Below are 72089 nucleotides of genomic sequence, written 5' to 3' on the forward strand. Positions count from 1 at the left end.
CAGGAGAGAACACCAATGGTCATCGTTAACTTAAATGTGACAGCTCGTGGCTTACATTCTCCGGGGGATTGTCCTACCATTTATAGAACAGATGCCACGTGGTGTCCTTTATAAGTATGACAACGCCAGACCCCATGCAGCCCGAATCGTACAGAACTTCCTTGCAGCCAACAACGTCTACGTGTTGCCGTGGCCTGCACGCTCCCCATAGAACACCCCTGGGATGTCATGAGTCGTCGTGTTCGACAACGATCACATACTCCAGCCAACCGACAAGAACTGACCCATGCCCTCCAAACAGAATATCGATGTATCCCATGTGACGTCATCAAACGACTGACTTTTTGTCTGTGCGCCGGAGAGTTTTTGCGTGTCTGGAAGCAGGGGGTGATCACACAGGGTATCAATGTGACGTGTCATTGAACTTGACCGATTTCATATGTGCCATTCGTCCATTACGTTGAAAGCTTATTTTAGCAGCCTCACCTCAATTCGGGCAACTTCGGGTGCTGTATGACTGTCATTTTAAATGACGATTTCGTTAAGGTTTCGATCTTTTCAATACATTTTACTTCATGAGTCCATCTTTTGTGGTTTTTAAGCTAGAGTGATTTAATACTATGGAAAACTTTGGGCAATCAGTTTATTATAGTTAAAGATCGGGGGTGCTTACGTTATAAATGATTTAGTTCAGAGCAACACTATACTTTATAACACTACACAAGGGAGTACGGGAAACTATAAGACTAACCTCGTGACTTATTATCACGGGATGGGTATGCCTGATCGGAGTCTCAATGACACAGACATCAATAATCAGATCTATAACATTTTGATGCTAAACACTAAATACTGGAACGCATCCATTTAGCCGTGTCGGGATCTGCTTATCGTAGGTTTTAATCCAACATTTATCTCGATTAGCAACCTTAGTCTGTCTTCATTAACCCTGTATTCGTGGGTTTCATAAAGTTTTCCGAGACCTGCATCAAATCGGGCTTTTTCCTCCGACATTAAGCTTACATGCAGTGATATAAGTTGGAGTTAAACCCATACTCACTCATTCATTCATAAAACTGGTAAACGCCTATGGTCTGCTCCAATGTGAGCTTTCAGTCCATATTGCCTCATATAACCAAAATATGTTCAAAGCGGCGATAAACACAGCTCATTCACTGACTCGCTCACACTAGACGTTCTGTTCTTAGAAATACCGTTCTATACAGGTCCATGGTTAAATAATTTTACAATGGACAGATGTTAAACCACACCTTGAAACAATATCCCAGTAACAATATTCAGGGCAGGGGCACGACTGGCCCCGTCGTCTAAGGCGCCGCAATTCGCTGTGCAGAGTTGCGTCCCTTGGGTACGCCAGAAACCTATGATCGTGGGATCGAGCCCTGGTTCGCCCAGATTATGTTTCTGGGTTTGTCGGCAGCATACCCCTCCTCGTATACCAAAAGTGGAAAACGACTAAGATCTGCATCACTTCGGGCTTTCTTCCACACCCAGCTGACGCGCCGTGATATAACTTGAATACTGTTCTAAGCGGCGTTAACTCAGTCAGTCAGTCAGTCAGTCAGTCACTTACTCACGGGCGATACCCAAATGGGGAATAGAACCCGAGTCCTCGACGTGCAACGAACGCTTTGATCACTTCTCTACCCTGGGAACCCAATAATGAATAACCACAGGAGAGACACGTGGACGACAAACATATTTTATTGCTCGACCAAATGATGACATGGGTATACGCATGTGGAGTGTTTTGTACTCAAGGTACATAGAAGACATTGCTCCCTGAAAGGGACGGCCTTCGACAGGCGAACACCATATGCTCAATACAAACAATAGGCTAAACTTACATGTTTGGACTACCTTCATAAAGTAAAGTTACCGTCACAGTCTTTAAAAATAAATGAAAACTACCCCGTGGTGAAGCTTATGAAAAGTAATAATTACTATTTGCCAAATCTGTTTCATCGAAATGAGGAATTTGGTCTACTATAGTATGGGAAAAATATTTCTTCTGATGCTACGATATTTGGAGGTATCTTAATTTGTTATCTAAAGCGACGAAACTACGCTTCGATTCCCTGTTGCGACCGATTATGACTCTTGGCTTGATGTGGGGCGGTCGGGTAGCCTAGTGGTTACAAAGTTCACTCGTCACGTCGAAGGCACGGGTTCGACATGGGTTCAATGTGTGAAGCCCATTTCTGGTGTCCCCCGCCGTGATATTGCTGGAATATTGCTAAAAGCGGCGTAAAACCATACTCACTCGCTCCCTTGGTTTGATGTGAGTAATGCAAACCGTTTTCGGCGATTTTGGGATCCCCTGTAACAAAAGTGCCGCTACGCCGCTGTGTAACCGAACAGGGCTAATAATCCCATCTGGTTCATTGGTAAAGTTAATGCTCGTTAATTAATTGGTAACACCACACCTTTAACCCCCACACGCACCCGCGCCATCTCGTTCCCACCATCTGGTAGTGTATCATTCATTATGACAGGTGAACCAGCTGTTGTCATATACATTACTGTTACAAATTGTTAAATGATATGATACTTGCGAGCATAGGTCCATCAATACACTATAAGCGTTGGTATTATATATTGCAATTATTAGCAACTTCAGCAAATGAAATATAACACTTGTCTCGAATGTCACAGTCAAATAATCCGTTCACGTATGGAACATTAATCTCACAAAAAACCCTTTATAAAAGGAATTGGAAATTGAGCTTCATGTACATAATTATACCCATGAAACTAATATTCTCAATACTGATGTTGGTTCACATATTTAGACGAGCCAGATAAACGCATCGATCAAGTAACAGGCATTTATTTTTATGTGTTTATTTTCCAGTAAATGTTGTTTTAGAAGCTATACTGTCGCCTCTCGCATCATTTATTGACAAGAAATATAGTTTGTATTTTAACGCAACAGTCAGCCTTGGGCAGCTATGACGGTGGCCAATGGATAATGGAGTCAAGGACGGAACTAGTACTCGTGGTGCGATGACAGTAAATTTTTGTCAAATCATTTCCCAGACTCAACCTCACAGCCTCACAGGCCAACAATCTTACAACCTCTTAGCTTCTCAGACCCTCAACTTCCCAACCTCACAACCTCACATATTCACAGCCTCACCCGCACAGGCTCACAGACCCACAAACTCAAAACCTCATGATCACAGCTACACAGACCCACAGCACAGAAAGATTGCCAGCTCATTGCCATACAGCCTCAGAGGCTCATAACTTCACAGCCACAAATACCAAAACCTCACAGTCCCAGAAGCTAACAACCTCACAACCTCACGACTACAACCTCAAAGTCTCACAAACCCACAACCTCACAACTCAACACCATAATAGCTACACAGATCCACGACATCACAACCTCACAGATCTACATATTCACAAGTTCATTATCACGGAGCTTCACAGCAACCAATGCTTATAACCTCACAACGTCACAACCTCACAGCCTCAGAACCCCACCACCTTACAACACCAGAGTCTCACAAATCTACAGCCTCACAACTACACATACTCACAACTTCACAGCACCTTAAATCTTACAGCCTCATCACCACACAGTCTCCTGATCTTCTCAGTCTCACAGACCGACAACCCCACAATATCACAACATCACATCTACCTCAAAGTCATAACATCACAGCCCCACTTCTATAAGACCAGTCTCAAGGCTCGACTATCTCGCAGTCGTAACATCATCACCCCGCTTCTGTAATACCACAGTTTCAAGGTCCGACATTCTCAATATCACAGCCTCGTCTAAAAGCCACAGCAATCACATTTCGATAGCATATAAGCCATAAATAGCTAATGTAATGCTAACAAATGTCAAATTACCTAAGTATACAGTCGTGCCTCGTTTATACGGACACTTGCGTCATTTCACAATTCGTCCGTATAAACGAATTTCCGTATAACTGAAACCAGTTTCTTACTGGAAGAGTTACTTCCCTTCAATTATGCAACTCATGACAGATGACAAGGCAAACAGATACATCCACTCAATCCTTATTCAAGACATACACGTTTAAAAAAATCTGTCATGGAAGTTTGAACTTTTTCTGTTATCTGTTTCGCTGGTTCACAGGCCATACTCACAGTTTGAAGTCACAACTTTGACCTCTGACCTCCACAGACGCCATATTTATCGAATGGGATTACATGTACAATACACAAGCTCGTCTCAATCGTAACTCAGTGTCACTTGGTTATTTGACTTCTCACCGTCAAAGGATTACCACCAGCGGAAGTCCGTATAAGCGGGGCATGACTGTATGTAGTTAATGTTTGCCATTGTATATGTAGCGGCAATGATTCCGATTCCCATCCAAGGTTGGAGGTCTGGTCCACATGAAATGGTTATCCCCGTCAGCAAGCTAGCAAAGTAAGAATGACATCTGTGGGATGACTCCACACCTTGAAAAAATACTCCTGGGTCGCAGCATAGTAGGGTTCTGAGGCATATTTTGCTCAAATCTGACATGAACATGCTCAGGACTACGCTGTGCTCCAGTGTAGCGGTCGTACCGTGACGGGATTCGAACTACGGATCCAAGGTGGGACGCCCTGTCCACATGATTTTAACCCCTTCACCAAGCTGAAAAGGTAATGATGTCATCTGTTGAATGACATGGCGTCCTCCTACAGACGGATGTTTATTTTTCAAACCTGTTATGAGGTTTTGATCTGCAATAAAGGGCACAACGAATCGAACAAAGAATCTCTGTTGCACGCCCATCCTTCCTGACTTTTACTGAATAGAAGCGACAGAACCCTTTCCATATTTATAAGAAATATCTGCAAATGGCAGAGTCCATTGTACGACTATGTCATGAACATGTGTTTAGGAAATCAAATAGTAATGTTACCAGGTGTTCGCTAAAAGGTGGGCGTATCTGCCCCACCGGTGGCACCCATCACAAACACATGCAAAGGCAAATCAATTGTTCACCCGAAAAATACACGGGATCATATGGTACAAGTTAAAATAGCGAGTTAAATCGGAAATCACTTTTGTCACTAAGGTGTCAAAATTGGAAATGTCCTCCAAATGTCTCCCATAAACTTTTTTGAAAGCTTCACTGATGCTTTGATGCCTCATCGTGTGATGTTCTTAGAAATCTTGTTGGAACGAGCATGCTCGATTGTACCTTAAAAGTTGTGAAATTTATACACCAAAGACTGGAGCAGCTGGAATGTTGATTGACATAGAGGGAAAGTTAATTATTTGAAAGTTGAAGTCATCCCTCTCGTGGAGTGTGTTTTGTGACCTTTTTGAGAAGATCTAAATAACAGATGAGGCGGTCGCTCTGGTCTCCTTTGTTTCTAGTGCAGGTGGGTAAATCAGTGGAAGGGAATTGGCTATTTGATGACTCCTGAACTATGTCAGATCATCGACATACCTGAAGCTCAAGTTTAACTTCTTGGCCAAATTAGCTTGTTTAATTCCAGACCTCAAATCCGGACAGAAATTCCGTTTTATATGCATAAAGAAACAGCAAAGCAAGTTGTGCCCATGGGGATGAACACATCATGCCTGAATGTCTTACCCCAAAATTTACGTAGATGTTATCAGTGTCGAAGTCCAGCGTTTCACATGTTGTTGTTTTTGGTTTAGATGACATTTGTTTTCATTTTTGATAAATTGTCATGAACTTCTGAAGACATCTGTGTAACTGTATATAGAGTCACCACCTTTTGTAACAAAGGCTCCATGGATCAATGAATGAAATATTTCCTTACGTTTGTCATGTGTGATAGTGGTGTACAAACTTAAAAATCAAGATTTTTGACAGAATTGAACGATGTCTTGGTTCTTTTCCGAAATTGCAAAACGTCAAGCAAATCCTTCTATTTTTATGTTATCAATTCCATTTGTCTCAAAGACTTTAATATAAAGAAAGTCCTTTCTTGATTGTATTAAGGATTATGGTTAATCTTTCAGACAGGGATTTGGTGGCACATTTGCTGGACGCAGCACTATATCTTTTTGTTACAGATAAGCGTCATCTACATTGCGTTAAGAAACTAACGCATGAAATTTATTTATGGCTGTTCATAAGCCAGAGAAAACACCATGCCTCTCCGTCTTACAAACTCACACCCCAGCAATCACACTGCGATAATAGCACATCCACCCTGCATCCCTGTTTTACAATCTCACACCCCAGCAATCACACTGCGATATCACATCCACCCTACATCCTTGACCTACAACCTCACACCCCAGCAATCACACTGCGATAATATCACATCCACCCTGCCTCCCTGACTTACAACCTCACATACCAGCAATCCCACTGCGATAATATCACATCCACCCTGCATCCCTGACTTACAACCTCACACCCCAGCAATCACACTACGATAATATCACATCCACCCTGCCTCACAACATCACACTCCAGCAATCCCACTGCGATAATATCACATCCACCCTGCATCCCTGACATACAACCTCACACCCCAGCAATCACACTGCGATAATATCACATTCACCCTGCATCCCTGACATACAACTTCACACCCCAGCAATCACACTGCGATAATATCACATTCACCCTGCATCCCTGACTTACAACCTCACACCCCAACAATCACACTACGATAATATCACATCCACCCTGCCTCACAACCTCACACTCCAGCAATCACACTGCGATAATATCACATCCACCCAGCCTCACACTCCAGCAATCACACTGCGATAATATCACATCCACCCTGCCTCACAACCTCACACTCCAGCAATCACACTGCGATAATATCACATCCACCCTGCATCCCTGACTTACAACCTCACACTCCAGCAATCGCACTGCGATAATATCACATCCACCCTGCCTCACAACCTCACACTCCAGCAATCAAACTGCGATAATATCACATCCACCCTGCATCCCTGACTTACAACCTCACACTCCAGCAATCACACTGCGATAATATCACATCCACCCTGCATCCCTGACTTACAACCTCAGACCCCAGCAATCAAACTGCGATAATATCACATCCACCCTGACTTACAACCTCACACTCCAGCAATCACACTGCGATAATATCACATCCACCCTGCCTCACAACCTCACACCCCAGCAATCACACTACGATAATATCACATTCACCCTGCATCCCTAACTTACAACCTCACACCCAAGCAATCACACTGCGATAATATCACATCCACCCTGCCTCATAACCTCACACTCCAGCAATCACACTGCGATAATATCACATCCACCCTGCCTCATAACCTCAGACCCCAGCAATCAAACTACGATAATATCACATCCACCCTGCATCCCCGACTTACAACCTCAGACCCCAGCAATCAAACTGCGATAATATCACATCCACCCTGCATCCCTGACTTACAACCTCAGACCCCAGCAATCACACTGCAATAATATCACACCCACCCTGCATCCCTGACTTACAACCTTACACTCCAGCAATCACACTGCGATAATATCACATTCACACTGCATCCCTAACTTACAACCTCACACCCCAGCAATCACACTACGATAATATCACATCCACCCTGCATCCCTGACTTACAACCTCAGACCCCAGCAATCAAACTGCGATAATATCACATCCACCCTGCATCCCTGACTTACAACCTCACACCCCAGCAATTAAACTGCGATAATATCACATCCACCCTGCATCCCTGACTTACAACCTCACACCCCAGCAATCACACTGCAATAATATCACACCCACCCTGCATCCCTGACTTACAACCTTACACCCCAGCAATCACACTGCGATAATATCACATCCACCCTGCCTCATAATCTCAGACCCCAGCAATCAAACTACGATAATATCACATCCACCCTGCATCCCCGACTTACAACCTCAGACCCCAGCAATCAAACTGCGATAATATCACATCCACCCTGCATCCCTGACTTACAACCTCACACCCCAGCAATCACACTGCAATAATATCACACCCACCCTGCATCCCTGACTTACAACCTTACACCCCAGCAATCACACTGCGATAATATCACATCCACCCTGCATCCCTGACTTACAACTTCACACCCCAGCAATCACACTGCGATAATATCACACACACCCTGCATCCCTAACTTACACCCTCACACCCCAGCAATCACACTGCGATAATATCACACACACCCTGCATCCCTAACTTACACCCTCACACCCCAGCAATCAAACTACGATAATATCACATTCACACTGCATCCCTAACTTACAACCTCACACCCCAGCAATCACACTACGATAATATCACATCCACCCTGCATCCCTGACTTACAACCTCACACCCCAGCAATCAAACTGCGATAATATCACATCCACCCTGCATCCCTGACTTACAACTTCACACCCCAGCAATCAAACTGCGATAATATCACATCCACCCTGCATCCCTAACTTACAACCTCACACCCCAGCAATCACACTACGATAATATCACATCCACCCTGCATCCCTGACTTACAACTTCACACCCCAGCAATCAAACTGCGATAATATCACATCCACCCTGCATCCCTGACTTACAACTTCACACCCCAGCAATCACACTACGATAATATCACATTCACCCTGCATCCCTAACTTACACCCTCACACCCCAGCAATCAAACTGCGATAATATCACCCCCTTTCTTCACGATCCCTGTCTCTCACCCACACTATCACTCAGTCTAGCAACATAAGCATCACAACCTTCGAGCGTCTAGTCTCAATCTCATGACATCACTGACCCCTGCGTCACAGACGTACTGCCTTCAGTCTCACAATCTCACAATACCAATCAACCAATGATCATGGAATAACTTAAGTAAATCACAACCTTAAAATCCAACAGCATCACAGCTTCCCAGCCTCACAATCACACAAATCCACATCACAACCTCACAATCATATAACATCGATCGATACCTTACACACCATGACCAACGACGACGAAATGGTCGAAGAAGGAACAATACATATACCAAAAAACAATAAAACTGTGCTTGGAAATTGAGCATGAATCTACCTGACGCACACAAAATGTAGCATTGTGCTCGATTAAAGTAAATGAGATTTCACATTAGAGTTTAGTGTGACTTTTGAAGTCTCAATGTTCCCACGGCCATCAAAAGTATCGCATGTTCACGTCAGTTTCATAAGTATCATTTATAGGCGCTCAGAGCTGATGCCTTTGTCATCTTTTAGTTGATTATCACATAAAGCATATCTACATTGTATGTCAAACCGTTTTTAAATGCATTATTTGAAAATAATCTCATTTTATTAAAGGGCAAAACGTATCAGCCAAATTATCCCAGAAAGACACTGACAAATGAAGGCTTCATTGCCCAACAGTGTTCAACCATTAGGTGTTCATTTTGAATACATGTAAGCTTTAAACCAATCAGATTTGCCAAACATATATTGAGGTTACATTAAATAAACACATTGCAATATATGTTTCGTTATCAGCATGATGTTTATTTTAATAATTTACCGTTGTACGATAACACATTCATATATCTGTTTCCAGCATCAGAGATAAAACAATGTTAATAAAAGTGACTGTATCAAAGAATATTATACTTTATAGCAGTGATATTAGATGCAGAATTTTACTACTCTTGTCTGAGTGAATTATTTTAGCTTGTAGAACTATATGAAATAACATATGACGTTAAAGAGATATTGTATTAAAAACTAAAAGGAAACAAGGCTTTGATAATTGGCAGGCACTGGACCCCTGAAACAACATTGTTTATACCAATAACCGATTATACATAGTATGAAGACAATATTTAAATTTTAGACGTAGCTAATTAAGTCATCTAGGCGCAGACTGAAAATATCCGTGAAGATCCTGGTTAGATTTGGTCTTCAGCAGCCCATGCTTGTCGGAAGAGGCGACTAGTGGGGCCGGGGGGGTCAGACTCGCTGACTTGGTTGATGCATGCCATCGTATCCTAATGGCGTAGATCGATGCTCATGATGTCAATCAGTGGATTTTCAATTCTTAAGAGACCGCCGTCATATAGCTTGAATATTGCTGAGTGCGGCGTTAAATAACAAACATATACCGAAAATAGCCACCAGACCAACTGGTCCCCTGTCCTTTTAATGACGATGTTGACTTTTTCCTCGGTGTTCTTTTATGTATAACTAGAGATAACTGTTTAACTATAATTCCATTTAATGAGACAGTATTTTAGGTACATCAATTTCACAGCGATTCAGATGTGATATGTTATCATACTGAATTAAAAAGATATGCGTTTTCGCTATCAGCATCTGTTATGTTCATACGCCTGTAGATATTGTTGTCACATCGTGTGCTCTTTTATCATTACTTTTGGGATGTATTTTGGTAGCGGTAGATGTCATCCTTAATACTGGAACAGGGCACCCAAACACACCATTTTGACATGTGAAAAGCATGCGTTTTGTCTCTGACTTGATTATATAAAGCCATGTCTTAGCAGTGTTAAGACACAGCTGATCTTTCACTGTCGTGAGACCTGGCCAGGAGAAAGGCTTTTGTGAGTATAATATTGTGTTATTTCAAGGATAAATGTGTGGAATAGTTTCTTCGTGTTTAATTATAAAGTTTGTTTTGCCAAAAGGATTGCCCATCATGGAAATATAGCTTGTTATATATGTTATTTTCAATGTTCTTAACTTCTGGTATTGAAAATACATGATAGTTGTCACCTAGTACTTAGGCAGTTTTCATGTTTTCAGGCCTTAGTACCATTGCTCCTACTTGCGATCCCTAAATTGGTCACCGACCTTTGAATGGGATACCTGATTTTGTGAACTATGCTGACTTAACCGGATGTGAATATTGTTGGCTGTAATAAATGTAATCAACCTAAAGTATTTTTCTTTTTCGTTTGTAATAATGTGTGCTGTATATCCTTAGTTCTACTTTTGATTTGAGACGATTGTCGGTGCATACATTTTTCAATAATTCACAGGCATTTTGCTTTGAATGTACAGTCGCTTAGGGTGTACAATAAAGGCACGTGTTTGTTGATATACCACCCGAGGGTGGCGTATTATTTGATCTTAAATTCCGACAGCAGATTGCATATAGAGTTGCTGATATGTTTACACGTGCTTTAAGACACTAAATCGGCCTCGATCTCCAAACCGATCGTAAGTCTGTCCTTTGTTCTTTTAGGTCTGGTTTCAAAACACATGGTTGCACAAAGCGAGCGTAGCTCTGCGTCTGTTGTGTGCCAATGTTAAAGTAAGGATGTTACAAAACATGGTGGCACAGAGCGAGCGTAGCTGTACGTCTGTCGTGTGTCGATGTTAAAGTAGGGAAGATAAAACAAAAGATGGTTCCTCGGAGCGAGCGTAGTTCTAAGTATGGTTTTACGGAACTGTCTCATTAAACCATACACCCTTTACTGTGCCACTGTTGTCAGTCGATGTTAAAATATTGAAGCTGAGGAACTAACTGATTCATTGATTTAGCTCTACGTCAATGTTAAAGTATAGGGTTTCAGAATTGATTCTGTAAACAAAGAGATCGTAGTTCTACATCTGTCGTTGATCAATGTCAAAGAATGGCACTTGTATAATAATGGAGAATTTATTCCCCTGAACTAAACGTACATCACCCAGTTAGAGCTAACCCCCCGAAGCTGGTCAACTACTGGGTTACAGGACGCCAGGAAAAAAACATTGTTCAGCTCCCCTGCCCAGACAGCCTCCCTCTGGTATACAAACCAACCAAGACTGGAGATGGGACTTGCCTCAGGGGGAGGCACGGAACCCATCCAAGAATATCTTGGATGTACCAACTCAAGTCCACACTTCTTGAGTGTGCGAAAGCAACAGGATGGCCAGACAAACCACGTATAAATGGCAAATTACTAAAGCGAAATTGGGACAAAGCCATGCCAATGTATGCATACCTGACAGTGCAGTATATTCGCGACCAACTCCGGCGACTGAAATTGTAAATGCGCTGTGAGTCTGGTGAGCTTACTGCCAGACGCCTTTGCATGAACCCCCAGTTCCAACAGCAGCAGACCCGAAATTGCAAATTGACGTTCGCATTGTTCTCCCTAAACTACCTGTTGACCCACTCATGGGCTCTCAAAGGGAAATTTCTGATGTTGGCCTCTTCCGACCCCTCTGCTGTCGATATTTCTGATGATCCCTTGTATATTTTGTTTGTCATTTTATAATTAAATCTCTGATTTACCGATTGAGAATCGGAGGCCAATAAAACAAATTAACCAATCATTTCCACAGAATCAACTTAATTAATGAAATGACATTATTTCTGTTACTCTCAATGCGGACTGCTCTTTGCATGACATTAACTGTTGCGTCTATGCTGCTGCTCGAACACTGGAGGAACTCCATACATTGAACTCCATACTCCAAAGAAAATGAACCACAAACGGGAAAAAAGTCAAAAGAAAAACCGGTTTCAAATTTAATTGAATGGAACAAGAAAAGACGTGTCCTGGATAGAACTTTGTTTAAAATTTCGTTTCTTCAGGATAATCTGTCAAACGCCAGAGATCAATTTAAAAAAAATAAAAACAAAACACAAGACGACAAGAAGAAAATTCTTGATTCTCTAAAGGCAAAGTTACAGGTTTGGACAGAAAGAAAAAGAAAGTGGGATAAGAAAAATAATTTCATAAAACAAAATAAATTGTTTAAATCAAATGAAGAACAATTTTACAGGCAATTAAATGGAACGAATGAGAGTGAGAAAAGATCCACCATCGATTCCAGTGAAAAGTTTTGGAAACAGTTGTTGTCTATACCCGGCAACTCTAACCTCGAGGAACCATGGGTAGAGGATTACAATAATGGTGTACTTGAAAAAATAAGGTCACCATTGATTTATTTCATTACACCTGATTGCCTAAAAAATGTCATTAAAAAGTCCAAATCTAACACGGCGCCAGGGCCTGATGGTATTCGAAACCGGTATTGGAAACTGTTTCCTTGTGTTCAAACGCCATTACTTAACTGTTTTAATTCCCTTGTGGATGCAGGGAATGTTCCGCCTTGGTCCTGCAAAGGGCGAACAACACTTTTACCAAAGAAAGGTGATAAAAATTTCCGCCCAATTACTTGTTTGAACACACAGTACAAACTAGTTACAGGGTGTCTTACAGATCTTGAATTCACTGGAATGTATGGACCTCCCCGAGTGACTACTTGTTTTACTCAAGTCTTTAATGAATTGCTGTTCACCTCAACTTGAGATGTATTCGCAGGGGCAGGTGGTGACTTCGGAACCCATTTCTATCAGAAGAGGAATATTTCGGGGCGATTCTTGAGCCCTTTGCTTTTCTGTTTGTCATTAAATCCTTTAAGCTTTTTGCTCAGCAAAGAGGAAGGTTAATTATCAACCGGACCTCCTAAGCACAGATCCCCCAACAACCCTTTCTCCTTACTCCCTTTACATGGATGACCTTGAACTTATTGCCAATGGAGGATCTACACTCAAATACAGATTCTGCTTGTCGAGCTCTTTTCTAATGATATCGGCATGTCCTTTGGACTCGACAAATGGAACATTCTTCATTTGAAACGTGGCAAGGTAGAATTGGGAGGATCAGTCAGTTTACTTGGAGGAGGAGTTATTGACCATCTTGTGGAAGTTCAGGCCTATGCGTACTTAGGGATGCAGGTTAGGGACAAACTCCAGAATGCCCATATCAAGGGCAAACATCGGGCAAAATGTAGACTAGAGAAAATCTGGAGTTCAGAGCTGAACGCTCGCAATAAAGTCGAAGCCACAAGTACTTATGCTGTGCCCGTCCTTTCGTATTCTATTGGTGTTGTTGATTGGACTAAACATGAAATTCAGGGTATCGACACCCTCACACGAAGATTCATGTCAGGCAATAGATTCCACCACCCTCGCTCTTCCCCCAATCACTTATATTTACCAATTATGATGGTAGGATGTGGTTTGATTAATTTGGAGGCTCTTCATGATAGAATTGTTTTGTGCACTCTTGCTCACATTCATTTCTCTGATGATCCTCTTGTGAAAAGAAAACAAGGTATTCCACAGTTTTCTAAAACGAGCCAAGGATGTGGGATATAATCCCAATGTCGGTGTTGATTTTGTTGATGGTTCTCTACTGCTAGGCGGTTTAGAAATGAGTGTCAACCAAGCGAAGTGCCATATCAAATCGGCCCAGATTTAGGTTTTAAAGGAGAGGCTACCTGAACGACCACTGCATCGAGTTTATGTGCAGTGTGTTGGGAAGATCAGCAATCCTGCAGAGTACTTGGATGACGTCGTCTGGCCTGAAAAGTGAAACAGAAGGCTTTCTGTTTGCTGCTCAGGACCAGTCACTTCCCACTCGAAACCGTCAATGTGTGATTTTGCATCAAAATGTAAATATGAAATGTAGATTATGTAATGACTTTAATGAGACTGTCCAACACATTGTCAGTGGATGCCCAGCTTTGGCACAGACACAGTATCTCAAGCGACATGATCGGGTGGCTCGGTCATTTTATTACCGTCTTCGCCCGTATACAGCCTCAGACATATCCAGGCCAACAAACCTGACCTTTTTGATAAATCCAATAAAATCATTTATATAATTGTATTTTCTGTCCCCTTTGACACTAAAGTGATTGATAGATTGGGGAAAAACATGGCAAATATGCGGACCTCGCTTTCGAAATATCACGCTTGCATCCCAAGTACCAAGTTGTCCGACTCCCCATTGTTTTCGGTGCCTTAGGTTTGGTACCTCCCAATCTGTTAACTAACATTGGGAGAGTACCTGGATATGCCACCAGGAATACAGCCCTTCTGACAATCTGGGTAATGCAGAAGGCTGCAGTGTTGGGGAGTCTTCACATTCTCCGAAAAGTTCTGGGTGGGTTTGACTAGGCAGCGCTTCCTGGGAGAAGTCCCATTCATTGTCTGGGCTGCGTGTAGAGGGGGTAAGGACCCTGAGCTGATGATGACTCTAACCAGCCTGACTGTGCCAGGATCACCCAAACCCTCTTTGCTGCATTTTGTATTGTAATATGTAAATAATAATAATGATGATAATCATCATTCATCATCATTCATCATCATCATCTGGATCTCCTCCGCAAAGCTAACTATCGTAAACCCAATATTCAACATACGGCAGATACAGGGACTGAAGTCTTGTGAGTTTGCTATATATTTGCAAACCTTTCTGCTGAAGTTTAGTCATTTATGTGACAATAAAAAAATCCTGTCTGGCGTAGCAAAAGGTCAATATAGCGTAAATGTTATGCCAGCGTCTGTGTTAAATGCAACCACACGGAAAGGTTCAGTGTGTTATATCATGACATAAAATATCCTATTTCGGGCATGACAAATATTGCTGTAGGTTAACACAACACAATCCATATGTTCTAAGGGGACCAAAGCGTCAGTGCTGTGGCGGACCGGTTAGGCACAAAGCAGATAAAGTTTTGTATAAATCAACATTCCTAGAAACTGATTTTTGTCCATTGACCAACTGTAAACACGTTAAAGTTTGCTTTACCTGAGTACCAAATCACGTGAACAATAACACAAGAAGCAACTCGGAGTGATGCCCCTTTTTTGTTGAAAAGTGATGACTTCCATTGATTGTTGACTTTGCTTCCATCAATCTAAACTAGTAGGCCTCGACACTCTTCCACAAAGCGATCGTAGCGCTGAGGTGAACGTAACGCCCATACTTTTGAGATAGACTTACGACTGTCGTAGCACTTCAATCTCTTTGTGGAACGGGGCGCCATGGTGGTACATTTCTCGCATGCTGTAATTGAATCACGAGCTAAATACAAATTCACTGGTCATCGCATCTAATGAACACAAATAGCGGACAAAGTGTAGTTTTTCCCTGAACTAAAGTATCGTTTTTTGCTGTTGGGTGTCGCGGTCAGCAGTATTCCAACTATAGGACAGCGGCTTGTGAGGTTAATGTGTCCCCACCAAACTAACAGTTATTATTTGTTCGCCCCTAAACAAACAAACTTTCCAGTTGTAGACATTTTTCCATGTTAACTTACATCCGCAATTAAAGACGCTTCGCATGTTCATTCATAACTGAATATGGTACATTTGTACCACATTTTTGGGGCGCCGCCTGGTCGCTTAACGCACTATGCCTGTGGTGCGAAACAACAGTTAGACCAGTTTACATTTGTTGAGAACTTAATAATTGATGATAAAATGTGTTAATCTACACTATTTTCTCAGTCACTTCGTGACCCGTGAAGACCCGGGGTAGAATAGGTCTTAAGCAACCCATGCTTGCCCTAAAAGGCGACTATGCTTGTCGTAAGAGGCGACTAACGGGATCGGGGGGTCAGGCTCGCTGACTTGGTTGATGCATGACTTTTGTCATCGATCGATGCTCATGATATTAATCACTGGATTGTCTGGTCCAGACTCGATAATTATTTACAGACCGCCTTCATATATCTGGAATACTTCTGAGTTCGGCGTTAAACAACAAACCAACCAACCAGTCACCTCGTCGGCCGCCGGCTTGTCTTGGAATGACACAAATCACGAATTCTCGCACCCACATGTGGCTACTGGTGTGTCTCATGTGAGGAAATTGAAAGACTTGAAAAAACTTTAATGTGACATTCGAAAACATAGTATACCCCCTCCCCTTGTTATTACGTTTTGTAGATGGTGTTACATTTCGCATAGCTTCTGTAGTTGACTGGTACTCTTGTTGTGCGGTAGTACCTGACTACGTGTTTATTTACTGCCTGTCAATACAGCCCTCAACGTGTTTAAGTGTGGAACATAGCTCCTACGGTATCTAACTATTTGCTGTTGTACTGCGATGAATAATGACATGGTAATAATAAAATAGCGAGTGAGTATGGTTTTACGCCGCTTTTAGCAATATTCCAGCAATACCATGTCGGGAATCGAACCCGGGTCTTCGGCGTGACGAGCGAACGCTTTAACCGCTAGGCTACCCGACGTCCCCAATAATATAATTAAACATGCTAATGTGGAGTGTGGGTAAAGCTAAATAAGGCCACACGAATTACCTTCGTGTCCCTCTATAAGCCAAAATCAGAAAGATGGTAAGTCACAAAACAGATTTCAAAGTTGCTGTAAGTTAACACAACACAATCCATATGTTCCAAGGGTACCAAAGCGTCAGTGATGTGGCGGACCGGTTAGGCACAAAGCAGATTTTAAAGTTTGGTATAAATCAACATTCCTAGAAACTGATTATTGCCTAGGAGCATATAAGTATTGTTCTTTGAACAACCGTAAACACGTTAAAGTTTAAAGTATTATATCGTATGCTTTACCTGAGTAACAAATCAGGTGAACAATACACAAGAAGCAACTCAGAGTTATGCCCCTTTTTTGTTGTAAAGTGATGACTTCCACAGATTGTTGACTTTGCTCCTGTCAATCGAAACTAGTATGCCTGGACACTGTTCCACAAAGCGATCGTATCGATAAGGTGATCGTAACCCCCATACGTTTACGATAGACTTACGACTCTTGTAGCATTACGATCGCTTTGTGGAACGGGGCGCCGTGGTGTACATATCTCGTATACTGCGATTAGATAATGATATAAATTTATTGAGCATTAGCAGCGAATGAACACAAAAGCGGACAGAGTGAAGTTTTTATTATGAATTAAAGTGTTGTTTGTTCCTCTATTAGCCCACATCAGAAAGACTATATCAGGCAACATTAGGGACCCTATATAAGCCCACATCTGTAATGCAACATAAAGGATCCTATATAAGCCCACATTTGTAAGGTTATATTAGGCAACATAAGGGACCTTATAGAAGCCCACATCAGTAAGGCAACATAAAGGATCCTTTTTAAGCACACCTCAGTAAGGCAACATAATTGAACCTATATAAGCCCATATCAGTAAGGCTATATTAGGCAACATAATTGAACCTATATAAGCCCACATCAGTAAGGTTATATTACGCAACATATATAAGTGAACCTATATAAGCCCAAATCAGTAAAGCTATATATAAGGCAACATAGGGGAGCCTATATAAGCCCACATTTGTAAGGCTATATAAGGCAACATACGGGACCCTAGACCTATATCAGCCCAAACCAGTCAACATAATTGAGGCAACATAATTGAACCTTATAGAGGCCCACATCAGTAAGGCTATACAAGGCAACATAAGGGACCCTATGTAAGCCCACATCAGAAAGGCTATATAAGGCAACATAAGGGACCCTATATAAGCCCACATCAGTAAAGCTATATATAAGGCAACATAAGGGACCCTATATAAGCCCACATCAGTAAAGCTATATATAAGGCAACATAAGGGACCCTATATAATCACAAATCAGTATGGCTTTATAAGGCAACATAAGGGACCCTATATAAGCCCACATCAAGAAGCCTATATTAGGCAACACAACAAGGGAGCCTAGATAAGCCCACATCAAGAAGCCTTCATAATGAAACATAAGGGACCATATAAGCCTACATCAAGAAGCTTACATTGGGCACCATAAGGAACCATATAAAACCCACATTCGGTCCTCTGACTGCCTCATACTAAAACACGTTAAAAGGTGGAATGTGGTGTTACCCTGACTGGCGCTCAAATAAAACAAGGACTGGCCGACCAGGAGTGCATGTAATGTCTCTGAGTGGTGTGTCCATGTTAAACTGCGGCATGATGCCTCAGTGGGTCAGCACTATAATATGCCATTTTCATAATCATAGGATATTTCTGCTAAAAGGAGACTCCATTGTAAGATTCCGACTATATCATGGCGTGTGTTTATGAATAACTATCAAATAGTGATGGTACAAGTGTTCGTGAAAATGTGTAATGTATCTTGTCCCATCGGTTGCGTCCGTCACAAACACAGGCAAAGGCAAGATGGATGTTCACAAGAAATACACGTCGGGAATATATTGCTCAAGTCAAATAGGGAATTGCATGAGACAAAATTGTTGTTACTGATGAGGCAACTTTGGTAAATGTCATAAACATGTTTACTATGAAACTTGTAGAAACTTGTATAAAAAGCGACACTAGTCCGGACCTGTACCCCCCCACATACACACACACACACACGAACATGCGTGCTGCTACATAAGTGATATAATCTTCTCAGAAGATTATGTATGATCCTGATTAACTATGCACATGTTATGTGACACCGTGTACAGGTAAATCAGTGCTGGCCCCATATACTACATTTTGGGTACAGAAAACTACGTTTATAACGAACACGGTTATAGCGATCTGCCGGATATAACAAACTCTTTTTGGTCCCGTTCATTTGCTGTATATACGGTGTATATACATGTATACTGTTTTAACAAAATTACGTGTTACGGCAAACTTTCAATCCTATTTCCTATGGCAGTCTTCTCTTATATTAATACAAGGATTTAAGTTATATATAAGAACGAGTGTTTTTAACACATGGTATTTCACTATCCACTAATCCATAATCTAACTGTAACTGACGGCTGGTTGGGCTTACTCCAACAAGACAAAACACGTAAGCTATTTAAATTCACATCAATTACTGGCGTTCCAATAGAGTTGTGTTACGCTGCAGTCAGAAATATTCATCTGTAAATGTAAATGTAAATGTAAATTTAATGTAATCTGTAAATAATGAAGCCTCGGCAAGTCGACCAAGTGGTCAGATCCACCGTCGAAGCATTATGACATCTACAAGTCATACATCGGTACCTCCAATCTATTATTTTAATAAGTTTTATGCCTCGGAGGGGACAAACTATAGGAAAAGGCGGAAGTATTATAAACTTTAGAGTTCATTAAATACTTTAAGGCGACAGCTCTGTCACACACTACGTTGAATTATCTGTTTATCATTGCTTGCAATGAATAATAAACTTTTGGTATTTAGATGTCATAAGATCAATCCAGGGGAGCCAAAGGCAAATATAGTGCCCGCTGGTGGAATATTTTGCTGTAACAGTTGGGGTATATAAAAGGGGGGTAACTCTGCTTACCTTACACAGCACATCGATTAAATACGCATTGGTGTATAAGAAATGTGTATTTGAATTGTGCGTGATAAATATAAACAACAAAGTAATTATGGCGTCAGAAATAATCTTCTGTTTACAAAGTCATTATAAAATGTGAGAAAACAGTCATATACGTATATCAGTAACTCGTGGCTGATCGAACTAGTCTTCATAATACAATAAATGAATGTAAGACTCATGGCTGGGAACATATATTACGTACAACGGGAATTCATAACGTATGTAGCTAACATTGGATAGGTCTGTTTTTAGTATCATGAAAATGCAAAGTCAGTGCTTCGCAAATGTTCGTTGTTTGTAAGGTTACGTGGCAATAATGCTGTCACAGCCGACTTTGGTATGAGTTATCTCCCTTTGACCATTATCGCGTGTCTTCTTGCCACGTTCTTGCACTCATGATGACGAGAGAGACAAACGAGTTTCAACATTTTCTATATATGGAACTGAAGCTGTGAAAGTTTGGTATGAATAACGAGGATGAAAAAGATTAATGGTGAATGAGCAAACTATGTTTAGCCAAGAGGACGCCATGTCATCACCGAGTTTTCACTGCAAACAATGTGTTCATCATTCTGAGAAGGTGTTCGGATGGGCGGATCTGCCATGAAAGCGATCAAGAACAAATTGATGAAATTTTGTTATTTCTTTTCATCCACTTCGAAGTGGGAGCCCTTACCGCATTCGACCAGGATGCAAACGATGCAGATGTTAACATCCAAGCGTAGTTGGAAGTATTGACTATAAATACAATTATAATCCTGTGTCCAGTCTTCGAGTGAGTGGGTGATTATTGTTTACGTAGTTTTTGATATTGAGCTATCATCTTTCTGCCAAGACCCGATAAGTGGGAACTTATGTCACTGGTCTTGTAATGTCACTAGGTGGTACTTGATATTGATATATATTATGTGTCTATTCCCCGATAAATGGCAACTAATGTGAGTGGTCCTGTCAAGTCACTAGGTGGTGCTGGATATTGATATATATTATGTGTCTATTCCTCGTCTTGCGGCAACTAATGTGAGTGGTCCTGTCAAGTCACTAGGTGGTGCTGGACATTGATATATATTATGTGTTTATTCCTCGGCTTGCGGCAACTAATGTGAGTGGTCCTGTCAAGTCACTAGGTGGTACTAGACATTGATATATATTATGTGTCTATTCCCCGATGAATGGCAACTTATGTGAGTGGTCCTGTCAAGACACTAGGTGGTACTGTATATTGATATATATCATGTGTCTATTCCTCTGTCTTGCGGCAAGTAATATGAGTGGTCCTGTCAAGTCACTAGGTGGTGCTGGATATTGATATATATATTATGTGTCTATTCCCCGGCTTGCAGCAACTAATGTGAGTGGTCCTGTCAAGTCACTAGGTGGTACTAGACATTGATATATATTATGTGTCTATTCCCCGATGAATGGCAACTTATGTGAGTGGTCCTGTCAAGACACTAGGTGGTACTGTATATTGATATATATCATGTGTCTATTCCTCGGTCTTGCGGCAAGTAATATGAGTGGTCCTGTCAAGTCACTAGGTGGTGCTGGATATTGATATATATATTATGTGTCTATTCCCCGGCTTGCAGCAACTAATGTGAGTGGTCCTGTCAAGTCACTAGGTGGTACTAGACATTGATATATATTATGTGTCTATTCCCCGATGAATGGCAACTTATGTGAGTGGTCCTGTCAAGACACTAGGTGGTACTGTATATTGATATATATTATGTGTCTATTCCCCAATGAATGGCAACTAATGTGAGTGGTCCTGTCAAGTCACTAGGTGGTGCTGGATATTTATATATTCTCTGTCTATTCCCCTATTGTGAGTGTCTAGGTAATGTCAGCTCGTGGTGTTGCATATTGAGATATACTCTCTGTGTTTATTTCCCGACATGTGTTCAATAGTGTGACTGGTCATTTTGTTTTTCGATCCCCGGCCGCTTCATACTAAAAGACGTTAAAAGATGGTACTTGTTGTTACCCTGTCTGGTGCTCGGCATTAAGGGGCTAAAGCAAGGACTGGTCAGCTCGGAGTCAGTATACTGTGTCTGAGTGGGGTTTTAATCATTTATGCTAAACTGCGGCATGGTATCTCAGTGAGCTAGCACTATAAATCGGCATCAGTCCGGACTAGTACAAGCAGCCACACAAACACACACACATACATGCACGTCTATATATAAGTGCAATAATCTTGGACGCGACGTTAAACCCAATTTCACATCACCTTCACCTCTTGTCATGTGGTATTTTTAAATGTTGAACTTTGTGTGAGCTCAGTTTCTATTCCCCGATAAGTGGAAACTAATGTGACTGGCCATGTCTTGTTTCTGGTGTCCCCCGTTATGATATTGCTTGTATATTGCGAAATGCAGCTTTAAACCATACTCACTCATTCTCTTCGCATCCCGGATGATGGCGCACTACATGACACATGTGTACACACCACTGTCTACAGCACCCACATATTTTGCTAAATTACTGAGCACAGAGGTAACCAACGATCCAGAAAATAGACTGGGTAATGCATAAAGACTTTGTGGTACATTTACGAACAAAATATGGAGGATCTTACTACATATAGAGCCAGAATTGGATGTTTCTCTCATCCACCCGGGACCCGACAGGTGAGCCACGTGGACAGGTACACGCCATTCACTACACCCCACGATGATATGCCGTGTCGTCTCATTCTGTGCTCTATGCTATTCCCTGTACATATACTACTGTCTGCAACACTGATCTTAAACCAAGATGTAATTCTGGACACTTGTACACGATGCGAGGCGTACGTTCCCCGCGCCAGTTATAATGTTTACATTTGTGCTAGCCACATAGTTGTGTTCACTCAACCGCGACAGACACCGTCCTTTCGATCTTATACAAGTATCATTAGGATGCAAATTGAATATTCCAATGACGTTGAATTAAATCCCGGTTCAATTGGAATGAAAGACTTAAATGCGGTGAAATCAGCGATAGTTGATGAGTTGCGCGATTTTCGAGAGGCTGTCTCTAAATATATTGATGGCATGAAAGAACAACTAACTGAGGAGCACAGGAAATGTTCTTTTTTGGAGATGACTGTGGACTTTATCAAGAAAGATATAGAGAACGTTAGACTCGACCAAGAAATTATGTACGGCGATGTTGATGCATTACGGGATCAGATGGATAAACTCGAACAGCGTGTAGAGGAACAATCGGCTAATGTAGAGCGACTAGAAGCATTTAGTAGGAGGGACAACGCAGTGTTCCACGGTGTTCCAGAACCAGAGAGTGTAACTCATGAAGACTGTAAAGATACCGTAATTACCCTCCTCAACACACATGTGTCAAATACACTATGAGTGAGTGAGTGAGTGAGGTTTTACGCCGCTTTTAGCAATATTCCAGCAATATCACGGCGGGGGACACCACAAATGGGCTTCACACATTGTACCCATGTCGGGAAACGAACCCGGGTCTTCGGCGTGACGCGCGAACGCGTTAACCACTAGGCTACCCGACCGCCCCCGAATAAACTATGGCAAAATCGGGATATAGTGAGAGCACACCGATTAGGATCGAAGAAAACCGGGAGTGAAAGTAAGCCCCGCCCCCTTATTGTCAAGTTTGCATTTTCCGATGACAAGATTCAGGCACTTGGTAACCGCCAAGCATTTCGTCAAGACAACATTGGCATTTCAAATTATCTGACACTTAATCAAAGACAGACTATTGCAGAAATGCGAAGTCGTGGTTCATTTGCATTTTTCAAGAACGGCCGCCTTCAGACAAAACCAATGCATGCAGATGATAGGAGGAAAACACTGACCGCAGCAAGGAGGTTTAGGCCAAGGGTGAATACTGCTGGTGGACAGCCGACCCCAAGCACCAACGTGGAGGAGACGTAACAACCTCCACTAAGCATTAACGGTGACGCTCCTGAATAGGGGTGTGGTCCTGGCCCAGAGCATCCTCCCGCACCAATCCTTAACAATCCCTTAGCAGATGAGTGTTTACTCACACATAACCTTAAAGTTCTATCCTGGAATATTAACGGGATATCATCTAAACTCGATGATTGTGATTTTCTGAAATATTTATCAGAGTTTAACATTGTGTATTTACTGGAAACGTTCAGCGAAAAGTTATTATCAATTCCACATTTATCAGAGCATACCCCTTATTTAGCAAAGGCACATAAAACTGCCCGTCATGGACGACTGTCAGGCGGTATGTAGGTTTTAGTCAATAAGTCATTAGATGCATTGTGCACACGGGTAATGCTTGGTATTGACAATTCTGTTGCTCTAAGAATATTCAAACGGGTACTGCAAAGCAAAAAGGATTATTATTTTCTTGATAGGTACATGTATGTACGTACTACCAGAGGGGTCCACATACTATACATCAAGTGGAAAAGGTAATGGTATTGATCTCCTTGAACAGTGGCTGGTTGAGAATCCAGATATCTTAGCTAGCTGTTACGTGATTATCACCGGTGATCTGAACGCCAGAGTTGGACAAAGTTACAACCCGCCTGTGAATTTATCTGACTTAACCGGTAACGTTTTTCCTCAAAAGGAACCGGTACCACTTAAAAATCGCAAGTCAAGTGACAATGTTACCAATAGATTTGGAAGAATATTGCTTAACTTGTGTTATACTTTTAATATATATATTCTCAACGGTCGTAATACTTGGGTAGCATCTGTTCGTAACATTTAATTTTCGCATGGTTTGGGATTTGTATGGTTAAACCAGTCTGTTGGGGACAACATAGCTTTCATTGGGGTGCTTACAACGTGTCTTGTAGATGAATTTCGTCAAAACTGGATGTCAACACTCAACATGTACCCGATATATGATGTATAAAGAATATAAAACACTGTTTGAACCTGAAAGATATTTGAGCATTTACAATGGCAAACATGTACGCAGTGTTTTTATTAAATTAAGATGTAACGTTTTACCTTTACGACAGAACGAGGGTAAATGGCAATCTATTGAATCATGTTTACGTATGTGTCCTGTTTGCAATATGTTTGTGGAAGATGAATATCATTTCGTATTGATCTGTAAACATTATACTGAGCTGCGTAAAGTTTATTTGCCAGAATTGTTTTGGAAGTTTCCAACTATATATAAATTCAAAAAATTATTGTGTACAACTCAGGATGAGTTATTAAAACGTCTGCAATATTATGTAGATTATGCGTATAAACAAAGACATGAAGTCGTAAAATATATGTAATGTGCTTCACATCGTATTGTTGTCACTGCATTTTCTTGTATATGGGCCAAAGGCCTACATATAAATAAACTAATTTTGACTAGACTTTGACATGACATTATGTCACCATAACCCAAGGTATCATTCACTGTAGGTCGCATTTAATTATTATCTGAAATGTCAGTTGGACAAAGAAACAAGAACCTTTATGTGTGCGTGTTTTTTGGACATGCCAATCTATATAATCTCTAAGTGTGCTGTTGTGCTGATTTCACAATTAATTTCTCAGAGCATACCAAATTTCTAAGCAACATGGTGTATATCATGTCCTTTTCCATCCATTTTCAGAACTTTGCAGAAGTAGAAATTTATTTAGATCGTAGCGCAGGAAAAGAAAATGTAATCATTGGCCCACGCTTGGCAAAGTCACGCGAACAGTATCTGCTTAACGAACAGAAATATGACATTTGATATATAACATCGTGTTTGTTTTCGACACAATGTTTATAATGATTAGAAACATTGTTTGCTTCTTCTTTATAATTTATTTTTGAAAATGTGCTTTATAGCTCTTTAAGTACAACATGTCTTCAGACATTTCATTTAAAAAAAAGCATTTTCAAGAGAAAACTCAATCTACACATAGGTCAAACAAAACATCTGTCGTTCGCTTTACCTGTACACACTATATAATATACTCGTTCAAACTATAGCATATGCCAGTACATACCATACAACATACCTCTACACACTATACACTATACTCGTAACACTATACAACATACCTGTGCATACCATACAATATACCACTATACAGTATACAATATACTCGTACAAACTAAAGAATATACCAGTACATACTATACAACATACCAATACACACTATGCAATATACCAGTACATACTAGACAACATACCTGGACATACTATACACTATACCAGTACATGCTATACAAAATACCCTACACACCATGCAACATACCGTACATAATATAAAACATACCCATACACACTATACAACATACCGGGTGCACATCATACACCATACAAGTACACACTATACGACAGACCCTACACACTATACAACATAGTTACCCATACAAACCATACAACATACCGTACACACTATAAAATGTACCCGTACATATCTATACAACATACCCGTACATACTATACAAAATACCGTACACACTATACAACATACCGTACACACTATACAACATACCGTACACACTATACAACATACCCGTACACACTATACAACATACCGTACATACTATACAACATACCATACACACACTACAACATACCCGTACACACACTACAACATACCCGTACACACACTACAACACACCGTACACACTATACAACATACCCGTACACACTATACAACATACCCGTACACACTATACAACATACCATACACACACTACAACATACCCGTACACACACTACAACATACCCGTACACACACTACAACACACCGTACACACTATACAACATACCGTACACACTATACAACATACCGTAAACACTATACAACATACCCGTACACACTATACAACATACCCGTACACACTATACAACATACCGTACACACACTACAACATACCGAACACACTATACAACATACCCGTACACACTATACAACATACCCGTAGACACTATACAACATACCGTACACAGAGTATTATATCATTATAGCTAGCCCCTGGGGGAAAAGTGGACTATTTGAGACATCAGATCGCAAACATTTTAGAAAACAATAAACCACAAAAAGATAACTTAAACATTGCGGAAAGGAAAACTCTAAAAACTTTGAAAGCTGACCCATCCATCACCATAGCCCCAGCAGATAAAGGCAGAGCAACTGTCATCATGGACACCAGTGACTTCAATGCCATCACCAGCAAGATCCTAGATGACCAGACAACATACCAAGAGCTGAAGAAAAAACCCACCACCCGACTCCACAGAGAGCATAAAACCCTGCTGAAAGAGCTCCGAGAAAAAAATGAAATTGGCCCAACCCTCCACAAGAAGATGACTGTCCCTCACCCCAAGCCACCCTACGCCAGAGCCGCCATCAAGGTCCACAAACAGCCAGTCAAAGCCCGCCTCCTAGTCTGCTCAAGAAACACTGTCCATTACAACACTGCCCAGTACCTAGCCCCCCTTCTTGCCCCCTTGCGGAAAACTGCTAAATCATTCATCACTGACTCCACAGAATTCTGCAGAAAGATAAGCACCATCACCGAGCCAGGCACACTCGTCAGCCATGATGTGGTAGATCTCTTCACAAATGTACCCAGAGACGAAGCCCTATCCATCCTCAGAAGAAGAATTGAAGCAGTATACCTGGACCTTGACACCCATCTATCTATAGACAGCATCATCAAACTTATAACCTCTTGTATTACCTCCACCTACTTCACCTGGCAAGACAAGATATACCAACAGACACATGGACTTCCCATGGGATCCCCGCTGTCCCCCATCATCACAGAAATCTACATGACGGACCTAGAAGAAACCGCCCTCCATACATCACCTATCACCCCCCTCTGCTGGTTTAGGAAAGTCGACGACACTTTTGTCATTCTCCAACCTGACCATGACCCCAAGACCCTCCTCAACCACCTGAATGCCCAACACCCCAGGATGCAGTTCACTATGGAAGAAGCTGAGAGACAACTACCATTCCTAGATGTAAGAGTACAGAAAGATCCCGATAACAAACTACAAACCAGTGTCTACCGTAAACCCACCCATACGGATCAGTATCTGCACAATTCCTCTAACCACCACCCACCACAAATCAAGAGAGGAATCATCGCCACCTTAGCCCGACGTGCTGTCAACATCTGTTCCACGCCACAACAGCTAAAAACTGAACTCAACCACCTCCGCCATGTATTCACTAACTTCAACAATTACCCTACCAGCCTAGTTGAACAAACAATCAACAGCATCCTCAGCCCTAGAGAGCGGCCTCCACGACAACAGACAGCCCCGTTTGTCATCAGTCTTCCCTACATAGGAACAGCCAGCCACCAGATCCGCAGACTGCTAAAACACCACGCCAACATTGATACAGTATTCCAGAGAGGCAGGACAATCCAGAACATCCTCAGCGCCAATGGCAAGCCCCCTACATCAATGAAAGAAGACCCATCTGGAGCCGTATATCACATACAATGTGACTGTGGCGACTCCTATGTAGGAGAAACATCCAGGCCCCTACCCATTAGAATAAAAGAACACAAGACCTCAGTACAAAAAAATCAGCCATCTCCGACCACACCCAAACCCACCCCGATCACAACATCCAGTGGAACAACATCAAAATCCTGGCCAACAACTAATCAGACTACAAAACCAGGAAACTCCTAGAAGCCATCTACATCAAAAGGATCCAGCCAGCAATGAACAGAGACCAAGGCTATTACATCCCGCCTGCTTACCATCACCTAATTGCTAAATCCCTTTGTCCATCCAATTAATACAGTGGCTTCCATCATCTCCATCTGTCTGCTTGTTTACTCTGTGTTCATTAGTCATCCACTGGCTTCCAATTAGCTTAATCACCTCTCTGTGTCCATCAACTAGTCACTGTAACACCTTAGATGTCAATAAGTGTATAAATGAATGAATGATCTTTATTTCCTCCATTAATTTCGGAGAGTGATATACATTTGGAATCATGTTAACACAGCATATTTACACGAACATTATGCAGAGAAATTGGCAATACAATACTGAATATTTACATGTCATGGTCCTGGTATGACATATACTGTCTATAGATAGAGCATTGATCTACACCGAAACGTCGCACTAATTGTAATAAAGAAGTTGTTCATCCATAGAACTCGTCTTACTTCATCACTCCAACTTCTAAATGCCACTGAAAGAAGTTATATACCGTACACACTATACAAGGTATCCGCACACACTATACAACATGCCCGTACACTCTCTACGGCATACCCGTAAACTATACAACATACCCGTTTTACGCCGCTTTCAACAGTATTTTAGGCATATTAGCTTCATGCTTGAAGTAAGCCTAAATTGACGTTGACGGTAAACGGTTACCATAGCCTGGTTGTTGTTTGATAAACCAAGGATTCTGTCAAGGAGTCTTGGGTTCGAATCTTCCTCCAGCTGACCTAGCAGTATAAAAACCCCTCAAATTGTTGTGCATTACGGCGGTCGGATAGGCTGGTGGTCAAAGCGTTCGCTCGTCAGTCCGAAGACCCGGGTTCGATTCCCGATATGGGTACAATGTGTGAAGCCATTTTCTGGTGTCCCCCGCCGTGATATTGCTGGAATATTGCTAAAAGCGGCGTAAAACCACACTCGTCCATTCTCTCACTAACTGCTGTGCATCACTCTGTACCTACAATGTCCGCCACAGATAGAAATGGCTTTTTAGAATATGTTTGAAATTTGATACCCAAACAATAAAATATAACAGTATAATTTATTGGTGTGACGTCAATGTTTTTAGGTTGTAGGATGTGGTTTCCACACTCGGAAGGAAACGCAGGATAAGGAGCTTTGATCCAATCTGATATACTTGTGATTTACGGGATAGACGCTACCGGTAGAGCAGGACATGCTTACCCTTCTCGCGATTTTCAGTGATCTATTAATATCATATTCATCGCTATGTTGCCTTTTACGCCCAATGGAATATGTTTCGTAAGATAATCGAGACCAGTTATTCTCTGTCATTGACGTGTCATATTAAGATTCAGATCACTGCTACTCGCAAGCTTATATCTTTTACAATATGTGAATAAGTACAATAAGATATCATTAAATATCAGCTCGTATCGTGTCCAAAAGTAACCCGTCGGGAAAAAAAGGAGTATACACTAATGTTTTATCGTGGCTAATAATGAAACAAGCAATATGTGGTGTTTCTGCGATTGTTTTCAGCCAAGTAACGTTTTGCTCGAATCAAATTTTCAAGTGTGTACTTTCTCTTGCGCTACAGTTTATGTACCCAAATATTCAAATTAGAATTAAAATCATAACACAGCCATCAAGTCGGAATTTGAACGCAATTTGACGAAACTATTTGTCCTATACCCTGATGAAGATCGGTTGGTCACAATGGCCACAGGGAATAGATAACGGGGAACAGTGGGTTGGCATATTCTTCCAATTGTCACTTGGCAATTGTATTCAGTGAGTGAGTATGAATATACGCCGCTTTTAGCAATATTCCAGCAATATCACGTGGTGGACACCGGCAAATGGGATTCACACATTGAACCCGTGTGGGAATAGAGCCCGGGTTTTCGGCTTGACGAGTCAACGTTTTAACAAGTAGGCTTCCTCGCCGTCCCTCAAAGGTAATCGAGCACCGTCACCTTAAATATGAGGGTTACTAGGCCTCCGCCAAATTCATTAATATTTCTGACAACGCGAAAAAACAGCCTCTAGAAGCAAGTACTACATGTACAACACGTGCGTTTATTGCGCAGTTTGAACCAGGTATATTAAATATATATACGTAGTTTCCAGTTCAGCAATAATGTTCGTACCAGACGCAATCCATTACACCTTAACAAGAACTGACAACCGGAAAATATGGCGACAAAAAGATAATGTGATAACACTCATGTTGTCCAATATGTCGATATATTCAAAGAAACGGGTAGGATTTGAAAAACAGCAAAGGTTAGACACGTCACTACAAAAATGTAATGATGTTTATCTGTATAAGGTATTAATGTTTTGAAGGCAGGTCACGGGTTATTGAAGCTAAACATGTCTTCTCATTAATGGTTGCCGACCATGTCAAGACAGCTTTTGTATTCGATAAGATCCAAACATGCTATCAGCTGTGATATATACATTTGATTGGCAGGTGTGTTACATTACTTAGTGACGTGATGGTTAGATATGATTGACAGACATTCATGTAGATTTCACACGATGATCATGGACGTGGAATTATCGATAAGAAGCCATTGAGTTTAATACGTTAACCCAATGTCAGTGAACACAATGATTCTGATAATACAGGTTGTCATTTATTATTGTTAGATACGTTCTTTGGAATTAAACGTGTGAATGACAAGAAGGCATAAACCTAATTTTCATCAGTTATTTAAAATGAATCAAATGAATCCATCCGTGGTCCTTCATTTCTATATGTGAACAAGAAATGTTGTTGGCAAGACTGTTGTACAAGTCATGTCAGATCGTCACATACATGTATTACGGCGACCGGGTACTCAAATACAATGTAACTTTGATCGTTCGACAAACTGATACTAGAGATATATTCCGTGACGGAATATAGCTATATGGCTGAAATAATGCCGATGCGGCGTTAATTTTTAACTCACTGTCCCGAGATACCAGATAAGCTTACTTGCTAAACCAATGAGCTTGCAAGAACAGCCCGATGAACGACAGTAAAGGATGTGAGTTATACTTGAGCGGCATATACCAACAGCGTGTTATGCCAACAGCGTGTTATGCCAACAGCGTGTTATGCCAACAGCGTGTTATGCCAACAGCGTGTTATGCCAACAGCGTGTTATGCCAACAGCGTGTTATGCCAACAGCGTGTTATGCCAACAGCGTGTTATGCCAACAGCGTGTTATGCCAACAGCGTGTTATGCCAACAGCGTGTTATACCAACAGACTGGTGCACGCATGCAATTATGCTACAGCGTGTTACAATACTTGTTTCGTTGAGATAGGCTTCTGCCTTAGTTTCACCCTATTGACATGAGTTCGAATCCAATGTTCATCCCGTTTAAGATGAATGGCCACACACTGGCGCTCAGATAAAACAATGTCTCTGAGTGGTGTGTCCATGTAAAACTGCGGCATGGTGCCTCAGTGGGCCAGCACTACAATATGCCATTTTCATAATCATAAGATATTTCTGCTAATATTTCTCCATTGTAAGATTCCGACTATATCATGGCGTGTGTTTATGAATAACTATCAAATAGTGATGGCACAAGTGTTCTTGAAAATGTGAGGGTATCTTGTCCCATCGTGGCACCCTCACAAACACAGGCAAAGGCAAGATAAATGTTCACAAGAAATACACGTCGGGAATATATTGCTCAATTCCAATAGGGAATTGCATGAGACAAAATTGTTGTTACTGATGCGGCATCTTTGGTAAATGTCATAAACATGTTTACTATGAAACTTGTAGAAACTTGTTTAAAAGCGACACTAGTCCGGACCTGTACCCGCACGCACGCACGCACGCACGCACGCACGCACACACACTGTTAATGTCGTTAAACCCAACGCCTCCTCATTTTATTATTTTACGTATTCTTGCGTAATGTGGGCATCTTGTTTTTAAGGTATGTGATGGCATATTTGGCGCCCACCTTTCATTGGTGCTTAAGGAACAAAGAAACCTCTTCTATTACCAGTACAAGCGGGGTTAAGTGAGAATGCAGTGACGCCAACATAGATTAAGTGTTCGTGCACGGTCATGGAGAGAGAAACATTCATTTTAATCCAGCCTTTCCTCTTTCCAAAATCACATGCTGAGTGTTTTGGGACGACATGCGATGGATCTTAAGAGTGAACGTGTCATATCTTCTACTTAAAACCCAGGAGAAAAAAAACAATGTATAACTTTCATCCTGCTTTCTTATACCCATTACAACGTTTGGTATCTAAAGGAATTCAATTCGCATTTGAACAACTGGTATGCATGTTATGATAAGAATTACAGCCAAGGAAGACCAGGGCCCACTTAAAGCCATCTCAGCGCTACGACTACCGTACATGTGTTAAAGTATTGGACGATCGTCGTAGCGCTTAGATCGCTTTGTGCAAGTGGAAACAGTTCCCCTGCAAGAGTGAGCGAGTGAGTTTGGTTTTACATTTTCCCGGTATATCACGGCGTGTCAGCTTAATGTGGGAGGAAAGCCCGAAGTGATGCAGGTCTCAGACAATAAATTATTACCACTTTGGGGAACCAAACGAGCAGGGGTATGGTGTTGACAAACCTGGCAAAATAATCAGGGCGAACTGGGATTCAAACTCACGACCATAGGTTCCTGGCATGCCCAAGGGACGCAACTCTGCACAGCGATATTGAGGCGCCTTAGACGCCCCTGTATGCAAAATCGCATACTGACTGAAAGCTTCCTCGAGTGTGGGGATCGTTTCTCATTGGGTTTTTTGCCCAAACGTAAAACAAAATTCACTCACTCATTCGACAGGAATATAATTCTGGGACTGCAGAGGTAAACTTGTGGTTAAAGTTTTGCAATTCACACATAACGCCGAAGATTCCGTTCACTTCTTCACACGGGTACCGTGCTGTCATTGTATTGACATTGACAGAAAGCAGCGAAATACCCATCTTCGATTACCCAGTGTATAATATCTATTATTCTATATATTGTTGACCATAGTCTGCCATATCTTCATTTTTAGTATCAGTCTGATTTGAATGATACGATGCTGAAAATAGATGTCCAAACAACTCAGTGGCGAGATTATTATGCCACGTTACTGATAATTGAGCTTACAACAGTAACTATATATGGTCGGGCATGAGTCAAAGGTATTAATCGTAATAGATTGGCAATATAATACCCTGGATAACGGAGGATGAGTAAAACCTCACACCCTCACCTTCAACCACGAGGGCAAATACACAGATGTGTGTCTACGTGCATGACGGACCATTGAGACACTGTGACGAGTGTGTCTATCCCTGTTAGGTGTCTGTATTCCGTTTTATTGTCTTTTCGGCGACTAGAGAAGGCTTAAGAACTCGTTATTCCTTCGCAATAGGCCCCTGAAGCGTGCTTAGGATTACCCTAACGCCCATGTGGATTATCACGTCATATGATCAAAAGCAAGCATGCTAGGTTTATGCAGCCTCTATGACATGCTGGGGTATCTTGGTATCTGTCTTGTTAAGCTAATGGAGGACAAATGTAAACAATCTCTCGGTACGTGGTAACATTTCACCAGTGCCCCATCTGTTCTATCCCTAGCCTTACATATAGCGGCCGCCCGTAAGGATCCGGTTTAGAATTGGTCTTTAAAAACCCATGCTTGTCGTAAGAGACGACGAACGGGATCGAGTTGTCAGGCTCGTTGGCTTGGTTAATGCATGTCATCGTATCCCAACTGCGTAGGTCGATGCTAATGATGTCAATCACTGGATTGTCTGGCCCAGACTCAATTATTTGCAGATCGCCGTCAATTATATTAGGGGACTATTGGTGAGTGTGGCGTTCAACAACAGACCGACAAAATAGATATAGAGACTGTAGGGTGTACATCCGCGTGCACGTATTGTGATACAGTTAGATTCTAAATACTCTGGACGATGTGGGGTAGCCTTGTGATTAAACCGTTCGCTCGTCACGCAGAAGTCCAGGGTTCCATCAGCCATATGTTATCAACGTGTATAGCCAATTTCTGGTGTTCTCCGCCGTGATATTGCTGGAATATTGGTAAAAGAGGGGCAAACCATACTCACTCACTCACTCACTCACTCTATATACTCTTGCTCTGGGCACAGTTCTCCAATGTCATGCGGAGACACGGGTGGATCTGTCCTTTTAGGCGCCACAATTCCCAGTGCAGAGTTGCATCCATTAGTTGCGCCAGGAACATGTGATCATGGATGGAAATCCCTGTTTGCCCTGATGATGTTCCTATGTTTGTGCCGGCTGGCTTCGCCAAAGTAGCGAACGTCCAATACCAGCATCACCTAATAAGTGATCTACTCTTCAAAGCGGCATTTAGTCAACATACCATACCATACATTCAAACTATATTGCGTACACGTACTGCTTGTGAAAAATATGCATTCCTCCATGGTGTGTGGAACTCTAGTTTCTGCCCTTTCAGGGGCTGTGGGGTAGCCTAGTGGTTAAAGCGTTGGCTCATCACGCCGAAGACCAGGGTTCGATTCCCGACATGGGTACAATGTGTGAAGCCCATTTCTGGTGTTCCCCGCCGTGATATTGCTGGAATATTGCTAAAAGCGGCGTAAAACCATACTCCCTCACTCATTCTGCCCTTTCTGTCGTCCCCCGCAGCGATATTGCTGGAACATTGCTCAAAGCGGCGTAAAACCATACTCACTCACTCGTGTTGCCGCCTGTGTTGAACTGTGTTGGTGTATACCCAGTGTCAGATGCCTTCTTATGTTACATATATATCCCAAAGTCACGTGTTTGCAAACTCGTTAGCATCCGTGATCAATCATATTATCAATCTAAAGTATTCTCGCTTTTGATGTATAGTATGTATGACTGAAACGCCTCTGAGTTAAACAAACATTTTTGTCACTTACACAAATCACCTACGTCATATTGTAAAAGCCCTTAAACCGCTAGGGATCTAGCTCGCGCCATTTGGGCGTTCCTCCCTTAACACAAAGCCGGACAAGTGTAAAACTATTAGTCCTTTTGACACCATCCAGAAATGGCTCCAAGAACGGACTGTATTTTATAAACATATCCAAATTCCCAATTTCTATTCACATTATTTTGAAATATACGAATATTCACGTTCGGGATATAGCCCAAAATAATTGCAAGGAAGAGCGTGCCTTCAGGCAGCAGGAGGACAAGTAAAGAAAGTTGACCCTTAATATAGCTAATGTTTGCACTCTTAGGCCTCATAAGGGGTGCGGTCTCATGGTAACTGGTCACCATTTAAAAGTGGGAGTTTCTCCTCCGCCCGCGTTTATGCTTGACTTGCTCGATATTTCTTTATGGGATAATAGTGTAAGGTGTCACTTTTTCACCCCAAATTATTGACAATTTTTGGACTGATGCACTCGGAAACGCTCCGACTCAGCTTAAAAGGAATACACCTCATGATAAATTCTTGTTGTGCTTGATATCCAGTTGCGGCACAATTTTGTAGTCTATCAAATAAGCGCCACTAACTGAAAATGTAAGCTAGGTTTAATTCATTGCACACATAAATATATTTGTTTCCACGCCAAGAATGTGAGGGTGGAAACGATGCGGTGTTCTCTGCAAATCTCTATTTTTAAGCTTCACTGCTATTTTTTGTGAAAATAATAATAATACGGTATCATTATGGCATTTGCCTTCTTTGGTAGGGATAATTGGATTAAGATCAATCGTATTTTGCCTTTGAGAGTTGATTTCGGATGATATTTCATAGTTTAGTAAGCTTAGATGGTTTAGGTGCATGACTGGATCGGGGCTAGAATATGGCCTTGTCGAAATCCCTTACACAGGCACGCTGCAATAAGCACCTTTATACCAATGTCTTTCCACTACTAGTGATATTCGGAAGGCGACGTCTTGAACATTAGTCATACAGCACACTGAGTGAACCCATCTTAGGATACACTGGTATTGATCAAAGAAGCTTTTACACACACATGAGAAAGATAGTGTTAAGCCCTTGAACATGCTTAACGTGTTTATACAGAAGTGGAGATATGATAAACTTCTGTGTAAATAATAATGATGATGTTCATTATGGACATATGATGATGTTTATTATGGACATATGATGATGTTTATTATGGACACATGATGTTCATTATGGACACATGATGATGTTCATTATGGACACATGATGATGTTTATTATGGACACATGATGATTTATTATGACATATAATAATGTGTATTATGGAACTATGAGGATGTATATTATGGACACATGTTTATTATGGACACATAATGATGTTTATTGTTGGCATATGATGATGTTTGTAATGTACACATGATGACGTGTTTTATGAGTGTTTGTTATGGGCATATGATCTGTATCATGACATATGATAATGTATATTATGGAACTATGGGGATGTATATTATCGACATATGATGTAGATTATGGACACACGTTTATTTTGGACATATAATAATGTTTATTATGAACATTAAGAGCACAAATACTTACATTTTTAGAATTTCGGTTGTAAACGTATTTAACCCCATGGAATTCTAAGCAGATATGGATCCAGTTTGAAATCGGCTGCAGATAATGTGTGATCCTGCCTCTGTCGGGATCGTTTACCGCAGCACTAACAGGATATCAGAATAGTGTGGACTGTTTCACAAAACAGCATTCACTCGTTCACTAAATAGACGCTGGGGAAGCTTAGTGTGACGCCGATGGCCAGTGTTCCGATTACTGACTGAGAAAAAGACACTCACTCAGTCGTAAACTTGTTTATATCGAAATAATACAGTACTCATGTCGATGTCGATCCAGTTATGAGTATCGAACGTTCATATTCTATAGCCACAGTACTCACAAGCCTGTTTACAGTGCTGTCATATAAACAAATAGACCCCGAGATCTTGGGTTTCCCCGAAGTGGTAAACATCCGAGACCTGCATGACTTCCTCCCACATTAAGCTGACAAGTCGTGAAATAACTAAAACACTGTTAAAAGCGGCATTAAACCCAAGTCACTCACTCACTCACTCACAAGCATACAACTCATCCATCAAGCATGAGATATTAATCAGGGGCCGTGCCATGGTGGTTTCCGCATCACAATACACGGGTACAACGGGTGTGATCAGATCTTCACGTATATTCTTTCACTTGCGTCTCCGGTATGTCACACATTCGGCCTACATGCTGTATAAAAAGCATGTACAATATGGCAGATATATGTGTGTACCGTCCCCAGTAATAGACCCATTATACATGCCTTCTCTCATGTCAAGTGTGTAAGATAAGTAATAAAAACCAAACTATTTCTTGCCATCACCTGGACCACCTATGAAAGTCAGTCCTCTCACGGAGTTTACATCCACACGTCACAAAAGGCACCCAAGTCATTGCCTGTATCCCCCAGGGGATTAAAAGGGCGCTTATACGGCCTCAAGTGAAGTGAAAACTAGGATGTAGGGGCTTGTATTTAAACCACATTAATGGACTAGAGGTTGCTGTACGTATGTAGTTTCAAATTATATCTAATGATAAAACAGACATTAAAACTTAAGGTGAGAAGTTTGGAAAATAGGGGATTAGGGGCTATAAAAGATGGCTATGGTCATTACTGGACGGTTCAATGGGTAGTTTAAAAGCCACGCGTTGGAAAAAAGGGGTCTTTTATTAAAGTGTGACAGGACCGCAACTTAGCAGTAGGGGTTCTTAACCCGTATTATGCGTCGTCTGGAAAGGGGGCAATTTAAAGCTTTATCGTCGAACTATTTGCGGTACTCGGAGGAATACATATCTGATGAAGTGGAAAAATCTGAAGAGAGCGGACGGACCACAGTGATTTTGTCTATTGTTCTCGGTCGTGTTTACGTTCCTTATTACAGAATCGGACGTTAAAAGATAATAAACGTACAAGAATTTCATTTATGTACATTATCAAATTTATTGATAAATAAATTTGGTCAGTCGTTTGTTATTTTAATCTTGTAATACCCACAGTTCACAATGCTTTATTTCTTCTTTAGGTTAATCATAACACTGTCACTCTTTTCTTGTGAAATTTTGTACTCAAATATGTATAAATATATGTATGTACTGTGTTTACAACAATGCATACTGCTCCACGTATGTGCAATTTCGAATCTTTGTCGGTTGATGACCAGCCTTAAATAACGTATGCATTTAAGTGTAGTTTTTTGACGTTTTGTCAATGATACAGCACTATCTCGTTGGGGAAGACCAGATGCGTCACATAATGTATCCATGTGGGGAATTAAGATTCAGTCATCGGCGTCACAAACGGACCGACCTTCGTTCATGTGTAAGTAATAGTCGTGTTATACTTAATCGAACTATCGATGCATCCCAAGTGTCCAATCTCCGGTGTCAAACGATTTCAGACAAGGTACGATTTCAGTAACTAATGCCAACTGCCGCACACTACCAATAGTAGCGATAGACATCATAAAAATAAATAAGTAATATTATTAATAGGACGGGTGGCAGACTTAGTACTTTATCAAAGCCGATACCTATTGTAGCAGCTACTCCCTGTTATCCCATTATAGTACAGTCTGTTGTCCAAGACGACAGCCAAATTATCAAGTTCCACGAATAACATATCCGTGTGAAAAGTGAACATTTCGTGCAAGCGACACTTTCCATTCAAGGCCTACAGACCAAGGCTTCTGTGTAAATTCCGAAGTGCGTGCCGTTCAAGCCCCTCTGTTGTACAAACCGTATTGATTTGAGTACATTATCGGGATATAATTGTGCTACACATGACCCAGGGCCTGTAGCTGGGCTCCAAAACACTTAATCGGTATTCGTGTTTATCCAAAGTACACCACAATCTGCTGAATCTGATATTTGGCTGATGTCTAAGGCTTTGTCATCAAGTCGAGAATTGCCCGTTTAGGGTTGTGGATTGACGTACGGAACTATTGCACTATCAATATGTCAGCAGTTATGGCAATGTATAGTATTTTAACTATCACAATACTATCAAAATGCACTCGATTGTCAATCCTTGCATAAAAAATATGTTGCCACCTTACAAAAACAACACATTTCGTTTTGAACATAAATAGTATTTTTCATCATTTCGCATCAAGGGACTATGGTTCGTTTAGTTTGCATATGTCTCAAAATTGATGATCTCGTACTGGACATAAACGAAAAATACACTTCATGTATCATAAATCATCTTATAGCAATGTTGATGACATCTGAGATTTAGCTCTGCCTATTGTTCAGCTGAAGAAACAAAAACAACATGCTATATATCAGAACGTATTTGGCGTTCTGCAAAAGCACAGACAGAAATTAACTGGATATAAAAAAATTAAACGTTACAATACAGATACGCACTATATAACATTAAACAACATAAAAATCCCGATTGTGAAGATGAGTTTGATCAACTCGAGACACCGCTATTGATTACCGTGGCCAGTGAATCGAAGAGGCCAGACAGCACCAGCAAAACCTAAGCACCCTTGGCATGATGAGGACTATATAGTTAGGGCACAAACGGCTCATTAAAGTCCCATTACGGCCAAAAGGCTGCTTCAACGGATGGAACTCTTTGCACGGTGTAATTTCAGTAAGCATGGTGCGCCAAGTCCGACTACATTAGAAGCCTGTTGTGGCCGGTCTGGTGAAATGTAAAGCAGGGAACGCACATTTGCTTTGTCGACTGGGAGACATATATTGGACATGATTCTACACCTATCTAAACACGTCGATTTAAGTCATGAGTACTATTCGTATTATTCATAAGGATAAATAGACGATTTAGACATTACGTATCTACAGGAAGATAAAGGCCTATGATGGCGTCCTCTGGCAACAAGATGTGAAAATACAGTCGCATAGTCTGAAATAATTTGAATTTGAAAAGGTAATTTGGTAACTGCCTCGACAGATCTGTTTCCTTCTCTTTAATGAATTCAGATACCTTACATTCCAATGGTGATAACAGAACAATAAAATAGGTTGTTGAAATTGATTTGACACACTGGCGAGTGTACAGGTCGACGTAAACTGGCAACACGTCTGAGTGTGCACTTGTAGTCTTTCGAGGAAGTTTTCTGTCTTGTTGACATGTTGTCCCTGTACTTCTGGACTAGAACTTGTTCTTTACCTGACTCAGTGGACAAAATTATAAGACTTTTAGTGAGTGAGTGATTGAGTTGGGTTTAACGCCGCTTTTAATAGTATTCCAGTTATATCACGGTGTGTCAGCTTAATGTGGGAGGAAAGCCCGAAGTGATGCAGGTCTCAGACGTTTACCACTTCGGTGAAACCCACGAGCACGGGTATGGTGCTGACAAACCTAGAAACATAATCGGGGCGAACCGGGATTCGAACCCACAATCATAGGTTTCTGGCGTGCCCAAGGGAAGAACTCTGCACAGCGTATCGCGGCGCCCTAGACGACTGGGCCACCCGTGCCCCCTACAAGACTTCTAGACAAGAGCGGTTTTGCTGGTATAGTGTTGTTAGTGTGTTAGTGTGTGTGTGTGTAATGTTTAACCCTGCACTGAGCAATATTGCAGCTGAATGACGGCTGGTAGCGACTAACGGATCTAAGCACAACTGCTACCGTATATATCTATGTTGACGCACGGTTGTTGAGACAGATATTCCTAACGTATCAGACGTGTCAATGTTATAGAATCTAATCTCATATGAATCCGCTTGTTTTATTTGGCTACTACCGTGGTTCCTGGAGTATGAAGCAATGTGATATAGGTTTATGTCTTAATCAAACGATGACAGTAACGGCAATATTTGTTTGGCAGATTTTCTGCATATATATACAGAGATTGCAAAACGTGTCATGTGTTTCCGTTATGTCCTAGTGTCAGAAGGTAAGACATTTTCATTCCAGTGTTCACCGGTATAAAAATATATTGCAAGTGATTCTGTGGCATTTCACTGGCTAACCAAGCACAATTTTGCGTTTAAGTTTCCACGCCCACTAACAACTGTTTCTTGATAGGTTGATAATAGAATGGGCGGGGACTGTGGTGAGGTTTTGCGCTAAACGATGTCACTGATTTCGTATTGTTGTCTACATGTTTGTCTGTGTTAATATTAAACAAGCAGTCTGTGATTTTGTTATGGTTGATGTATGTATCTTTAAGAATTAACGTCAGTATGTTTTGGAGTTATACACACCAGTTGCAAAGTTATACTCCAATGACGCCCAAAATACTGAAATCAGTTGAACTTCTTAAAAACTACTGCCTTGTTGATGACGTCTCTTTACTGTAATGGAGCACCAAACTAAAGCCGTCGGGGTAACATGTATCTTGGTTTATCCTTTGGGAGTTAGTGGGTAAATACAGCAATGTACAGCATAGTTTCAAAAACTTCCTGGTTATATGAACTTGTTTATAACCTTTTATAACCAGTGGGTAGCATTGGTTCTAAGAAAATTATATTTCTCGTAAGAGTTGACAAAACTTGATCGGTTGGTCGAGCTTAGTGACTTGGCTGATGGCACGTCACCGTACCCCGATGAATATCTGCTCATGCTTTCAGTCACTGGTTGTTCCAGAACCAGATTTGATTGTTAACAGGCCGCCTTGGTATAACTGGGATAACTGACAGCGTCAGTAAACAACATTCACTTACTCCCTCTTCTGTTGATGCAACTGTTCCCTTGGGGCGGTCGGGTAGCCTAGTGGTTAAAGCGTTCCCTCGTCACGTCGAAGACCCGGGTTCGATTCCCGACATGGCTACAATGTGTGAATCCCATTTCTGGTGCCCACGCAGTGATATGGCTGGAATATTGTTAATAGCGGCGTAAAACAATCTTCACTTGCAACTGTTCCCTGCGCAGTAATTTGGATTTCGAAAACTCCAAAATATACCTTACTGTCGTGTAAGGCGAGTCAATAGGGTCTTTGATCATGCATATGATAACTGAAATGACAAATGATTATTGTGACTTGGCTGGTACATTCAGAATGTTAACGAAACGGAACAAATCGATGGTCACACCATCGATAACTTGGTCTTGTCACAATCCCACTTTAAAGACCCATATGATATGACCGATGAAGTCCTATCTTCTCAAACCTTACAACTGCTATAAAAATTGATGGCATACCACAGTGATCCACTCTGTTTGATAAAATCCAAAAGGTTATGTTCTAAACAAGGCTGTATAAATCTTGCCAATCACCAAACTAGACGGAAAGCTTTAATTCTTGAGCTCCCAAGAGAAAGTTCCAGGGAGGCAGCGTTATGATTTATTGTTCGTCGGAATGGTCATCATGGTAATGCATGGAACAAAACAGAGGGTCGTATGAGTGCGCGTCCCATGGCGATGATGACAACAGCGTTAAATTACTGTTACAAAGTGGTGATGGGGAAATATGATATTCCAACTGAATCCAGTATATGTTTTCTGAACGAATTCTTTCTACATAGACGACACTATCAAATGACACACAGCAATTTGCGTGCTTGACAGAAACCCCTTGAATACATACAAGAAGCTGTGCATTCTTGGTCAAAAGCTGCCATACTCCTTTTTTGTACGTTGTGTCTGTCTGTTGTCATAACCGTGTCACGAGAACAGACACCTGTTGGACACTTCATAAAAAAGCTAATTTCAAGGAAAAGATACCCTTCTCGACCTAATGTCAAACGAGTCAAGCAGTCAGAAAACACTACGACTCTTAAACATTCCTGGCGTTATTTTCTTCTAAACATCATAAGAGAGTGACTTCGCACAAATTGAAATGATCACCCGAAAGGACATCATACGGTGACGATGGTTCAGATTACTCTCAAACTTAAACACTCTTGATAGGTCTTGGAAACGTCTCGCTGTGAAAGAATCAGGTTAAAGCTTGACTATTTTTTGAATGTTCTTAGACGTTTTTCATACCTTGTGACATTAACCCATGTCATTGAAAAGAAGGATCGTAGATACAGTAAGTCATGGTGTCTGTAGCGTCGAAATTGTCGCTATCAACAGGTGATAATTCGTTGACATGAAAAGAAAATTGCGGTTTTAGCTGTTTCTATCATATCATGATTCAGAAGGATTAGGGTTTGTGAGACATTTCCAGAGTGCTAAAGCCCAGGAGTAATGGGTTAAGGAGAAATTAAACGGAGAATAGTCCTGATGAGTAATGTGTGTGTGAGTAATTTGAAGGCGAATAAAATCGTCCTTTACCCGCGCGGCATGGTGTACATTTCATTTAAACGACAAGCATAGGTATAGTTCTTGGCATAGATATCCGATGTCGATTTCAGATTTGATAATCAATGTATGCTCGTGGTATTAATCTCGAAGCCGGGCGGGTCATCTCATGGTGGGCTACAGTGGTAGTAAATTGCTAGCTATTGCTCGCGTATGTCCCCCCCATAAAGAACAGTCTCGTAAACTCACGCGATCGGAATGTTATCTTTTGTAATACATTACAAATCTGTTATGCGTGCATTTCATACCGTACGATGGTACAAATGATAAATAACGTTATACATATGCTGTTTTTTTGTTGACGCTCATACGCTTTGAAGATAGTCTATCTGAAGATATCTTATTATGGTATTGTAAAACATTTTTTCCCCAAAACACATACCTGAATGTTTGATGCGCGCACGTAAATGATAGATGCCAACTGACTCTAATTATACTGATCGTCAAATGCCTCTGTAAATATACAGTCACTTTAATTCAACAAAACGTATCGGGTACGAATTTTAGTCCAATGATGTTTATATCATAAAGTCGAATTGCAAGATTCTAAAACTGCGTAATATTACTGCATATGGCGCACATGTGTTGATATAAAAACATTACGGGCGTCTGCATATTCAACAGAACCCGGATTTAATCCAGTGGTATAATTTTGCTCCTTAGGTCTGCGGCAAGCCTTTGATGGTTAACCTCTTGTCTTAATAAGCACGGTGATAATATTGACAATGCGATAACACTCCACTCGACTCTTCATCATATAGATTACTTAAGTAAATACTCGTCAGATTGTATAATATAATATCAAGAAAACCTCCGATCTCTACGTCGTTAATATCTTAATAATAAAGCGATGTTACACCAAACCCTAAACATAGATTAACTTTGGCTCAATCTGCCGTGTTGGAGTCCAAGTTCTGCTCGGTGTATGGGAAAACTAGGTGTAATTTTGTACGTTTGGGAAAGTAACTTTAATTGAAACGTTTATACATTTGAATAATATAAACGTTTTAAACATTACCTCCTCGGGATAGTTATCATGATATGTTGTGTAAAACTGGGGTTTAAAGGTAATCAGAGATTCAATCGTGATGGTTGGCTGTCTGACTCCATGGAGGTGTACATTCGGGATATACGACTACCACTCCTGACACCCTGGTCACGAGATAGCGATACGTAGGGTTCAAGCAAACAACAACGGGGGTTTTGAATATTGAGAGAGATATTTCAATACAGGACTTGGTCAAGTGTACTTGAACTTGAGATTGCTAATTTTGGTATTGATAAACTGTTGAAATATTTTTGAAATACGTAACGGAGATCAATAAATCCATGTTGAGATGTTTCATGAATAGATCCGCAATGGACAGGATGGTATAAATTGATACTGATGGTCATATATAACGCAACGTTCATATTTCGGTGGCTTTACTAAGGCACACTAAAGCTCACTGAGGGTATTGTAGTTTTAAAACATCTAGAATATACTTTTATCATTAGCAAATGAATTATAAAAATATATAATAATTTATCATTTGGTAATATTGGCCCTCACTGCGGGATTTGCTTAGTCACGAGAACAAAGGGGCCGTATTTGAAGTTGGTGGACAACAGGTTCGATGACCTGTACAATCGGACATCATGGACGATGTCTCTTCCTGTTCTGCCTGCTCGAAACTCATTACACATACTAAGACTGTGGACGTCCAGGTGTAACGCTGCTGACAGTACCACAACCACGGGGCTCCACTCACCCGTTCAATGACTTGTATACACATCAAGGATACATTACATAACCCACATGACATGTGATAGGTATCTCATCCAACGAGGAATGACATGCACATTTTCAAGGGTATAGTAGAGCGTTACGAATACGTTACAAAATAATAGTTACGTACACTATGAAACAAGAAACCACTTCAGTCTTACAACAAACTCCCCATACATCAACATGCAATGTGCTTGAGTGAGTGAGTATGTTTTTTGACACTTTTTGCAATATTCCAGCAACCTGAGAACATGTTGTGCCCATGTTGGGATTCGAACCCGGGCCTTCAGCTTAACGAGCGACGCTTTTACCACAAGGCTACCCAATGCATCGTGCTTATAATGCATGAGATAGCAAATGTATCTCTACATCCCACGTCGTTATGACTGTTGTCATGAGAGCCTTATATTGTCATGCCTTATGTTGTCATGATAGGAAATTACAGTAATGGTGTTGCATGCGTAAACTATTTTATTTATGTGTTATATGGAAGACGGCATGTTAAATGAATATAATTATAAACTCCCGGACAAAAGAATGTATACACTTTTGTTGATGGTGACTAAAAATGAAAGAAACAAAAAATAGTTTTTCAATGGTGATGTGTTTGATACGGGTATCATAGTTGTGTTTTCGACCTTGTGTTTCGGCGACTGTTTTCACCGTAGTAACGTTTTAATAACGTTTGTAATGTTTTGTCAAATCCAATTTAAAAATTTATACCTTCTTTTGCCTGTCAGTTATTCACTAGTCTTGCATTTTTCTTCTTCATTCATTAAATGATGAAATGGTCACGTTTGCTTAATATTCATAATTCGCAATTCGTTATACAAAGTTACGGCCCTTGGGATCCCATGATCGTGGGTTTGAATCAAGGATTCGCCATGATTAGGATTCCAAGTTTGTCATCGTCAGATAACACTTCTCTTGGGTTTCAACACGGTGACCAACATCACTAATCTGTATTACTTCAATAACCTGAAGAAGTCCCCAAATGTCCTCAACAGGACCACCTGTAATGGGCATTTTGTGGTTAAAACTTGTCAGCTGACCGTGTGTCTTAATACCCTGACGGCTCGGAGCATTGCTCGTGATATCAATCACTGATGTGTCTGGTTGACACTTGATTAAGGGCAGAAGAGCAGCCCAGTAGATAAAACACTCGTTCTTGACGCCGCAGGTTCGATTCCCCGTTTTGTAGTGAGCCCATTTCTGGTGTCACCAGTATTTAGACTTCATGGTTACAAACCACTGTAACCTACTCCACACATCTGTCTGAACCTAATTCCCAGCATACCTTATTTAAGTGCAAACGTGCCTCGTTTTCGTTCACGGCACGTGTCGCGTCAAAGGTCACCTGGGGTTAAGATTCATCCACTGCGGATTTGAAAAGTGCATTAAGAATATGAAAGGAAATAGAACAACCCCTCCTATACACGATGTCAACACTTAAACTTACGCGAACAGGTCTTATTCTACCGTGATCTCAAAGCTTAAGTCAAACTTTTTAATTGTCATATCAAGCCAGTGTGAGACTTCGGCAAATAAAATGTGATCCTCAATTAGAAATTGTACTTGGCAATTTTTCCCATGTGCTATTTGAAATGTAAAGATTGGGATTTCTGGATTACTGGTACGACGAACAATATGTTTTGAAAGGGGCATTGCGTACAGAATCCATTGGCTGTATATACCGAGCAAATATCAGATGAATATCTTCACCTGTCTGCGGTATGGCATAATGTTATGTTTATGTAGTTATGTGCAGGTCTATTTGAACACAAATGTATTTTCATCAGTCTATCGAGATGCCCCACATTCATTACAAAGAGCAAATACCTCGGACATTTTTCTCTTTAATGTGAGTGAGTGAGTGTTCGTTCATTCGTTGTTTAACGCCGCACTCAGCAATAGTCCAGCTATATGACGGCGGTCTGCATATAATCGAGTCTGGACCAGACAATCCAATGATTGACATCATGAACATCGATCCTCGCAATTGGGATACGATGGCATGCTTCAACAAAGTCAGCGATCCTGACCAACTGATCCCGTTAGTCGGTTCTTACGACAAGCATTGTCGCCTGTTACGGACCTGCAATGGTAAAATGTGTGAAGCCCATTTCTGGTGTCCCGCGCTGTGATGTTGCTGGAAAAGTTTCACTAACTCACTCGACCGGTGAAGATGGGATAGAATAGGTCTTCTCCACTTCGGCAAAAGGAACACCACTAAGCTATCCAACCCTCATAATCACAATTATGGTTATAATTACTCGAGGTTGTCGAAATATATATGCATGGAAAGATTTATGTTAATATTGTTAACGATACTGAATATGATTGTTGTATGCAATAACATACTTTTATAAAATAAACAAATATCCCCTTCAAGATTGAAGGACTGGTACATCTCAAACGTTAAGGCTTTGAACATTGACAGATTGACGACGACTTCAAAATATTTTCCTTTGTGTTTCTGGAGCTTAATGTATAAATAGAGAAAATATGATAGGATGGACTGGTATGAATTTCACATTATTAATAACCTGTGGAAGTGCCATTCCTTTTTCAGAATTATCAGATAACACGCCATTTATGTTAAAATATGCTTTAACTCCACACCAGACAGAGTAATAGCTAGTGAAATATGCGATGAGAGGCATTATGAGAGGCATTAATATATTATTACATCAAAGATAATTATTTGAAAACTTTGTTCAAAAAAGAAAATCTTAGGACGAACTCATTAAATGAAATTTATGGTTCCAACTCGCCTTTCTTAAAAATTGATGACTCGTAAAGACAGACAAGGTTTGCCGTACTGTGAATTCATAGAAAAGACGTTATAAAAAATTATATCACGACAACCATATTGTAATTCTATGATAGTTAACTTTATGGGTATCATATTATACGTTTATTATATAAGGTGTTTTTTGTGAATATTTGGGTAGTTTTGATAAATTCATTGCTTTCACCTCCCTTACCGGGGTTCATATGTCCTGTACTTTTAACACTTTCGAGCCATGATCGACTGACTTTTATTACATTTTAAGGACGCTTGATAATTCTTCTTTCTCTGTAGGCCGGGACATGACTGGCGTACGGAACAACAGGTGTGCAGGAAACTTTAATGAGACTCTACACTTTGTAGGCAGCGTGTGTCCTATGATGGTCCTACTTCGTAGGTGTCTTGCGCTATCACTAAGACATTCCATCATCAAATCATGGTCTTTGAATATTTTCGGATTCCGAGGAACATTGTTACCAAACAGCTTCTTTTATCTGTAATGTCGTATTGACTAGAATAATTGCAACATGAATAATTGATATCACTTTATCCGAATTGGTTACTTAAGAATTGACTTACAAAAATATTGCATTTGTGGAAGTAGAAACGTTAATACCTTGTGATTATGGAAAAGGTGTTGTCGCTTTTATTTATTTTGTTCCTCCGGTGGGTGTTGGGAAGGGAAGTTGTCGGGTGTGGTTCCTGGTGGGCTGTCGGACGTTATCGGGTGTTGTCGGATGTTGTCGGGTGTCGTCGGGTGTTTGGTTTCGGATGGGTTGTCGGGTGCTGTCGGATGTTGTCGGGTGTTGTCGGGTGTCGTCGGGTGTTTGGTTTCGGATGGGTTGTCGGGTGCTGTCGGGTGCTGTCGGATGTTGTCGGGTGTTGTCGGGTGTTGTCGGGTGTGAGGTTTCCGATGGGTTGTCGGATGTTGTCGGTTGTGTGGTTTCTGATGAGTTGTCGGGTGCTGTCGGGTGCTGTTGGATAGTTGTCGGGTGTTGTCGGGTGTGTGGTTTCTGATGAGTTGTCGGGTGCTGTCGGGTGCTATCGGATAGTTGTCGGGTGTGTGGTTTCTGATCGGTTGTCGGGTGCTGTCGCGTGTTGTCGGGTGTGTGGTGTCTGTTGAGTTGTCGGGGGCTGTCGAGTGTTGTCGGATGTTGTCAGGTGTTATAGGGTGTGTGGCGTCTGTTGAGTTGTCGGGGCTGTCGAGTGTTAACGGATGTTGTCAGGTGTTATCGGGTGTGTGGTGTCTGTTGAGTTGTCGGGTGCTGTCGAGTGTTGTCGGATGTTGTCAGGTGTTATAGGGTGTGTGGCGTCTGTTGAGTTGTCGGTGCTGTCGAGTGTTGTCGGATGTTGTCAGGTGTTATCGGGTGTGTGGTGTCTGTTGAGTTGTCGGGTGCTGTCGAGTGTTGTCGGATGTTGTCAGGTGTTATAGGGTGTGTGGTGTCTGTTGAGTTGTCGGGTGCTGTCGAGTGTTGTCGGATGTTGTCAGGTGTTATAGGGTGTGTGGTGTCTGTTGAGTTGTCGGTGCTGTCGAGTGTTAACGGATGTTGTCAGGTGGTATCGGGTGTGTGGTGTCTGTTGAGTTGTCGGGTGCTGTCGAGTGTTCTCGGATGTTGTCGGGTGTGTGGTGTCTGTTGAGTTGTCGGGTGCTGTCGAGTGTTGTCGGGTGCTGTCGCGTGTTGTCGGGTGTGTGGTGTCTGTTGAGTTGTCGGGTGCTGTCGGATGTTGTCGGATGTTGTCTGGTGTTGTCGGGTGTGTGGTTTCTGATGGAGAAGCGGGTGTTGTCGGGTGCATGAGTGGGAATAGTATAAGGGAGTGGAAAGAGACAGAGTACAGAAACAACATTCATAGGGAGGGAAAAATCACATATTGGCGATGGCCATGAACACTAGACGGTTGCTCTAGGTTGAGATGTCAATATTTGTGCGACTAACTTGATAGCCAACCATCGCTTACAATTTACAGATACATAAGAGCATATTTCTTTTTTGGTGGCGCAATTCTTCGTGCAGAGTTGTGTGGCTTCAAACAAAACATGACAGTCTACCTACTTATAATATACATCACGTCCCGAAAGACTCACCCATTAACTCAAACTAGAACTGTTTGACAGAAAGCCTCTGTTTTGAGTCACATATAGATTTGCTAAATACCCTTGTGGTTTACAATTTTAAAGCTGGATTTGTCCTTCCCGTGTTGGGCCTCAAAATGCAATCATCATTCATCTTATCCTTTCAGAGATTCCGGGGGTACAGAAATATTCTATCATTCCTGACAGAAAGGGCGTCAAACATACAATACCGCCTGCCACACCCTCTTCAGAGCGGGATGAAAGCAAGGGTCACATTGTGGCTCCCTACACGGCCGTTAATCCGAAACCTCGCAGTCCTCGATGACCACATGCATATTTACGGAGCATATCGAGAATAGGAGTGTAGGATTTCGGATTAAGAAACAATACTCCTCACTCCTCCGCCTATGCTGGGCCGTGAATCCCCTCGTCGATGGGTCGTGTTCGGAATTTCGATATCGTGTCTTAAGAATGCCATCACGTTAGTATTTCCCTCCTACTCAGGGTCGCTGAGGACACGCGGGGTCTGCAAGTGCAAGGAACTGAAACACAAAGAAAGTTGAAGATACATTTGTAAATCTTTCTGATTCTGCACTGAAAGTATTTTTGACCCCCATCTCGAGCTTCATCCCCATCCCCAATTCCACCACCCACATCACTACCTCTTTTCCCACCCTGACCCTCATCCCCCATCTCCATCCCCTTTTCGTCCTTCATCCCATCCCCATGGCGGCCATCATCTTCATCCATCCCTATCTCGACCTTCATCTCCATCCCTATCTCGACCTCCATCCTATCCCTATCTCGACCTTCATTCCATCCCCTTGTCGACCTTCATCCCATCCATATCTCGACCGTCTTTCCATCCATATCTCGACCGTCTTTCCATCCCTATCTCGACTTTCATCCCCATCTTCATCTCTGTCTTTATCCCATCCCCATCTCGATCTCGGTCCCATCCCTATCTCGACCTTCATCCTATCTCTATCTCGACCTTCATCTCTATCCATATCTTGGCCTGCATCACATCCTCATATCGACCTTCATCCCATCTCTATCTCGACCTCCATACCACCCCTTTCTCGACCTTCATCCCCATCTTCATCTCTGTCTTCATCCCATCTCTATCTCGACCTTCATCTCATCTCTATCTCGACGTCCATCCCATCCCCTATCTCGACCTCTATCCCATCCCCTATCTCGACCTTCATCCCATCCCTATCTCGACCTTCATCCCACCCCTATCTCGACCTTCATTCCCATCCCTATGTCGACCTCCATCCCATCCCTTATCTCGACCTTCATCCCCATCCTCAAATCGACCTTCATCCCATCCATATCTCGACCTTCACCCCATCCATATCTCGACCTTCATTCCATCTCTATCTCGACCTTAATCCCCATCCATATCTTGGCCTGCATCACATCCTCATATCGACCTTCATCCCATCTCTATCTTGACCTTCATCCGAACCCTATCTCGACCTTCATCCTCATCTTCATCTCTGTCTTCATCCCATCTCTATCTCTACCTTCATACCATCCCCTATCTCGACCTTCATTCCCATCCCTATCTCGACCTCAATCCCCATCCATATCTCGACCTGCATCACATCCACATATCGACCTTCATCCCTTTCCCTATCTCGACCTTCATCCCATCTCTATCTCGACCTTCATCTTTTTCCCCTTCTCGACCTTCATCCCCATCTTCATCTCTGTTCTCATCCCATATTTTAGCCCAGGTTCCATTTCAATCTCCATCCCAATCCGCATCTCGCCCTCCAACCAAATCCCGATCTCCACCCAACCTCATCCCCATTTCCATCTCGATCTTCTTCCCCATCATGATCTCCATCCCAGTGCCAATCTCACTCTCCATCCCGATATCCATTCACCATATCCATCTCATTGCAATCCCCTATTCCTGCCTCATCTTGATCTTTATTCCCATCTCCTTCCCGATTGCCATCATGAAGTCCATCCTTATCCCTATCTACATCACCTCCCTATCCCCAACCCCCTATCGATCTTAACCCATCTCTATCTCCATCCTAACAATATAAACTGTTGTATCTCCGCCTGGCATTATGCTCACTTGTTGACAACCCAGATTGACCCAAACTCAACAAACACTTCGTATCAAACAAAACGGTCTTTACTACACCAACGCCATTGTACAATTGTCGCCTCAACCGCTATTACACTCATACGTCATCAACTTACCAAGTTTCGAATACTTACTCAGATATAACTCTAGAATGAATGTCATTGATATCTCGTGACGAATCCATGGACGTCGCCATGTTAGGTCATGTGACTACTCTAGCTCCTTACATACGATACCAATTCATCGAATGCAACTTATCATATATAACACAACTAAATCTCCATCCCTGTCTCTATCCCCTCTATCATCCAATCCCCATTCGAGACATTCATTCCCATCGCCATCCGTTCCCCATCTTAATCCCCATCCATCCCTATCTCCATCCAATCCCAGTCGGAATCACCATCTACATCTCAATCGCAATCTCCCTCTATATCTACATCTACATCTACATCTTCATCGCAATCTCAATCACAATCGCAATTTCCATCTCCATCTACATCTCAATTGCAATCTCCATCTCCATCTCAATCGCAATCGAAATCTACATCTGAATCTCATTCTACATCGCAATAGCAATCGCAATCGCAATCTGAAACGCAATCTACATCTGAATCGCAATCTACATCTCAATATCATTCTACATCTACATCTCAATCGCAATCGAAATCTCCATCGCAATCTCCATCGCCATTTTCATCGCAATCTCCATCGCCATCTATATCTCAATCTGCATCTACATCTACATCGCAATCTACTTCTACATCTCAAGCTCAATCGCAATCTCCATCTCAATCTACATCGCAATCTCCATCTTCATCTACATCTCAAGCTCACTCGCAATCTCCATCTTCGTCTACATCTCAAGCTCAATCACAATCTCCATCTCAATCTACATCGCAATCTCCATCTTCGTCTACATCTCAATCTCAATCGGAATTACCATCAACATCGCAATCTCAATCTCCATCTACATCTCAATCGCAATCTCTATCTACATCTCAATCTACATTTACATCGTGATCTCATTTCCCATCTACATCTCAATCTCAATCTCCATCTCCATTTACATCTACATATACATCTACATACTTATTTAAATGCAATGTGATGCCTTTTGTGAACAAGGAATTTTAATTTTGGGAATCCTATAAAACAAATCAGGAACACGTAAGAAATTGTTAAATACGTATGTACACATGTGACTACACGATGAGATGCTTTCTTTTTAGAAATAATCATTACAGAAATTATGACAAAAACAGTGCCATGTGACACCACCATCACGACCGAAACCACATTCTCAACATAAAGAAGGGGGTCATGAAATATAAAGTTAGTCAGTCGTCCGAAGAAAGATCAGCTTTGAAATATGACTGCCAGAGAACGATTTCTGAACTCAAATCTAACATCCATGGACCACGCAGTTTCCCTGTGCATGGGGCTAGGGGGGTCGATCTTGATTTTGAAACTCCAGTGAGCGATAATATATTTGATTTTCATTATCCATAGTAACAAGTTAGCTCTCTACTTTTGCTTTAAAGTTGTAATTGTGATCAGATTTGGAATGCGTCATCTACAACGAAATGAAGGGATATGAGCATGCTTCAAATTGGTAGAACTCAACGAGAGGTAGTCAATATGTTAAATGTGACACTGTCTCACATTTGCAGACTTTGAAACAGGTTTCTGCAGAAACAAAATGTTAATGATCGGCCCCGCACAGGGCACCATACATGTAGGTCCAGGATCGATTAATAAGAAACAAGGTTAGAAATGGAACTCAAACAGCCAATCAAATTGCTGTTCACTTGCTTACTGACCAGACTAATCTACATGTTCGACGATCACACGTTGTACCGCCCTTAACAAATCGATACATTCTAGCCAAACGACGATGGTGTTTAGAGCATGGAAACTGAGGGAATTGCCGATCGTCTCGGGTAATGTTTTCATAAGAGTCCAGATTCACTCTTCACTTTCTGGATAGGCGCAGACGTATATGGGGGCGCCGCAACGAACGTCGTGCGAACGCCAACGTAAGGCAACACGGCATGTTTGGGGATGTTCCTGTAATGATATATGGAGGGATCACTATGACTAGCAGAACGCCACTGCATACATTGTACATAGAAAGGTCACTGGATATTACTAACGAGACAACATACTGGCGCAAATAATTGTGTCGTTTGCGCGCCATGACGGTCGACGTTTTGTCTTTCAAGACGATAACGGTCGTGCCTCCAGTACACGTATCTTATCTGACAATCTCCTTCAACAAATCATCGCCAGAACGCAACGGGCAGCCATGAATCATGCCCATTATTGATGAAGTCATTTTAAACGCTCATTGTTTTACTACACACCCCTGTCGTCTGTCTTGGTTTCCCGTACCCTTACAATACACCACCAGCATGTTCTGGTGATTATCATGTTACACTTAGTTCTTCCATGTCCTTATCCAGCCATTACCATCACTCGATACCTCTTTGTATTTATGTAATCATGGTATCTTAGAAAACCCCTTTAATATCCCCTCACTAGTCCACCAAACAGCTTTTTCAAGTTAAAAATCTTTTACTCGAAGTTCGCAGTTCAAATGAACAAGCCCCGAGGAATAGAATTGGATTCGACAAACGACTATTCATTATATCCGATTATTCGATAGATCCGATCATTCGTTTCAATGTGGTATTTGTTATATCAGAGTATTCGTTCCAAACAACAATATGTACTATAGCCTACTGTTCGATGGGTCCTATTATTCGTTATGTCTCACTACTTGTTTTTGTCGACTATTCGATCCCATTATTCGTTATATCCCACTGTTCTATACACCCGACCCTTTGTTAACCCCGACTTTGTTATATCAAGATTATGAATGGAGTGTCATAACTTAAACTATAATAATAATCACGTGTGAATCGCATTACAGTAGTTGCAGAAAGCAAGGAATTTCAAACAAAGATTGGAACCGTTCTATGGTATACTCAGTTCACGTCTAGTTGATGTAAAAAACCACTTCATGTAAATTTTCTCACAACTAAACAGAATCACACCTCAAAAATGTAAAAGCGACGCCATACGGCATTCACACGCTCCTTCTCGCTCCATGCAGTCCGGAATTTTGAAGTTTGAAACATTTCACAAGGTATTGTTATTCATGCATACGTGGCACTTGACAGCCATCGCGCAGACATGCTGGGTACCGAGCCTGCATAATGAGCCTGAAGGAGACACGCAAAACCTGGAAATATCATTATCTAACGTAATCAATCTCACTTTAGTTGTTTGTAAACTTACCTTGAAACATACCTTTGGTAGTCGAACAGAAGTTTTGACAAGTGGAGTGCAAATGGTTAAAACATGAAAAAATGGTTGCAATTATTATAAAGGACAACAAAAGACAAGTACGGACAATGTGAATGCACGTTACGCTTGAGGAAGCGTATGGTATGAAATGTGTGTTGTTATTATTCTGACATTCAACATGCATCAACGGTGAATCGGAGTCACACTGATTATACGTAACAATGCGACACTATCCTTGCTTTTTATACATCCGTAGAAAACTCCCCGGAAACACGATTCGGATCGAGGTGGACACATTATTCAAGGACGTGTCACACCTGTATCATGAATGGCACAGACACTAATTCTAGCTTTTTAATTAATTTCGAGTGACAAAACAAGATTTACGATAGTTACGTTGACTCAAATGTCTCCTGAATTGTTCTGTGTGAATGAAACACTTAAATTGTTTCAGGGCGTTCAAAATCCGAGCTGGTTTCTATGGAATACCGTAAGGGACATTCTCGCGATCTCGCCTCTCGCGATCTCGACCTTTAGAAACGAGCTATGTATGCCCAAAAGTGCGAAAATGCGAGATCGCGAGAATGTCCCTTACGGTATTCTATAGTATATGCTGCGCGTATCACCCATGCAATGATCAGTCCGTCGAAAGGCTCACATTTGCAGATGTGTGTATAACATGAGCTGAAGAGGATGATGTTGATGTCGATGTACGTTTTGAAACACAAAAACACATGTCAATTGTTTCAAATGTAAGGACATACATGTATAACGAGTTTCATACTCTACATATTCTAGTACTATAGATATGGTGGTAACAATAACATGACGAATGGGTCGGCATGTATAGTCTTTCCTGGTAACGGTATCTGTTGTCAGTTGTACATTTCAGCTTTTGTAACTGCTTCAACGTAGTTCGTGAACTACTAGTGTTATGTTGTACTTACATGTCGTAGAGAAGCTTTGGCAAGCATCACTATCGATTTTGTTTGAAAAGTATAGCGTTAATATTGCTTTTTCGAGGGATATATATTTTATGACGCTTCGTCCAACAGTTACAGCAATTTTAATCGCTACTGTATTGACACCTGAAACAGGCACCTAGTCGTATAAGCAAATAAGATGTGTTTTCAAGTTGTAAAGAAGAACATCGCTGATAGTAAAACTATCGCATCTTTTGAGTTGACATTTTAAAATGATGACATAATACAACAACACGTCCCATTTTAATACCGGAAACCCATTTGCCCAGAAGTTCTCCCTTCTGTGGCCAGTCTCTGCCAAAGTTATTTACAAAATTGAACATGCTGTTCTCATGGATACATGAAAAGGAAGAAAAAAAAATCTCTTTTGAAAACTCATAATTTAAAAGCCCATTGGCGAGAATATTTTCCTTTGCTCACAGGAACACAGATGACTTAAATAAGGACATCAACTAATTTTCACTGACGTTTTTAAAGGCTCGTTATAAGGGAATTAACGCCGTAATTATATGTTACATGGGGATGGGTGGGTATATTAACCACACTATAATACCCCTCGCTTTGTTATTTATTCAAATGTCTGTGGAAATGACATTATTGGTTCACTCTGTTGCTAATTGTGTTGATATACATTGATTCGTTTTGTGTTGGGTCCCTCATCAGTCAACTACATTCTGCAATAGAGGGTTTGGTCCCCTTTTGTAATCGCCCAGCATCCTTCTCCAGTCGGTTATTGTTCATGTGAGCCACGCGAATCTGCTCCATCGAGGAATCCCGAGATATATTACCTTGTTTGTGTATTTGTTGTTAAACGCCGCACTCAGTAATGTTCCAGCTATATGACGGCGGTCTGTAAAAAACGAGTCTGGACCCGACAATCCAGTGATTGACATCATGAGCATCGATCTACGAAATTACTGGTGTGACCCCCCAGTAAATAATTAAACATCACAGAATTCTTACATGTAAATGTTCAAAAAGTGATGCTCTGCGTCACATATTGATGCTTTGTTTGTTTGTTGTTAACTCAGCAGTAACCCAGCTACATGACGGAGGTCTGTAAATAAACGAGTCCGGACCAGATAATCCAGTGATAGACATGAGCATTGATCTACGCATTTGGTATTCGATGACATGCTTCAACCAAGTCGCCGAGCTAAACCACCCGATCCCATTAGTCGCCTATTACAACAAACATGGATCGCTGAAAACTCAGTCTAACCCGGATCTTCTAGTGCTCTATATCATTATGTTGGACTGTTACTACTTTGGATCGAAAGCAGTACTAACGATGTTTCCCCCGACTTCCGTTCAGTCACGGAAACAATCGCCTCCGTGGTTTTGTGGATGGAGCGTATGATCGGAGAGCGGAAGGTCTGTGGTTCGATCCCGTGGCCGTGTCATACCAAAATACGTTAAAATATGGTACTTGTTGTTACCCTGCCTGGCGCTTGGCATTAACGGGTTAAAACTGGCGGGTCGGAGTCAAGGTGCATCAGTATTAAACTGCTGTATGCCATCTCAGTTGTCTAGCCCCATAAAACCGGCATTATTCCCGACAGCATTTACAAGCAACCACAAACAAGCGCGTCGCCAAGTGGAGGAAATAGTCTTGAATGTGACGTTAAACCCAGCTTCATCTCACAACTGTACAGAAACACGTCCAATGGAGTGTTTAAAAGAGGGCTTCGTGTCATAACTCAGAGTAATGTTTTTCAATGAAAAGGGCCTCCGAGACAGAAATGGTGTAATTTTGCTATGTAAGAGATAAAATGTGACAAGGTGGCATTAAAACGTGGGTGGGTCGGACAAATGACAGCAATGTACAAGGCTACATAGCTAAATAGCTGTCATGTGAAAGGACGCAAGGACCAGGAACCTTATGACCTTTTGAGGTGGCTGAGGTTTGTGTCAAATATTAGGGAGGATATCGACATACCGTATCATGATTACACATCACCACATGATGAAGACCAACTATGTTGTGTTTTTGCCGTAAGTTTTTTTTATTTGATTACTGAGCCCTGCTGTGTATAATGTGTGCTACCATTAGGGCATTACATGGGTGCGTTCGTTTTGTTTCATAGCCAAGTTGTTATGAAAGTTGTTCTTCATAGACTCAACGAACGAATGACCTCGTTTCCCTTTCATAAGTTTGGCAGATGATGATGCATGTGGTAATAAAATCACTTACATGATGAAATATCAAGTGTTTTATTGAGCAAACCCACCCATGTGGTTGTTCCTGTGTTACATCCTCATAAAGGAAACGCATTTCTTTTGTTGTATGAAAATGTGACTACAAGTATATCGCTTGACAATGATCGTCACGTGAACGAAACCACTTTTGGGTGATAAGTCAGACTGAGTTATATCATCGCGTGACAATTTAATATGGGAGAATGATGCAGCTTTTTAGATCGGACCAAGGACTTTAGCATCGTGACATGGTCAGGTGACAAGTCTTAATCCAGACCATCAAAATGACAATGATGGGTCCTGTAATATGGCTAAAGACCACAGTTGACCCGGAAAGAAAATAGGAGAATATAGTGCCCTGTTCAAATTGGCTGTTCAGTCAGTGCCAATTGTTCTAGAGTGACTTGATATACCTTAAATAACATATTAGACATTGTTCTTTGTTGCAAAACCAATGTAGCCACAATCTGTGCATGGCATTGACTCGAGCTTCCCATGACGTAGCCCCAAGTTCAAGGCCGTTGTGTTTGTTTCGGCTTGAAACATACCTTGAGTATTGTTGACAGTGGTTACTGCGAAAGCTAGCTTGTGGACCCAGGCCGATATTTTGCGGTTTAAGTGACAAGTGACAGGCTGAACAGGAGAACCGTCTACGACCGATATTAATTATGGTGGGCTTTCATGTCACTATATATTGCAAAATAAGGAACATAATTGTGGTCTAAAGTCTAATATATATAGACCACTTATGGAGATTAAGACCCCGGTTATAACACCGAATGAGTCTTCGCTCAATTCAAAAGCGACGATTAAGCATATACAGTAAACTGTATTTATAACGAACACGTATATAACGAACTGACTTTTATAACGAACTTTTTTAGTCCCGGCTATTTATTGCATATATGCTGTATATATGCTTATAACGGACTACGGGTACTACGAACTAAAATTAGTGTTCCCTCTGAGTATGTTATAACCGTAGTTTACTGTATTCTGAAGTTGAAACTCTCACACACGTCTCTTTTATCAATTCATATAAAATTCAAATGCAAAGAGAAAGCAATCAGTTCACTGTTTTAATTACAATTATTCATTAAGTAAAGGTTTACGTCCAAGAATGAGGTCTTGGCTAGGGGTAGTAAGAACTGAGGGGAATGGGTCAAAATGTAAGACTGAGGGTCGGCCCAACATCTTCTTGTGTATTTGATTCATACACGCATTGATCAAATATGACGTTTTTCTTTTAAACGTATACCCGGGGGCACGGGTGGCCCAGTCGTCTAATGAGCCGCGATTCGCTGTGCAGAGTTGCGTCTCTTGGGCACGCCAGAATCCAATGATTGTGGGTTCGAATCCCTGTTCGCCCCGATTATGTTTCTAGGTTTGTCAGCACCATACCCGTGCTCGTGAGTTTCACCGAAGTGATAAACGTCTGAGACCTGCGTCACTTCGGGCTTTCATCCCTCATGAAGCTGACATGACCGCGATATAAGTGGAATAATGTTAAAAGCGGCGTCTGACGCTCATTGATATGCGTTCCACGTGAACCAACGGCATTGCATGTGCACCGACCGATGGGCGACAAGCGCTGTCACAAGCCATGTGCTAAGTGAACTTTACCTTCATCACCTGTCCAGTGTCTCATTGGGAAAACACTGCGCTACAACACTGAACATGATGTATATGGTTGCAAAATCGTATCACGTTATACAATTTTGATGTAAAAACCATTTTGGCTTTAAAATCGGTCACAAATCAACATTAGATGCGAATTGATTGATACAGTAAATAGAAGCGACAAAACCCCTTCAATATTCAATAGCAATGATCTCTGCTAAAAGCAGAGTCTATTGTACGATTCCGACTAAATCATGATCATGTGTTAAAACAATTTTTACGAATCAGTGACAAAAATTGTGTCCGTTCTTATTCCCTATTTTGACTTGTTTCATATGTCTCCGTGTTTTTCAAGTGAACAATTGACTTGGCTTTGCATGTGTTTATGACGGGTGCCACCGATGGGGCAGGATACGCTCACCGTTTCGCGAACACCTGATGTCATCTCTCTCTATATATTTGATAGTGATTAATAAACACATGCTCACGATATAGTCGTACAATCGTCCACATATTTGATGAACGAAGACAACCTAGCAAAGAAAAATGGGATGACGTCACCGGTGATTTATGGTCATATTTTCGCAGTGAATCCTTAATGAACACTCTCCTTAATGTATGAAGTACGATGTCATCTCGCTGTCTATCTGATGCCCTTGAGTGAGTATGGGTTTTTCCGCTTTCAGCAATATTCCAGTAATATCACGGCACCGGACACCAGAAATGGTGTCACACGTTGTACCCATGTGAGGAATCGAACCCGGGTCTTCGGCGTGACGAGCCAGCGCTTTAACCCCTAGGCTAGCCCTAATTCCCTTGAACAGTAAATGAAACATCGCGAAATATAGCATCATTTCCATTGATGAAACAACGTCATTACCTATCGAACCTCGAAAGTTCGAACTGAGCTGATACTTGTGGCATGTCCATTTAGCAAGAAATCTAAAGTGTGTTTACAATAGTATTTTATATAAGGAAACACATTTGTCTGATGATGTCTTGCACCCTTCGCACGTATTTAATCATTCTTACATCCACCCCTCAATTATTCATTCATCCAACATGATTGGTAATCGGTAATTATCTATCTGCACTTAACTTGGCTGTAGTCATCATGGGTGGGCACCGAATGTAAATACGCAACTGTACATGTATAACACGAAGGGAAAGAGACCCCGACACCCTCTAGAGATGATTAACAACAACCTTTTAACTCTAATTTCCTACTGTGAAGATCCATTTACCCGACAATAAAAGTAAAACCTTCACAGCACAAGGACGTGGATGTAGTCACACCACAAACCTTTTCTGAACCCGGTTCAAGAAATGAACGTCTTCGTCTTCGGTAGAAAAACAGTAGAAATAAAAGTGACAAAACCCTTTCCATATTCATAAGAAGTATCTACAAAAGCTGAGTCGAGTGTACGATTCCGACTATGTCATGAGCATGAGTTCATGAATCACTATCAAATAGTGATGATACTGGTAAGGCCGTTCGTCATACCTGTTTCAATCACGGCGCAAATATGTCCTGTGTGTGGTATCGCCGGCTCCTCAGAGTGTACAATAGTTACATATTTGCAGAGCAATAATTAGGCACTTGTACAGCCATGAAAACGACCTGAAGAAGAAGGGTTGATAGCCTGATGGTTTGTCTCAAGATTGCCCAACAGAAGGGAGAGCTGTATCATGTGACCACACTATATTTGCAATTCCTGTTAGGAGCTACACATGTCTTACTAAAGCAAAGCTCACAATCCCTGTTTGGAGTTTCAGACGTCTCAAGGAGGGTGTAGTGGGTCACTCCAGACATACACACGATCCGGGTCCTTCTGAGATCATCCGGGTCAAGGTCAGGTCAAGTCATTACTATACACAGTTTCTCCGGTCTAAGTACTTTATATTGCACTCGGCCCTCATGGGCATATTTCAAGTGTTAGGATCCCTAATAACACTGTTTTTTCATCAGACATACTATGTCGCCAGGATAATGATGACTTTGTAACAACAGCAGAATTAATGTCAGTACTTGAGGTTTATGTGTATGGTCGGCTTCCATTTAAAGGACAGTTTCGTGCATTAATTACTAATGAATTTCAATCAGCTTCCTGTGCGGGTGTAAAGAAGACCCCAAAAGGTCGGAGCATATATCCTGTAATCTACAGCTACAAGTTAAGTCCGTAGATTATTATCCTCTACAGACGACCCCAATGGACATTGATGGCGTTATTAGTGCCTCCTGTATTCCAGACATTCCCTGCACGAACGTGGTTATTGTTATAGGTCATCACAGAAATACGGTCTTGATTTTCATACAATATATATCAATGCATGCAATTCTGGCACCATTATTTGCCATTATCTCCAATACACCGGGAGATAATTCGAAAGACAAGCTTCGTCCGTCTCCGGAATTTACAAAACACCTTTTAAGGAAACGCAAATGGGATTTATTCGTGAGGACACGCAAAGGCCATCGCTATAGAAGCTGGCATTGGCATCACACATGCCAGATGACAAGATATTTGGCAAAATGATGTTTATTAGCCGTAATATCTCAAGTGGGCTTTTCCTGTTGCTTGTCTCGGACAGTAATTATTCCTGGAATACCATAGCTTACCTCTACGCCCCCGATTCCTACCCAGGCGGGAAAATGTCAAGGTATTATGCGTTGGCGTCAACAATAATTGCAGTGATTATGTTGACACTCTGGTACAGCAGGTAGGCTTGGATGAGGCATAATATGTTCTTAACAACTTACGTATATTGGTCAGATGGATTTCATATAATCCTTACAGAATTATCCACATGTAATGGATGTATTGACGAATGTCAGTTCAACAGTTACTCATAAATATGAATTGATAAAATAATTGGAATGGCCTTGATATACTACAATATGTCTCATAACATCGTTCATTACCGTAAATTATATATGGTCACGGTTACAGGAATAACGAAAGCCTGATGTGATTTGAATTTTATATTCTACTTGTGTAATCGCAGCACAAAGATATAAGTCCTGAATACATAGTCAGTGAACGAGTCAATGCTGTTTAACGCCGCAGACCCCCCACCCCCACCGTCGTGATGTGATCTAGGAATAGAATTGGTCGTCAGCAATCCATGATTATCGTAAGAGGCGATTAACGGGATCGGGTGGTCAGGCTTGCCGATGTAGCAGAACAAAGCGACAGACGGACACTCTAACATAGAGACATTTGTACACTGTAACATAGAGACATGTGTACACTGTAACATAGAGACACATGTACAATGTAACATAGAGACACATGTCCACCGTAACATAGAGACAGATGTAACATAGAGACACATATACACTGTACTATAGAGACAAATGTTCACTGTAACATAGAGACACATGTAAGATAGAGACACATGTTTCATATAGACACATGTAACAAAGAGACACATGTACCCTGTTACATAGAGAAACATGTAACATAGAGACACAGTTAAAGCTTAACATAGAGCCACATTACACTGTAACATAGAGAACCACGTAACATAGAGACACGTGTATAGCGTAACATAGAGCCACATGTACACTGTAACATATAGCCACATGTAACATAAAGACACGTGTAACATAGACACAAGTTACAAAAAGACACGTGTAATGTGTAACTTAGAGACACATGTACACTGTAACACAGAGACAGTGTAATATTGAGACACCTGTAAATTGTAACATAGAGACACATATACACTGTAACATAGAGACACATGTAACATAGAGACACATGTAACGGAGACAAATGTACACTGTAACATAAAGATATATATACACTGTAACATATAGACAAATGTATCATAGTGACACCTATATTATAGTGACACATGTATCACAGAGACACATGTACACTGTAACATAGAGGCGAGACACATGAAACATAAAGATACTGTCCACTGTAACATAGAGACACGCGTACACTGTAACATAGACACCAATGTACACTGTAACATAGAAACACAATAATCTGTAGCATAGAGACAAGTTTTCACAGTAACATAGAGACTACGTAACATAGATACACATTTTCACTGTAACATAGAGACACGTGTACACTGTAACATAGAGACACGTGTACTCTGTAACGTGGAGACACATGTAACATAGAGACACGTGTACACTGTAACATAGAGACACGTGTACACGGTAACATGGAGACACATGTATCGTAGAGGCACATGTACACTGTAACATAGAGACACGTGTGCAATGTAACATAGAGACATGTGTACAATGTAACATGGAGACATATGTAACATAGAGGCACATGTACACTGTAACAAAGAGGCACATGTACACTGTAACATAGAGACACGTGTACAATGTAACATGGAGACACATGTAACGTAGAGGCACATGTACACTGTAACATAGAGACACGTGTACAATGTAACATAGAGACACGTGTACAATGTAACATAGAGACACGTGTACAATGTAACATGGAGACACATGTAACGTAGAGGCACATGTACACTGTAACATAGAGACACGTGTACAATGTAACATAGAGACACGTGTACAATGTAACATAGAGACACGTGTACAATGTAACATGGAGACACATGTAACGTAGAGGCACATGTACACTGTAACAAAGAGACACGTGTACAATGTAACATAGAGACACGTGTACAATGTAACATAGAGACACGTGTACAATGTAACATAGAGACACGTGTACAATATAACGTAGAGGCACATGTACACTGTAATATAGAGACGTGTACTGTTTAATATGGAGACACTTGTGACATAGAGACATATGTACACTGTAACAGAGAGACAAATGTTCACTGTAACATAGAAACACATGTAACGCAGAGACATGTGTTCACTGTAACATAGATACACATTTTCACAGTAACATAGAGGCGTATGTAACATAGAGACACATTTTCACTGTCACATAGAGACGAGACACGTGAAACATAGAGACTCGTGTACACTGTAACATAAACACACACGTACACTGTCACATAGAAACACAAATACACTGTAACATTGAGATACATTTTATCACAGTAACATAGAGCCGTATGTAACAAAAAGACACATTTTCACCGTCACATAGAGAAGAGACACATGAAACATAGAGACACGTGTACTGTGTAATATAGAGACACTTGTAACATAGAGACATGTGTACACTGTAACATAGAGACACATTTTCACAGTTACATAGAGACACATTTTCACTGTCACATAGAGACGCATATGCACTCAGTCTGTATTATAGAGACATATTTTCACTGTCACATAGATACACAAGTGCACTGTAATATACAGACACATGTACACTGTAACATAGAGACACATGTAACATAGTGTCACATGTAACACAGAGACGCATGCACACTGTAACATAGTGAGTGAGTAAGTTGTGTTTAACGCCGCTTTTAACAGTATTCCAGTTATATCGCTGCGTGTCAGCTTAATGTGGGAGGAAAGCCCGAAGTGACGCAGGTCTCAGACGTTTATCACTTCGGTGAAACCCACGAGCACGGGTATGGTGCTGACAAACCTAAAAACATAATCGGGGCGAACCGGGATTCGAACCCATAATCATAGGTTTCTGACGTGTCCACGGGACGCAACTCTGCACAGAGAATCGCGGCGCCTTAGACGACTGGGTCACCCGTGCCCCCCACTGTAACATAGGGAAACATGTAACAAAGAGACACATACACTCTTGGCCATAGAGACACATGCACGCTAGAAACGAGACACATGCGAACTTGGAGATAAGAGAAGCCAAATTAGAACGGGAAACCAAGTTATGTCTCTTGCGTAACAAATGATTGTGGGCTTGAAACATTGACAACTCATGTTTCCAGATTTGTCAGTATCATACCCTTGCTTCGGGCTTTCCTCCGTCAGCGATCTGACGCAACGGGACACAACTGGAAGCAGCGTTTAACCCAATCCACTCACTATACGTTACACACAGAATTAGAGACAGAAACGCATGACCCGGGGGACACCCACACCGCCTTCTCCGCCAGCCAATATTTGTAGCCCTACACAGGGTAATCAGTCGATGAAGGATGTGCATTGAACAATATTAGAAAGCATTCATCTACGAGATGTAACGATTCATCAGGTTTTGAAGACTTAAAATTTAAAAATAGATGAATGAATCAAAGACACGTTAACGTTTTTGTCCAAAGGAAACAATAATACCTGTTTGTACGTTTGATGAAATATTCAATAAAGAGCATGAATAAATGTTAACTGAAGTTCGGAAATAATGTAGCATGCAGGTACATCCATTGTTAATGTTCCTGAAATATTGCTTGTAGAAGGGTTTACTTCAGTGAGTGTTCATGGATACGCATTCTAATGATATTGACATAGTAGCTAAAGTATGTGCAAAGCATAATATATCTGAAACTTGCAAAATAGTGATGTTTTATTATTCACGGTTTCCTGGTATACGAAATGGTGATAACGTCATGCTTTCTCTGTGTGTGTTTGTTGTTTCTGTAATACTAATACCTTTACTACAAACAAAACCAAGTTTTTTCCATAACTCTTTGAGGGACCTTGCATGTAACAATATGGTGATGAAATTGATGTATCCCAATAGGTTTACAAACTGTATTTGTTATAGAAATAAGATTGGGATGTTTCGAGAATATGTCTGGGGCATTGATAGGCATTGTTACTTGTGCAGAATTACTTTTATTGACCGTACTGGATCCGCTGTCTATGAGATCGAATCATATTGTCCACCCCATTATGATCCACGGTTTGTCAGAACAATAACCGTTCTTTTGGTATTTCCCTATCACTAGCCTGACGCAGGGTGTTATAATTGTCAAACCGTTCAGCACTGTGGAAACTGTGTAACACAACTTGATCACTCACACCCGTTGCACAAGATTTGCTAAGTTTCAAGGTAATGTATTTGTTGTTCAACAGACCAGTTGAAAACAGATGTTAACATAAAATATGTTATGGCGACTTATGGAATGACGTAGACTGCCGTAACATCTTTAACACACGCCTAACAAAACAAGGAAGATTTTCCTTTATTTTCTCATTTGACGCCTATATTGCTTCCGCCCCGACAGTATTTGACGAGGTTAGGTGATGTCATTTGGGAGGAGGTGTATGTAACGGTAATCCCCTTAAGCCTATCCCAGAGGGGGCCATGTTTGATATAATGTACTGGCGTTTAATCGAAACAAACGTTTACACTGAGGCTATTATCGAGGTGAATAGTTACTTTTCAAAAGAAACGATGTCATTTTAAAGGTTCATTCTCAAGATACCATTGACTGTATCAATGGAACGACAACAGAAATAGACCCCACCACCGCACTGGAACCTAGTATCTGGGAAACAAGTCTGCCAAGGATTGAGTAGTTCATGTCTACAGAACTTGGGGATTACTTTTCGATACCATGATGCGCTCGCCCAATCCCCGTCCAAACACATTAGACCAAACGAGACACATTTAAACGCGATATATTGTAGTGATAACCACTAATCAATCCGTTATCAATGGCCATATGTCAGAAGGCCTTACTGAAGAAGCGTTGCTACTTGGCTTAATACATTCTTCTCATGTTTGCACCGACACCCACGATCACACAAGCGCTAAATGCCTTAAATCTGTGTCGGAATTGAGTAGGTTTTAATAACTATTGCTTACCAAATAAACTATAACGAGATACTGTCTTCGTATGAGAAGAGACAGGCCTTCGTGTGGGTTGGTCTTCAAGAACAAATTCTATCAAAGTATGTTTTTTGGTTGTATTTTAACACGCCCAGCGACTGGAAATCGTTTCACGGACTTGTTGCTTGACATGTTCACACGATCCTTCAAAGCGTTATCGTCCTTTTTACACCAAATATTTGTGTTGGTAAGTTTATGATATGATATAACGCCATTGTAAAATAGATTCTTGAACCATTTCTCTCCATTGCCTCAGAGGGACATTACTATAATCAATATTTCCAAAGCTGAACAAATATGGCATGTTGATAATCTATAGATTGAAATACTAACTCCTAATTATTAATATATTCTACATGCACATGATATACATACACTTAATAATTATACCTTCATCAGGTTTTATGTACTTGGTAGCCATTAACACATTAATTTGATGATTACGTTTGGTCGTAGAACTGGAGTTGATACGAAAAGTTGTTTATGTATATATTGTTCGAAATCTAGTAACAAAGTGAAACATAAGTCTCTTTTTTACTTGCATGTTGATGTTATATATTTACCTGTATGTATGGCTTTTGCTGATGAAAGACAAGAATAGTTATTCACCCTAGGCTTTATATTAATCCTTCCTTTTTTAACTTATTTGATACCAGATGCCCAACTACCTTAGAAAATGTATCAACATATGTACTTCATTCATGTGTGTTATACACGTGCGCGTCACTCCCTATGTGTCATGTTATTTCGTTATGTAAATGAGGCGTGTTTATGTAACGTTATGCCACATGAGCCTGTGACCTTTGAAGAAATACACATAAGCTAATGCATTTGCTTACACCAGACATGCAAACTTGACCTTGTATTACCGAACGAAAACATTAAAAGTGTACGTAGTTTATAAGTAAACTTTCAGCATAGGAGATATCGAGAAAACTAATTTCTTACATTTCTCAATTTCAAACTGCACGTGATAAGTGTGTGTTTTTGTTTACAACAGACATACACTCAAATGAAATTATTTTATCTGTCTCGTCCCACGAGCAGATCGCCTCCCGCATTTTGATGAAAAACGACGTGATTTGTTCACTACATTCTTTTGAAGGTGTACTGTATAATTTCTGTAATAATATAACCAGACGTTTTATGGTGAAGCTTATTTGTGAGCAAATGTGCCAATAAAGGAAATTTGAATATAATGTACATGCTGTCTAAAGTACTCAAACAATTGTTTGTATTATTCGATCACATCTTTAGCCAAGGAAACGGCAGCTACATGGACGTGTATATTGATCAAACAGTTCTTCACTCCCACACGCCAAAATACACGTGATCATCTGCCACAGTTAAATGAATACTAATTATTTGATTAAAACGCCTTTGCAGATAGTGTCTTCAATATCACATTTATCACGATCAATAACGAATCATTTTTTAGAAAAAATGATCATTAAATTAATTTTAGAGGGGCCTTTGTTGAACGAAAGTTGCCTTGTACCTGTTTCTGTATAGAATCGTTGCAACAATATGTCTTTTCGAATTGAATCTCAAATATATATTGACGTATGAATAATTGATGGTATTTAATGCCAAAGACAAATTAATGCTTCCACTCCCATGACGTCCTGCTGCTATAGCATTAAAAGAACTATGTGCGCGTGTCTAGATCAATTGCCCGGGGAAGCTAAAAAAGCATGGGAATGAATATTGAATAAAATGATTAATCTGGGTAAAGTGTTGATTTTTAAGAGACTATGTTTTGCAATCAATAAAGCATGCTTTCATTCATATCACTCAATAATATTTTTAGAGACATGTTTTATACTGCAGTTTTTATTCTGAAAGAGATGCAGTGAATGTTCATAGATAGAAGCTCGTGGTGGTGTTTTCATTGGAATCAAGTGTGGGCCTGCGGTGTTAGGTGCTGCACATAAGTGTACAGACTTGCATTCCTCAGCTGACATCGCTCGCGGATCGCGAATCCGATTTAACGAGTCGCTCCGATTCTGATTTAAGGTTTGTCAGCACAGTTTTCGTGGGTTTCACCTCGTTCGTCACTTTGAGATGTCCCACAGTAAACTAACACTCTGAGTGGTTCGAAGGGGCGTTACACTTTCATAGTCAGCAGGTGCACCCAAGGAAAGTAACAGATGCGTACATGCAATCTTGTGAAGCAGATATCGATCTGGTCGTGATACTTCGACAACTTAAGGCGGTACGTGAGGATGAGAGACGATCAGAGAGTCACCTGCATGCTGAATATTACCTTCCTTTATGACATGTGGCTCCGTCACTGGAAGCACTGGAAGCAGAACAAGGACCAGTACGTCATCAGGGGTCGGGGATCAAGAGGTTGTAGATTGGTGACCCTGTGGGTTTCCTCCCCAGATTTCTTCATGACAAAACTTAAACAGATTGTAACAAAAACGGCATTGTTCAGAGCACAAAAATTGTAAATGATTTAGTTTATCGTGATTCAGTGGGAAACCACATAAAAAGCAGTAATGGTGAAAGCTCTATATATTTGAAGTAGTTCAACTGTCACAGTTATAGTTGCATTTAGTACCTTAAGCCAGCACCTGTACAAGTCTTGAATGCCACTCTTATGAAACTTCGCGATCGCAACCTCACCTATTTCGTCTCATATCAGTTGGAAAACTCAGTGGGTTGTTTTCTGAGTAGGAGTTTTGCATGAAAAAGCCTTGCGAGGTAACAACTAACTAAAATGAGGATTCGGTGGTCACAATGTCTGTATGTCCTCGTACTCCGACGGCGTGAGTTGTTGCTTGGACTGTCAACCACTCGTTAGACCTCGGCCGTGATATATAGCTGACTGGTGCGAACACAATATTCACTCACTCACCCAAACCACAAGCCTCAACCGTCAAACACATCGGTGTCCCTTTAAGGTTGATGCTTGTGAATATTTAGTGTGTAATGAGACCCAATGTTCCAGCAAGGCGTTCAACTGACACAATGCACGCTGTGTCTGTTCAAATGTACTGTCTTAGCTATCAATAAACCAAAACAACATGGGAGTGTTCAAATCCAGTTTTGAGGACGATGAGAAGATTTCTATGATGCTTTCTCCAACACACACCAACACAGGCATCTGCGTAAAAAAATCAAAGAACAAAATTCCATTCAGGACGCTGTCGACACTGACGCTCAGAAGTCATTTTCAGGGCTTAATGGTCGATGTTTTCTAATCGTAGCCAAACATCTTTACTACGAGTTCTTCTGCCTGTGTTGTTCACAGAAAAAAGCCAGCAAATGTGCTCCCATGCCGCGTTCATTTCAGCCAAGTATGCGGAGTATCCGTGGGCATGACCTCATGACCTATGGTTCATGCAGTTTCTTCACACAAACGTCCTATTATGCGCCATGCTATTATTTCTTCATAATCGGCTTTACCTTCTGTCAGTTACACGCTTATAATAGAGAACATGCGTTGGGTGTGAAATCTGCCTTAGTTTCGATCACGAACAAGTTATGTGTTTTCTTTATGCTGTCAAATGTATGAAACGCCTCCTCTGGATATTGCT

The 72089-nt window shown here is 41.1% G+C and overlaps 1 protein-coding gene across 1 annotated transcript; it reads left to right on the top strand.

The window, feature by feature from the left end:
- The first annotated feature begins 27201 nt into the window (after positions 1-27201).
- LOC139479354 (uncharacterized) lies at positions 27202-28716 on the top strand. Its single transcript, XM_071262211.1, has one exon. The coding sequence runs from the start codon at positions 27202-27204 to the stop codon at positions 28714-28716; it is 1515 nt and encodes a 504-aa protein (XP_071118312.1).
- Positions 28717-72089: the final 43373 nt, after the last annotated feature.

Source organism: Haliotis cracherodii, unplaced genomic scaffold, assembly GCF_022045235.1.
Source record: "Haliotis cracherodii isolate W230 unplaced genomic scaffold, xgHalCrac1.p SCAF_4, whole genome shotgun sequence".
Classification (NCBI taxonomy): domain Eukaryota; kingdom Metazoa; phylum Mollusca; class Gastropoda; order Lepetellida; family Haliotidae; genus Haliotis; species Haliotis cracherodii.

Coding starts and splice junctions, on each gene's coding strand:
- LOC139479354 (XM_071262211.1), top strand. CDS start 27,202: ATGGACACCAGTGACTTCAATGCCATCACCAGCAAGATCCTAGATGAC.